A 72,089-nucleotide genomic window follows, 5' to 3' on the forward strand; every position below is an offset into this window, starting at 1 on the left:
AATAATACAAATTTACAGGATTCTCCAATCTCATTTATTTATTTAATTATTTAAAAAAAATTACTTAGAATTTGGGATGGATTGTTTAGTGAATTTCACTTCCTTCCCCAAAGATAATGACGCGCTAGACTCTTTAGGCGCGATTTAATTAATTTTACCTTCTTAAACTCGGATGCGCATTTCATGCGACCCTTATACTGCAGATTTTGAAGTCAGTAACCCCACCGGAAGGCAGAAGGTTACAACAAGAATCCCCAGCAGGAAACAATAAAAATCCCAACACCGGAAGGCAGAAGGTGGCAACAAGAAGTCCCAGCGCAAATTCAAGTGCATGTGTCAAAAGAAGAAAAGTACCGGAAGAAATGCAAGCAGATAAGGAAGCAAGGCAACAAAAACAAATTGTACTCTAGCCTAGCTCCTTGTTTTTTTTAAGCATGGTGTAATAAATACATTTCTAGGTCTTTTCATTTCATGTTCTAGGTCACCCACCAGTATAATGCGGGTATGCATTTATGTTTTCATTTCATGCTCTAGGTCGCCCACCAGTATAATGCGGGTATGCATTTATGTTTTCATTTCATGCTCTAGGTCGCCCACCAGTAAAATACGGGAATACATTTAAGTTCTAGGTCGCCCACCAGTAAAATGCGGGAATACATTTAAGTTCTAGGTCGCCCACCAGTAAAATGCGGGAATACATTTAAATTTTAGGTCGCCCACCAGTAAAATGCGGGAATACATTTAAGTTCTAGGTCGCCCACCAGTAAAATGTGGGAATACATTTAAGTTCTAGGTCGCCCATCCAGTAAAATGCGGGAATATATTTAAGTTCTAGGTCGCCCACCAGTATAATGCGGGAGTACTTTTAAGTTCTAGGTCGCCCACCAGTAAAATGCGGGAGTATATTTAAGTTCCAGGTCGCCCACCAGTATAATGCGGGCATACATTTCATTTTTCCATTTCCAGGCACCCACCTGTATAACGAGAGGAATACTTTTCAGTCTTATACTGCAGATTTTGAAGTCAGTAACCCCACCGGAAGGCAGAAGGTTACAACAAGAATCCCCAGCAGGAAACAATAAAAATCCCAACACCGGAAGGCAGAAGGTGGCAACAAGAAGTCCCAGCGTATGTCATGGCCAGTTGTATCAAAAGAGAATGGCAAGAGCATACAATAAGAAGGTGCGCCCCAGAAAATTTGAAGTAGGGCAACAAGTATTGAAACGGATCCTCCCACATCAGATTGAGGCAAAAGGCAAGTTCGCCCCGAATTGGCAAGGGCCGTATATTGTGACCAGAGTATTATCCAATGGCGCTTTACGTCTGATGGATGTTGAAGGAAGATGCGTCGACATGGCTATCAATTCTGATGCAGTCAAAAGATATTATGTGTAATTTCTTTTGTTGTTTATTTGTTTGTTTGTACTTAGTGCTTATCGGATAATGAAATGACGGAGGCAATTCTTTCTTCTATCCAAACACTTTTAACCTTTGCTTTACCCCTTTGAGCCATACTTATCTTTTTATACCCCTCTCTTGGAATCATTAATGAAAAATGTATGAAAAAAAAAAATTTGAAGGTCGCAAGAAAACAAAGGAGTTAGTGAACTACGTTCGACCTGATTCCTCAAAGAGGATACGTAGGCGCCTCACGGCTAGGTCATAAAGTAATAAAAAAAAAATCAAAAGAAAAATCCCCAAGTAAGAAAACTGGGGCAGACATTATGTTTCTAAATTTTGAAAAAAAAAGAGTTTGATTCCAAGAGTTGTAATACTTTACCCATCAAAGTTATTTTGAATTTTATATCCTTTTCTTCTAAAACCTACATTGATATCCAAAAAAGACCTCCCGATCAGTATCCGAGAGGTGTTAAGATAGGCAAATGAAAACCAAGAATAAAACGTCGGTCCCTGACTGAATGAGGATCATGAATTGAAAGAATTTATAGCCAAAAGAATTTCCGGCAGAGATAAATCTTATCGGCAACACTCCAATCCCAAGCTAAGAAAATAAGATGAGAGAGTCTTATCGGCGAAAACCTTCACAGGCGCCATAAGGCGACGTAAGCTGAGAAATACAAAATGAGAGAGTCTTATCGGTGAAAACCTTCACAAGCACCATAAGGCGACGGGAGTTGTGAGAAATGAGAGAGCCTTGTTAGTGAAAACCCCGCGAAGGGCACTATGAGGCGACAAGATAGATTGACGGAAAAGATCCGCATTTTGCGAATAATTGGGCACCTATTTATCCCCAGCAAGTGAAGACATCAGAAAGTTTGATCGACACAAATAGACTGGGTTGATTAATCCGGAATGCACAACATGATCGTTGGAATCGGTTATATCACCCAGATAAGTTCATTTTTTCCCCATCATTTGTTCAGAAAGATTTTCTCATTTTTCTATCTTTTCATTTCTTTATTTAAAAGAATTTTTCTAGAAATTTATGTTTTAAGGAAGGTCTTTCAGAGCTTACTACCAGTTGCCAAAATGGTACAACATAAAAAGTGAAAAGGGCAGGCAAGAGACAAGGCAATAAGGCAAAAGACGTTGGTTGCTAGGCCGAATAATACTGTCCTAAAATGGCAAGGAAAGTACGGGGAAGAGCCGAAAAAAAACATGTTGAGGAAATTGTAAGCCAAGTTCCAAGACGATCCCCAGAGTACTCCGACCGAATATCGACCAAGCTACGAGGTGGTCGGACAACACAGAAGGGGAAGGGAAGAAAGGAAAATTCATCTTCGGCAAAATAACCTCCAGAAATTTTTGAGATACAAAATGGTGAAGGGATAAATGGAAAAACCATCCCCAGCAGAATGTTATCCCCAGCAAATAACATCATCCCCAACAAGTTTTGAGAACGCCGAACAAGAATAAGGGAAAGGGAACAATCATCCCCATCAGGAGTGACATGACCACTCGCCATATTTCAAAAAAAAAAAAACTAACTAAATTTTCTTTGATTTGAACAGGAAAATAAAGTGTCGATGATGGCCTAAAGATACGCCATAAGAAAGATCGCCAGAATTGGGGCAGAAAATTTTCTGCCACAAGTGGAAATTTTCTCGGAGAATCGAGGAAACAAATTCAAATTATTCTTTACCAATTAGGCGCCCACCAGTATAATGCGGGAATACATTTCTGTCTTTTCATTTCATGTTCTAGGTCACCCACCAGTATAATGCGGGTATGCATTTATGTTTTCATTTCATGCTCTAGGTCGCCCACCAGTAAAATGCGGGAATACATTTAAGTTCTAGGTCGCCCACCAGTAAAATGCGGGAATACATTTAAGTTCTAGGTCGCCCACCAGTAAAATGCGGGAATACATTTAAGTTCTAGGTCGCCCACCAGTAAAATGCGGGAATACATTTAAATTCTAGGTCGCCCACCAGTAAAATGCGGGAATACATTTAAGTTCTAGGTCGCCCACCAGTAAAATGCGGGAATACATTTAAGTTCTAGGTCGCCCACCAGTAAAATGCGGGAATATATTTAAGTTCTAGGTCGCCCACCAGTATAATGCGGGAATACTTTTAAGTTCTAGGTCGCCCACCAGTAAAATGCGGGAATATATTTAAGTTCCAGGTTGCCCACCAGTATAATGCGGGCATACATTTTATTTTTCCATTTCCAGGCACCCACCTGTATAACGAGAGGAATACTTTTCAGTCTTATACTGCAGATTTTGAAGTCAGTAACCCCACCAGAAGGCAGAAGGTTACAGACAACAAACATGACGGATTAAACGATTAAAACAATATATTCCTTTAATACAACTAAATTCTTTAAACAAATAACAAGATCGACGAAGAAACAATTATGAACTTAAACTTGAACTTAACAATATTAACAATTTCTAACAATACATAAACATATGAAACAAATTGAAGAAATAGTTGATTAAATTTCAATTTGAATCTAACAAACATCAAACTAACAAATACTTACTTAAACAATAATACAAACATGAAATAAACATGAAAACAACTAATTAAACTTCTATTTTGAAATCTGAAAATTAATTTTAACAAAGCACATGAACATGAACAAACTAGAAAAAAATGATTTCAACGATCAACAACGAACAAAACAAGAATCAAATATTTAACGATTTTAACTTTTAGAAATATAAAAACGAAATATGGACAAAATAAAACTCAAAAACAACTAATCGGAGATGAATCAACGAAGAACTTTGATTGTAAACAAATCTGTCCGAGCCTCGACCAAAGCTCGAACAAATGACGACGAAGACGAAGAGAAGATGAAGCAGCCCGTAGCTACTGCCGCGACGAGCAGCAGCAGCAGTCCGTCCAACACCTGCTGCGACGAGTAGTAGCAGCACGACGTCAAGACAGCGGTCACGGCGACAGGCAGCAGCGGTCCGGCGGCGACAGGCAGCAGCACATCGCGGACAGCCATGGACGACGACATGGTCGACGTCGAAGCTCGTCCATGGCTGTGTTCGTTTGGTCGTTTGATTGAAACAGAAGCAGCAGCAGCTAGTCGATCTTGGCAACGGCAGTCCATCGAGGAGGATGACGGGAAGACGACGCACCGGCAGAAGCAACGGTGAGCAGAAACGGGCAGCAGTGCGCACAACGGAGGTTTGACGAAGAAGATGAAGCAACGGAGAAACCATGGACGACGTCGACGGAAAAAATAAAAACGTGAAGATGGAGGGGAAGCCATGGTTGGGGTGTGGTCGATGTTGGTGAAGGCAGCCATGGTTGTGCTTTGGAGTTTTGAGGAAGAAGAAGGAGAAATGGGGGGGGGGGGCGGATGCTTAGGCATTTTTAGGGTTTACTATTCTTTTTTTTTTGTTTTTCTTTGTTTTATTTTTTGAAATGCAAGATAATAATGTCGCTATAATATGCCTAGTTATGCCGATGACAGTGATTTACGGAATAATAATACATGAATAACCTAAATACAATACAAAAAATTAAATTAAACTAAATTAAAAATTTAACACTCCATTCTTCATTTCAGCTTACAAAATGCCAAAATTACAGTTGTGTACCTGATATTGTCAATATAAGAAGAAGAAAGTCAGCAACGTAATACGTAACACAGCAACAACAACAATAACCAGCAATAACCAGTCAACGAAAATCCCAGTGACAGCTTTGAAAAATTCAAAATAAAATCCAGGAATGCCGAAAATAATGGACGGAAACCAAGGGAAATTTTCAGATTTTTGAAAGGCTAGTTAATCTTCAACCCTTAATTTCTACACCTGTATACCAGAATATTTATCGGATGTGTACTACTTTCTCTTCTAATTTTCAACTTTTTTTTTTCTTTGTATGTTTTTCTTTTCTTGAGAGTTTCAATGTTTTTTTTTCGGAATAAATGTTCAGCTTTTTTCAATCTCTCTTTTTTTCTGTCTGTATTTCTTCTCCTCCTCCTTCTTGTGTTCAAGACTTCACATATATATATCCCATCCCATAAATCCTTTAATCAATTAAATCAATACTTTTTCTCTACCCAACCCATTATCTTCCCACTCATCCCCATTACATTAAATAAACATATCACACCACCCCATTATATTTTGTCCCCCATGCTTTATTTAAAATAATGCAAGATTCCCCTTTAATTTAAATCTTGTCCCCCCTTTATATTAAATAATCATATCACAACCCACCCCATTTCATTTTGTCCCCCATGCTTCAAATAAACAATTTCAAAATGTACAATTCCTAAACTACCCCTTCAGACCTTACTGAAATTACCAAACTACCCCTGAACGTATTACAAATTTACCAAACTACCCATCAGCTATAACACATCAATTAATCAAGCTTAACCAAAATATAGGCAATATGATCAATTTCTAACAATGTTCAAACAACAATATGAACCCGAATGAACATCATAACAACAATATCACATGAACATGATTTTAACAACATTTCAACAACAAATCACATGAACACAAATTGAACAACCAAGAACAACTAAAATTTGATTGAACAATATTTAGCAACAAACAATCCTATTTTCGGATTCAACAACAACAACAAACAAAGTATGAAGATTTCTAAATTCAATCATATTGAACTTAAAATCAACTCTAACAACATTACAACAAACAATTATTATATTAAACTTTAAACAAGATTATGAGAACAATTCAAGCAATAATCATAAATGGTAAACAAGAAATCAAACTATACAAAATTCGGATTCAAGATCATCCAAACAAAGTATGAACATGAATGAATCTATTTTAAGACAACAAACATGACGGATTAAACGATTAAAACAATATATTCCTTTAATACAACTAAATTCTTTAAACAAATAACAAGATCGACGAAGAAACAATTATGAACTTAAACTTGAACTTAACAATATTAACAATTTCTAACAATACATAAACATATGAAACAAATTGAAGAAATAGTTGATTAAATTTCAATTTGAATCTAACAAACATCAAACTAACAAATACTTACTTAAACAATAATACAAACATGAAATAAACATGAAAATAACTAATTAAACTTCTATTTTGAAATCTGAAAATTAATTTTAACAAAGCACATGAACATGAACAAACTAGAAAAAAATGATTTCAACGATCAACAACGAACAAAACAAGAATCAAATATTTAACGATTTTAACTTTTAGAAATATAAAAACGAAATATGGACAAAATAAAACTCAAAAACAACTAACCGGAGATGAATCAACGAAGAACTTTGATTGTAAACAAATCTGTCCGAGCCTCGACCAAAGCTCGAACAAATGACGACGAAGACGAAGAGAAGATGAAGCAGCCCGTAGCTACTGCCGCGACGAGCAGTAGCAGCAGTCCGTCCAACACCTGCTGCGACGAGCAGCAGCAGCACGACGTCAAGACAGCGGTCACGGCGACAGGCAGCAGCGGTCCGGCGGCGACAGGCAGCAGCACATCGCGGACAGCCATGGACGACGACATGGTCGACGTCGAAGCTCGTCCATGGCTGTGTTCGTTTGGTCGTTTGATTGAAACAGAAGCAGCAGCAGCTAGTCGATCTTGGCAGCGGCAGTCCATCGAGGAGGATGACGGGAAGACGACGCACCGGCAGAAGCAACGGTGAGCAGAAACGGGCAGCAGTGCGCACAACGGAGGTTTGACGAAGAAGATGAAGCAACGGAGAAACCATGGACGACGTCGACGGAAAAAATGAAAACGTGAAGATGGAGGGGAAGCCATGGTTGGGGTGTGGTCGATGTTGGTGAAGGCAGCCATGGTTGTGCTTTGGAGTTTTGAGGAAGAAGAAGGAGAAATGGGGGGGGGATGCTTAGGCATTTTTAGGGTTTACTATTCTTTTTTTTTTTTGTTTTTCTTTGTTTTATTTTTTGAAATGCAAGATAATAGGGTGTTGGGTTATGGAACGAGTTGACCCAGTTCGAAATGGACTGGGTCGTAGGGAAGATTGGGCCATTTTTTGGGCCTGTGGCTTGAAATTGAAGAAAAGGCCCAATTCCGACTTTATTTATATTTTCGCTCTCTTTTCTTCTTTTATTTTTTTAAAACTAAATTATAAAAATACTTAAACTATTATTAAGAACTAAATTAAGTTATAAAAGCGCAAATTAACTCCCAATAACAATTAACGCACAATTAAGTATTAATTAGGCAGTTAATCATTTCTAACATGCTTTTGCTCTGACCGCATGCATCATCCCGGCTTATTTTTGCTCTGACAAATATATATTCTTACTCTCTTTTTTTTTTCTTTTTAATTACGGTCGAATCCTATAGAGATTGCCTACGTATCGTGACCCCGCACGAATCAGACCAAGCGTAGTTCGTGCCATAAGACCAAATATTTTTTTTTATTACTCAAAATAATGCTATTACAAGCCAACACAAAAAAAAAACAAAAAATACAGACTTTATATATATATATATATATATATATATATATATATATATATATATATATATATATATATATATATATATATATATATATTTTGAGAATGTTTGAAGAAAAAAAACATATGGGTAGACAACAGACTCGAAAAACAAACAAGTGCAAGATTGAACTAGGGATACATTAAAGCTTTGAATTTTGGTGCCCGCGAGGCATCATTCGGCCTTTCCGCGGGCTTGGGGGCCAGGCTTCTTTGCAAGCTTTTTAGTTCCTCCATGATCTGATGGACATAACCCATGATTGAGGCAAATAGGACATCACGAGGCATCTCTTCACATGTTAGGCACTTTGTGGTGATATAGCGCCCTATATCATTGATCCTACCCTTGATTCTAGGGTGTTGAATCAAGGGTAGTATTTCTTAATCGAACTTGATCGAACCCATTAACCAGAACCCATTGCCAAAGCACCCTGAAGCCCACATGATCGAACTTGTGCATGAGTAGGAAGGGGAGTAACCGTCCAATTGTTGGTTTTGGCCTCAGGCCCCATAAACTGTATGTCTGTTCCGCTGGAACCCTCTCCGACTTCTACCATATTGACATCAGTGAACAATCTTTCGAAGCTCTGATTCAGATCCCAGTCAATCCCAATCAATGGCCCGAGAACATTCGGGACCGGTGACCCCTTGGCGCTTGCTCTAACAAAAGATCTTGAGAGACGTGGCACAGGTTTGGGAAGAAAAATCGATTAAGGTATTACGTTGATTCCTCTCTATTGATTATGCTGCCAATACGCATACCCTTCCCATCTCTTTGGGGCGCACCTTCTTATTGTATGCTCTTGCCATTCTCTTTTGATACAACTGGCCATGACATACTGCTGCCAATCTTTTTTCATCCATTAAACTCAGCTGCTCTAGTCGGGTTTTGACCCATTCATCATCGTCAATCCCGGCCTCAGCGATAATTCGAAGGGAAGGAATTTCAACTTCCGCTGGTATTACTGCTTCGGTTCCGTATACCAACAAATAAGGAGTCGCACCTATTGAAGTACGAATAGTAGTGCGGTATCCTAACAATGCAAATGGTAGCTTTTCATGCCATTGTCTGGATCCTTCAATCATTTTCCTCAATATCTTCTTTATATTTTTGTTGGCTGCCTCAACTGATCCATTCGCCTTGGGCCGATACGGGGTGGAATTACGGTGTGTAATCTTAAACTGTTCACATACTTCTCTCATCAAGTTGTTGTTAAGATTAGCACCATTGTCCGTGATTATTATTTTTGGGATCCCAAATCTACAAATGATATGGGAATGGACGAAATCCACCACTGCCTTCTTGGTTACAGACTTGAAAGTTTTGGCTTCAACCCACTTAGTGAAATAATCGATGGCTACCAGAATGAACCTGTGACCGTTCGAAGCTGCCGGCTCGATAGGCCCAATGACATCCATGCCCCATGCTACAAATGGCCATGGTGCGGACATTGTGTGCAATTCCGTTGGTGGAGAATGAATCAGATCTCCGTGTATCTGACACTGATGGCATTTTCGTACGAAACTGATACAATCATGCTCCATAGTGAGCCAATAATATCCCGCTCGCAGAATCTTCTTTGCCAACACATATCCGCTCATATGGGGCCCACAGACTCCAGCATGTACCTCTGTCATCACTATCGTGGCTTGACCTGCATCAATACATCTCAGCAATCCCAGATCTGGGGTTCTTTTGTACAACATTCCTCCACTGAGGAAAAATCCATTTGCTAGTCGTCGAATGGCTCTCTTTTGATCTCCGGTTGCCTGCTCCGGGTATATTCCCATCCTGAGGTATTCCTTGATATCATAAAACCATGGCTCGCCATCCATTTCTTCTTCTATTATGTTGCAGTAGACATGCTGATTACGAACCTGAATATATAATGGGTCAACATGGATTTTGTCTGGATGGTGCAACATCGATGCTAAAGTGGCCAAAGCATCGGCAACCTCATTGTGAACTCTCGGGATGTGTCTGAACTCCACTGGTCGAAATCGCTTGCTCAAATCGTGCAAACATTGTCGATATGGTATAAGCTTCAAATCCCGTGTTTCCCATTCACCCTGGATCTGATGTACTAGGAGGTCCGAGTCTCCCAAGACCAAGACGTCCTGAACATCCATGTCTGCAGCCAATCGTAGGCCCAAAATACATGCCTCATATTCAGCCATGTTGTTGGTACAATAGAAACGTAGCTGAGCTGTAACAGGATAGTGATGTCCTGTTTCTGAAATAAGTACTGCTCCTACTCCAACTCCTTTTGCATTAGCAGCCCCGTCAAAGAAAAGCTTCCACCCTGGTTCCTCATTCAGTTCTAACTCCTCTATATGTATCACTTCTTCATCTGGAAAATACGTCCTCAAAGGCTCGTATTCTTCATCAATAGGATTCTCAGCCAAGTGATCGGCTAATGCTTGGGCTTTCATGGCCGTCCTCGTCACATAGACAATGTCGAACTCTGTGAGTAATATCTGCCATTTTGCCAATCTTCCTGTGGGCATAGGCTTCTGGAAAATATACTTTAATGGATCCAGACGTGAAATAAGGTATGTAGTATGTGACGACAGATAATGCTTAAACTTCTGTGCTACCCAAGTTAGAGCACAACATGTCTTCTCAAGTTGAGTGTACTTATTCTCATAAACTGTAAACTTCTTGCTGAGATAATAGATGGCTTGCTCTTTTCTTCCTGTGATGTCGTGTTGACCCAACACGCAACCAAACGAATGATCCAGAACCGTTAGATAAAGGATTAATGGCCTCCCCGACTCAGGTGGAACCAATACAGGTGGATTGGATAAATAACCTTTGATCTGGTCAAATGCCTCCTGACATTCTGTCGTCCATTCTATCGCGGCATCTTTCCTCAGCAATCGAAAGATGGGTTCACAAGTTGTTGTGAGCTGAGCGATGAATCTGCTGATATAGTTCAATCTTCCCAACAGACTCATTACTTCTGTTTTTTTCCTTGGTGGTGGCAATTCTTGGATGGATTTGATCTTTGACGGATCCAACTCAATGCCTCGCCGACTGACGATAAATCCTAACAGCTTTCCAGATGGAACACCAAATGCACATTTGGCTGGGTTGAGCTTAATGTCGTACCTTCGAAGTCTTTGGAAAAACTTCCTAAGGTCTGCTACGTGGTCTTCCTGACGCTTGGATTTGATGATCACATCATCTACGTACACTTCGATCTCTTTGTGTATCATATCATGGAACACAGTAGTCATTGCTCTCATGTACGTTGCCCCAGCGTTCTTCAAACCGAATGGCATTACCCGATAACAATAAGTCCCCCATGGCGTAATGAAAGCTGTTTTCTCTACATCTTCTTCATCCATCAAAATCTGATGATACCCAGCGTAGCAATCCACAAAGGAGCCGATTTCTCGCCCGGCGCAATTGTCGATCAAGATATGGATATTGGGCAATGGAAAGTTATCCTTTGGGCTTGCCCTGTTCAGATTACGGTAGTCGACGCATACCCTGATCTTCCCATCTTTCTTTGGTACTGGCACTACATTAGACAACCACACACGATGCCTATTTTTGTAATTTTTTATATTTTTGTAAAACAAATTTAATTATTATCAATTGTAGAATTAAATCCTACATGCAAAATGCGACATATTTTTATATTTTTTATTAATTTAGCAAATAAACATGCACAGACAACTACAAATAATTATTCAAAATATCACAAAATTGCACACCAAAGAAAAATCATTTTATTTTTGAATTTTTGGGAGTAATTCTCATTTTGGCAAAAATCACGTGCTTACATCTTCTTCGGTTTGTTTTTATTCGTTTTAAAAGAATTTAGTTGTAATATAGAAATAGGGTAGTTTAATCGCTGGAATCATCCATCTTTGTTGATTAGTTTAGATTAAATTCGTGTTCATCGTTTGATTGAAGTTCGTTCTTAATCTGGTCATTTAATGTGAGTTTATGTTTTAAACGCTTGATTTAATTTGAATATTCATCTTGGTTGTAATGTTGTTGGATTTAGTTTAAATATTAATTGGTTATTGAATTTAGAAATTCAAATCTACTTGTTGGTTGTGTTCAATTTGTTATTATTGTTAAATCTGCACATATATGTGTTGTTAAGAATATTGTTCAGTCAAAATAATTCTGATTGTTGATTTGTTGTTTATAGTTTAAGTTTGAATTCGTTGATTGAACTGGATTAAGGATTGGTTACAGCTGATAATTTAATTTTAGGTTCTTAAATAATTTTGAAGTTGAACAGATTTTTGAATCGGGGCGTAACAATAGTTTTAGGGGGTAAAACGGGAATTAACCAATTATAGATTATTTAATTATGGTGGGGACCAGACATAATGATAAAAGCAAAAAGGAAAAGGTGGATAATGAAGTCTTCTTTTCAAAAAGAAGGAACATGGTGACCCACTTTGACTACTTTTCAAAAAAAGGGAACATTGGGGCCCATGTTGACTAATTTTACTAAAGTAAAAGTGTAGGTAATACTAAAAAGTTAAAGGGTGCACATAGTAAAGAATATTGGGTTAAAAAAGTAAAAGGGGAAGGAGGTAAAGGGGGGTCTTGCTTTGTATATAAGGGGGGATAAGGGGATTGAATGAAAAAAAAAGGAGATTTTTTGGGAGAACATTTTTGAGAGAGGAATACATTCTGAAAAATCTGAAGAGAGTGTGATAGAGTTTAAAAAGAGAAAACAAAAACAAAGTGAGGAACGAGTTTAGTTTCGGGTTTTAATACACACGTGGGTTGTTGCTGTTTAGATTGTTTACATACTTTTGGGTTTGTTCTATTGAGTTGTACGGTTTTCTTCAAAGTTTTCTGGGCCTTGAACCTGGGTCGAATTGCTGCTGGGTTGCTGTTGTTGCTGTGTATTTACACTACTGCTGCTTCTACTGATCTTCATCTTCTTTCCTTGCTTTCCAAATACCAGGTACACAAACTGATATACTGGTTCATCTTGTAAGACACTCGAAGCATGAATGCAAAAATGAGAAAGATTTGAAGTTGTAGTTTAATGTAGTATTTTCTTTCTTTTACTGTCTGTATGTATAATATTCTATGCGCTGCCCATGTAAACTCTTTAAACGACTCACTTTCGAAACTTAACTATAATAACTCGAAAGTATGTAAATAAAGTAGGACCTTTTCTTCATTTATTTTAGAAAACGAAAAATAGAAAATGTAGTCATGCTAAGGTTATCCTTTTAAAAATAATGAGACGAGCCTCGCCAAATAAAAAATGCAAATTGCGGGGCCCTCAATAATTGGTCATAATAAATACTTAGAATTTGGGATTGACTGTTTAGTGAATTTCACTGCCTTCCCCAAAGATAATAACGCGTTAGACTCTTTAGATGCGATTTAATTAAATTACATTCTTAAACTCGGGTGCACATTTATGTGACCCAAATTCAAATCTCAACGGAGTCGAAATGTGTCTCTAATCACGGGTACATTGATTGTGACGTGGTCCGAGATGCATGTCCATGACGTTGCAAATTCCTTTTAAAAATAAGAATGAGATGAGCCTCACCGAATAAAAATACAAAATTGTGGGGCCCTCGGTAAATATTTGCTTTAAAATTGCTTAGACTTTGGGATGGACCGTTTAACAAAATTTCACGGCCCTACCCAAAGTAAATGATACGCTAGTCGCTTTAGGCGAGCCTTTTATTAATTTAATTTTCTTAAAACTCGGGTGCACATTTATGTGACCCAAATCCAAATCTCAACAGAGTTGAAATGTGCCAACAACCACGGGTGCATTAATTGTGACGTGGTTTGAAATACGTTTTCACAATGTTGCAATTCTCTGTAAAATAATAACAATAAATAAAAAATAATAAAAGCGACTAAAGGATAAAATTTGCACATAAATTTATAATATGTATTATATCAGATAATCAAGCCGAATATAACAGTTGAGCGACCGTGCTAGAACCACGGAACTCGGGAATGCCTAACACCTTCTCCCGGGTTAACAGAATTCCTTATCCGGATTTCTGGTTCACGGACTGTTAAATAGAGTCATTCTTTTCCTCGATTCGGGATTAAAATGGTGACTTGGGACACCCTAAATCTCCCAAGTGGCGACTCTGAAATAAATAAACAAATCTCGTTTCGATTGTCCTTTAATTGGAAAAACTCCTTCACCCCTCGCGGTGCCGGAAAAAGGAGGTGTGACAGCTTGCAATTTTTTTTGCAAAGCGAGCACAAGTTAAAACGTGACACAAAAAGTGTGTATAAATACAAATGCCCCCAATAGCAGCATACCCAGTCGCTTAAATTAAAAATAGTCGATGAGGGTATATATGCATAATTTATATATTATATGTGTATAATTATGTATAAATAATGTATTTAATTAGAAAAGTAAACAATGAATATAGCCGGCTATTTGGTGTCACTACAACAAATTTGTCCTAAGGCCACATTAATTTTAGACTACGCTTGAAAAGTGTTGCTAAAAGGATATACAGGAACGCTTTTTGAGGCGTGGCCTTTGTATTGACCTATAGGCCACGCAGTTTAGGCAACTCTTACAAAACGTTCCCTATGAATATAAAAACTACGGATAACAAGCGTAGCCAAATTATAATATATTTGGGTACGCTTAGGTACACTTATTTAGCTTTACTACAACACCTTTTAAGCGTTGTATTTGTTAATTTTAAAGCAACGACATAAAAGGGTGCTCTAATGTTTAAGGATACTCTAATGTTTTCCCCTAAAACTTTTCCCAAATATTTCCCTCGCCTAAAATTTCCCCCTAGAACGTTCTCCGCTCACTAATATTAGCTCTTCAAAAATATCATTTTTAAAAGGAAATTTGCACGCACAAGTTTGTTCTTCAGAAATATTCCAATTTTGAAGGAGAGTGGCCTGGAACAAAGATGAAAAAAGAGCCGTCTGAAACAGAGATGAAGATCGAGGAGAAGTCGGAAAGAATAGAAATCAATATTTGCATAAGGAGATCCAAAAGGGCGAGAAATGAGAAGGAGAGTAATCCAAATAGGATTTTTCATCATTTGTTAGGGTTCGTTTCTTGTCTCAACGATTTCAATTTTTTGTCTTTTACATCCATTGTAAATTTGATATTCATGTTTAATTGTTTATTGTGTTCTCATCTATCTCCATAAAATTCAACCATATGTGATTTATTACTGATTTCTTTCATAGTATTAGTTACTTTCAATATGGAAATGGAAGTGATTTTATTAAGGGAAAAGGTTCAAAATTGTCCCTCTACTATGATATATTGTTTACTTCTGTCACCCGTTATACTTTTCGTCCAATCTATCTTTTACCGTTAACAAAATTTGCATAATTTCCCCTAACCCTAATGCCCCTCCACTGTGGCAGTTGACCCTTATAATATTTTGTCCATGTCAACAGCCAAGTCAGTAGGTCCCACCAATTAAACCTCAAAAGATTTGTATTTTTTTTCTTAAGCAACAAGATATGGCAAAATGATGTGTCAAACCAATAGTGGAGTAATTAAAGAAATGGAAAAAAGTTTCGGGCAACTACAAGACGAAACAAAAGGCCTAAATAAACACTTAATATATTATGAAAAAAAAAAGTCAATGCAAAAGCTAATAGAGCTATGAAATTAGTATCTCGTACAATCAGGAGTGACAAAGGCAGCCATAAACAACCGCAAAATCAAATTTCAGCAGAATGTGAGAGGATTCACAGCTACAAGAAATGACAATAGTGAAACACAATAATAAGTTTAGATCCATGAAACATGGTTTCGTTTGACCACAAAAGGTTTAGATCTTGGAGGTTTATCGGCGGTCTATACTTATAAAATAAAAAATAAAAATAATTAGAAAAATACAACTAATCATGCGGAGTTGCTCCGATGGATTTGACGGATTCCGATGGTCAGAGACAGCCACAATTCCTTTATTCTTCCTTTCTTTTTGTTCTTAGGGGAGAGTATTTTCACTTGAAAAATGATGGACGAGAAGAAAAAAGACGCCGGAGAAGGTGTTAGTTCTGCCCAGAGATGTCGTGTTAGCCGGTGTTATGTTAGGGTTTTAATTTGGTGGGGTCGCTGACATGGCAACTAACATGGATGAAATTGAGAGGGCCTGTTTGTAATACCCCAATATTTTAAATAAGGGCATATTGGACATATTGGACATTTAGCAAATAATTAGAGAAAAAAGAAGAGAAATGTAAACAAAAGGGCCGAAGCCCATTACAAAATAATTTGACCAAAGATTAAAAAGGTTTTAGGGGAAGGGAACGAAGAAACGCTTCAGGAGAAAAGAAAAAAAAACAAAAGCAGAGAACGAAACGAAGAAAAAGTTTTTGGGGTTCTTAGTGCCGAATACTCTGTTTCATCTTATCATCGATATAGATTCTTGAGCTTCAACAATATAATCCAGGTAATTTCATGTAATTCTTCTTTTTTTAAGACTATTATTTAATATTCATGATTCTATATGGGACTAATTAGAGATGATGTTGGGATTGAATTAAGAATTTAAAAGATAAAGTTAAAGGAATTGGGAGAAATCCATGAGACTTTTTCAAGAATTAACTGAGTATATTATATGAATAGGTTGTGCTTGGTGAATTTTCTGAATTTGATTTAAATTACCACTAGCACGAGTAAGTATAAATTGACGAATTAAAGTCAAATTATAAAACCTCGAGGGTTGGGTATTTTATATTAGCCATGTATTAGCTTAAATAAGGAAATTAACATGAGATCGACGTTGATATAATTATAGATTGATTGAAAAAAGTTGTACAGATCGCTTGAGATGACGAGTTTGATGTTTCGACACGAGTACAGTGAGTTGTAATCTTACCATGATTTGTGTTTTCATAACCTGCATGGTTTATATATGATTTTGAAAATAAAGGTGTTACCAAATCTTTGAAATTGCATGTGGGACAAGTCCTTTACTTGATATGGTACCGAACAGTTTACTTGTGATGTTTACCAGTTAATCTAAACGTTTTTACCGTTACTAGATATGTTTTACCGTTACTTGAGATGTTATAGTTATTTGAATTATTCTCACTGTTACTAGACATGTTTTACTATTACTTGAGACATGATTACCGTTACCGAAATAAAATTACAAGATTTGATAAGAAATGATATGCTCTTTATTATTTTGAAAATGCTTCTGTATGAGTATTTACTGTTTACAAGAAATAATACAAATGGGAGGAGACTTTGAATGATCCTGTAGCTAACGGCGGATTCGTTAGACCTGGTGCACCTTGTATTTACAGATTACCGATTACAGTTATAGCCCTCGCTAATGAGAAGGTAGAACTAGCATACAGTTACAGTTTTCCCTCGAGTAGGGATCTACAGTTATATTTGACTTCTTTTATGAAGGGTCCACACAGTGATATAGATTACATGATCCTTTCTTGGAAACCTCCCAAATATAAAGATTTGCTATAACACAATATTTACCGAGTTTATTACTGAAGTATTAAATTGATTTTATTACAGGAAACACATGATGAGACTGATTATTATTACAGTTTTAAAAAGAGCATTTTATTGTGATTAATATACAAGCATGTTTTCTCACTTGTCCCCAATTAAAACGGTTGTGGTTAAGTGTTATTACTCACTGAGCTAGTGACTCATTCCCCGCTAATTATGTTTTTCAGAGACAGCAATTGACGCGGACAAGGATTTTGTTAATTAGAGTGCGTATGTTGATAGCTCTTGGTGAGCCTCGCACTTGTTTGCGTGGGTGGAGATTTTATTGTTATGATCTTTTTCTTTAAATTCTTAGAGTCGCTCCATATAGTCATTTTGTTAGTGTCATAAGTATTCGTTCATTATCTTAGATCTATGACTAGTATTGGACTCTCTTATAGTATTTTGGAGATGAATTTAAGATTTCTGTGTTGCAAATGATTGATTAATAGTAGTGAATAACTATTTGATTAGTTGATGAAGAATATGAGATATTTTGGTTGATATAGGTTGATTCTGTTGATTTTTTTTAGACAGGGTAAAATTTTGGATAGTCCTAAAATAGGAGAAACTATGTCTGATTTTTTGTTAAATACCGATGAGGCTTACTTGGGAGCACTTGCTCCTAAGCGCCAGTCATGATCCTAAATTGGGTCGTGACACAGTTGCCACAATGTCAAAATGATAGGGTTAGAGGTAATTTTTAAAACTTAATTAACGGTAGGGGCTGTTAGAAAATAATAATCAAAATTGGCTTTGAGGCGTGAAAATCGACTGTCCTTAAAGAGTTATCGTCTGTATACTAATTTAGGGAAAATACAAAACGATTCTCTTCAGGATACAACAAAGCCTGCAATAACACTTGTGATTTTCTATATCCACTTCGTTGGAATTCTTGTGTATTTATAGGCAACCAACAGACCCTTTCAGAAAAGATGTCTTGTTTCACAAACAGACACGACTATTTATTCGAATTTTGAATTTAAAATTCAAATAAATTTGATTTTTCTGTTAAAAATAATTAACTCTAGGATCTCGTGCCTGTTAAGTCAACTCGTGCCTGTTGAGTCAGTTTCGTGCCTGTTGAGTCAGTCTCGTGCCTGTTGAGACAATCTCGTGCCTATTATATGCTATTTCATAATGATCAGTTCCGAGGCTAACAGACATGGTACGAGTAAGGTCGGTCCCGGGAGTGTTTCACATGACAGGCACGGAACTTCTTTCTTCCGATGTGGGAAGAATCCCACTTCCAACTTGCCAATAACAAACTATCTTACAATCCCCCACTAGTTTGTTATTTTACTTCATAACACTTGTGAATAATTGAAAGTATCTTTTACAGATTTGAACTTTCCTTTAGTGTAAGTATATTAAAGTTTTGACGAAGTTAATGGTATCTTAAGATTTGAACCACAAATCCTTGTGCCAAAACTGAAAGTACCACACACACAGCGTTATCTAGTAGCTTAGAAAATCCAGTATTCGCTTTAGCACGTTTACGGCCATGTGCTCATCCTGAATTCATGAATATTTACAAGATCAACCCTTTAAATCTTGCTAGAAGCGGCACCACTTCAATATTCATATAGGTGGAATTAGTTACTATGTCCCTGTTACTCCAGACATTAATAATTCCATTAAGATTAATCAACCTCTTCATGTAACAGTATGCACTTTGGAGTTTGTCTTTATGCCCCTGTTATAACAAGCATTTAACAACTCCTTAACTCCTCATATAACAGTAAGTAGTACAATAGAATTAGGGCTCCTAAAGAGGAGATCAGTGCTTAAACAATACAAGTAACTTGTTATTACCCATTGAACTTATATTGTTAGAGTGTATACTAACTCAAAGTGGGGTTCCTATTCCTTGTATTTAATTTAAGGGTCTCAGCCCCATCCCTCCACAAGTTTGTTGTACTACATCTCTACCTAATGGCTTCGTAAGTGGATCAGCCAAATTCTTATTTGATCTCACATATATTATAGCTATAGCTCCATTTGTAATTAATTCTCTTATATAAGCATGTCTCAAGCTTATATGTCTCGATTTCCCATTATATATTTTATTGTGAGCAACACACATTGTAGTCTCACTATCACAGAATATGGAAATGGCTGGAATAGGTTGTGGCCACAACTTTATATCAAGTAACATATTCCTCAGCCATTCTGCTTCTTTTCCAGCAGCTGCTAATGCAATAAATTCAAATTCCATAGTAGAATGGGAAATACATGTTTGTTTCTTGGATGCCCAACTAATGGCTCCACCGCCTAGAGTAAATATCCATCATGATGTGGATTTATTATCATTAACACTTGTAATCCAACTTGCATCAGAATATCCCTCTAATACATTAGGAAAACCATTATAGCAAATGCCTAAGTGCTTTGTATATTTTAAATATCCAAGTACTCTACTTATTGCTTTCCAATGATCATTACCTGGATTACTGGTAAACCTTGAAAGTTTACAAACAACAAATGCAATGTCGGGTCTAGTGCAATGCATTGCATACATCATACTACCTATCGCACTTGCATACTCCAACTGTGCTACTGCTCTTCCAGTATTTGCAGTTAGCTTAACTCTAGAATCATAAGGAGTATTATACCCCTTTATTCCTAAATGACTGAATTTAGTAAGGATTTTATCTATATAATGTGCTTGTGACAAAGTCACTTGCTTGTTATCTCTTTTGACCTTGATTCCCAAAATAGTATTAACTTCATTTAAATCCTTCATTTTAAAAACTGAGGTTAGATACTTCTTGGTCTCGGTAATTCCTTGTAGATTCGTACCAAAAATCAGCATGTCATCGACATATAAACAAATTATTACTCCATATTCTTTTGTAAATTTAGAGTAAATGCACTTGTCTGCATTATTATGTACGAATCCGGTTGATAGTATCACATTATCAAATCTTTCATGCCACTGTTTAGGCGCTTGTTTAAGACCATAAAGAGACTTTATCAATTTACAAACTTTCTTCTCGTTTCCCGGAAGAACAAAACCTTCAGGTTGTTGCATATATATTTCTTCACTAAGGTTTCCATTTAAAAAGGTTGTTTTAACATCCATTTGATGTACGTAAAGATCATAGATAGAGGCCAAGGATAAAAAGACTCTAATGGATGTTATTCTTGCAACAGGAGCATATGTATCAAAATAGTCTATGCCTTCCTTTTGAGTGAAACCTTTTGCAACTAATCTTGCTTTGAAGGTTTGAACAGAACCATCTGTATTGTACTTTCTCCTAAAGACCCACTTACAACCTATAGGTTTTGATCCAAGAGGAAGATCAACCAAAACCCAAGTGTTATTGGATATAATTGAGTCCATTTCATCATTAATGACCTCTTTCCAAAAAGCAGCGTCTCTAGAAGACATTGCTTCTTGAAACGTCTTTGGGTCTTCTTCAACATTTAATACAATTGGAATTTGATTACAAACGTTTGTCCTATCTCCTTCAACAAGAAATACTATAGATTGTGAAGAAATAAAATCAGAACCAAGATGTTTTTCCTTTCTTATTCTTTGGCTTTTCCTTGGTTCTATATGCATATCATCACTTCTTTCCTTAGTTTTAATAATTTCAGAAAGCGACAATTTATTAGCATCAATACGTTTTCCATTTATTTCAGTCATTTCATCAACATTGTCATTTATAAATCTATTTTCAATAAATTCAACATGTATAGATTCTAGATCTAGCAGTCTATAAGTTTTGGAGTGTTGTGCATATCCTACAAAAACACTATTAATTCCTCTAAGACCCAATTTTGTTCTTTGATGGTCAGGTACTCTATAATAGGATATACACCCCCACACTTTAAAATAATTTAAATTTGGTTTTCTACCATTCCAAAGCTCATAAGGCGAAATATGCATACTTTACTCTATTTAAAATATAACATGCAGTTAGTAGTGCTTCACCCCATAAATTATGTGGCAGATGTGCATTAAGTAACATAGAATTAACCATATCCACCAAAGTTCTATTTTTTCTTTCCGCTAACCCATTTTGTTGAGAACTATAAGGGGCACTCATTTGATGTATTAGGCCATGCTCTTCACAGAACTTATTAAATTCGTTAGGAAAATATTCTCCACCTCTATCACTTCGAATAATTTTAATTTTCCTACTCCTTTGATTTTTCACAACAGACTTGTATTCTCTAAACTTTTGAAAAGCTTCGTCCTTAGTTCTAAGTAGGTAAACATATGTAAATCTAGAGAAGTCGTCTATAAAGGTAATAAAATATCTTTTGCCTCATCTAGTTAATTCTCCATTTAATTCACACAAGTCTGAATGTATTAAATCTAATAATTCTGTGGATCTTTCAACTTTACGAAATGGTTTCTTAGTCATCTTTGCTTGTATGCAAATTTCACATTTTATATGTTGAGTTTTACATGAGATATAACCATTTTTGGACATATAATTCAAGGAGCCAAAATTTAAATGTCCTAGTCTAGCATGCCATAAACAAGAATCAGACTCAACGATGTAAGCAGAAACATAATTTATTTCATTAATACTCAATTTGAACATGTCGTTACAGTTATAGCCTTTTCCAACAAAAACACCATTCTTAGACACTATTACATGATCAGACTCAATAACTATCTTGAAGCCTTTCTTTGACAATGATGACAACTAAAGTTCTTTCTCGTTTTAAAAGAAGACTTTTTGGAAACTTTCAGATGTTTGTTCCCACTTCCTGAATCATTCTGACTGACAAAATTGACTGCGGAACTCGAAGGCTGACTAATAGCATCACGAGCACGAGTCTCACTTTCAATTTGAATGTGAGTACGAAAATGTTCCACAATCATTTTATCCATAGAATGTAGGATTTTCTTTCTATAGTCATTCCAAGAGGAAGACAATTTCGAAAGAATAGCACCTATTTGAAGTGCATCAGGAATTTTAACTTCAAGATCACTTAGTTTTGATACTAAGATTTGCAGTTCATGAATCTGATCCATTATAGGCCTAGTATCAAATATTTTAAATTCAAAGTACTGCAGAGCCAGGAATTTGTCAATACCTTGTTTTTCATTCTGGTATGCAGTTTGTAGAGCAGTCCAAATCTCTCTTGGCGACTTCAGATTGCAGTAAAGATCATAGAGTCGATCTGTCAAAATATTCAGAATATGGCCGCGACACAACAGTTCATCATGTTCTCGTTTCTTCCTTTCTTCCTTGACTACGTCAGAATCTTCTGCTGTGGGCTCAGGCATCGGAGGCAAGGCAGAATCAAGAACATAGTAGATATTGGGAGCGGACAACAAGAATATCATCTTGTCTCTCCAACGGGTAAAGTTCGTTCCATCAAAGCGATCAAGTTTGATGAATTCCTTCGGATTCTCAACAACATACATCAATTTCTCCATAGCAGAATAACTCTTTAAGATTGTTAGAAAATAATAATCAAAATTGGCTTTGAGGCGTGAAAATCGACTGTCCTTAAAGAGTTATCGCCTGTATACTAATTTAAGGAAAATACAAAACGATTCTCTTCAGGATACAACAAAACCTGCAATAACACTTGTGATTTTCTATATCCACTTTATTGGAATTCATGTGTATTTATAGGCAACCAACAGACCCTTTCAGAAAAGATGTCTTGTTTCACAAACAGACACGACTATTTATTCGAATTTTGAATTTAAAATTCAAATAAATTTGATTTTTCTGTTAAAAATAATTAACTCTAGGATCTCGTGCTTGTTGAGTCAATCTCGTGCCTGTTGAGTCAGTTTCGTGCCTGTTAAGTCAGTCTTGTGCCTGTTGAGACAATCTCGTGCCTATTATGTGCTATTTCATAATGATCAGTTCTGAGGCTAACAAGCACGGTACGAGTAAGGTCGGTCCCGGGAGTATTTCACATGACAGGCACGGAACTACTTTCTTCCGATGTGGGAAGAATCCCACTTCCAACTTGCCAATAACAAACTATCTTACAGGGGCTAGATTGGACGAAAAGTATAACGGATTGTAGAAGTAAACAATAAATAATAGTAGAGGGGCAATTTTGGATCTTTTTCCTTTTATTAAAGATATTGTAGTGTTTTAGATTTTAAAATGAGAAGATGATCCCACAAAGCTTTAGGTGTTTTAGGTCAGAGATAGAAGAGTAAATTGGCTAATCGAAAAGAAAAAAGGTCGAGAATTACATTTATGAGAACTTGCAAGTAGGGGGATGGGGTCATTTCCTCTGGGTGAAAGGTATTTAATCATGTTTGTTTCTAATCAGAGTATATTTAGAAAAAGAAAATTGATAGTTCAATTAGTCAAATCAAAGTACACAAAAGATATGATGTATAATTTGTCATTGCACATGAATTTTTCATTTGAATCTATACCTTATCTCGTACAAGGCAACAAGAATCAGTTCGTTATAGTAAAATTTTCTTTACTTCTATACTTGTGATAAATAAAGTGATTGAATTGAATTATATAAGCATTTTTCCAATAGCCATTGTTCTATTTATTTTCAAGAGTCTGATTGTTAAGTACTTAAGAACCTTTTATCCAGCAAGAGTACTAATTTCTTTAAGATTTCTAAGTGAAGACGTTATTGTTCTGAAGTAAGGCTAACATCTTAAGAAAATTGACCAGACCCCAATCACTACTGCATTGTAGGAGTGAAAGATTTAGTTAACTTAGATTTTTTTATTTTTAGATATGAATCTGAGTGAGCGTACTCTCATAAACTGCAACAGAAGTGACTTTGTTGTGTTTTTCGTATCACATTTTGTTCAAGTTGCAATGTTTGGAGGGTGTCTTGTTTTTATGTGTTGTAAAAGATATTACAGACAACTTGTTGAAACACATCATAGTTACTGACATATAAAGGTTAGATGTTCTTGTTGGAAAGTTAATCCTATATAGACACAGTTTTTGAAGATATTGACGCTAAACCTTACTTAAAAAATTTCATGATCAGTCAGACTCATGTTTTTTCTTTTTCTTTTTGGTGTTTTCTTGGCATGTAGTGCCTTAAAGCATTAGAGGATTGAAACATCTGATCCAATGGATTACTAAAGTCAAAGTCGTAACTTTGAGGTATATCATAATTCGACATCACATGTATTAGTATAAATTATGTCGTTTGGAAAGAATTTGAATTTTGTTTGAATTAGAAAGGGTGAATAGAGACTTGAAGTGAAGGAGTTTATTTTTTAACATGCCATTCAACAGGCCAATATTCATAGAGAAAAACAAAGGAACACAACAAATACACTTGGAATATAGAAGCCTGTTCGAGCAGTAGGTGATCAGTGCCTACATGGGACTAAACATGTATTATTATTGTATATTGTGCACATGGGACTTCTTGATTTCTGCATCACCCTATATTTTATAACGTAGTATTCTGAGATGTCTTCATAGTGTTTCTTTAAGATCAATTTATTTTGTATAACAATAAACTAACTTTTATCAAATGTCTGTTCTTTTCTTTCTATGTAGAACAGTAAGCTGGCTTGGACAATGGTAATAGTCATGAATTATCATGCTTTGAGGTGTGTAGTTATGTGAATAGTCTGGTAATGCCAGTTTATTATTAAGCAGATTTCTCCCCTTAAATATATGCCCCCACAATTAATACTTTCATGTATTTGAACTTCTTAAACATTGTTGTACCCATCTGATATAGAGATACGAATTTTTCGCATTATTAGGAGATGACGAATGTTAAACCAGCCATGTATCAAAAAAGAAACCTATAGCTAAGGGGATAGCAAATGAGGATTCTAGTAGATACTAGCTTTAGCTGTTTAGTGTGTGTAAAGTATTATCATGATACATACGTTCGATGTTTTATTTAAGATCATTATTAGGACACATCTTTAAGAAATTTGCATTATTAGTTAATGTAGTACATAATATTTTTTTTTCCAGAAAGTTCATAGTAAGTGTGCGCATTTGAATTTTGTTTGGTTAGTTGATGTAGTGCATAAGCTCTTCATATTATAGCAATGATCTCAAAATAATTGCGATTATTGGATATATTTAAAAAAATTACAAGGGATGCTGCCAAAGTTACGCATAAAAAGTGTGCCTTAAAAGTTATCAAAGGCGACACTTTGAAAGTGTTGTTGTAACACTTGATAGCGTTACTGTATTGGTATGTGAAACTGTGGCTTTTGTACTTATAGGCCGCACCTTTGAAGCGTGACTTCTAAGCAACACTTGAAAAGCGTAGTCTTAGGAAAAAGGTTACGCTAGTTTAGGCCACCCTTAAAATGTGTTGCTTAAAGACAAAAAGTGTGGCCTTTGATCAAATGTCACACTATTGATAGTTTAGTGTGATGATCCGCCATGTCATCATGCTACATATGTGTCATTTGGCATATATTAATGCCATGTGGAAGCTTACATAAGAAGAAAGCTTACATAAGAAGAAGGCTAGCATTTGTAAGAAGATTCTAGAGAGGTATGGACATTTCCTTAGGAAGAACCTAGATCCTTATGAATTTGCTAGGAAAGTCCTTGGAATCTTCTAGGCTTGTAGAGAATTTTAGAAAAAGCCCTTATCTTGTAAATATCAAGGACTTGTGTAATAATTAATATTTATACACTAGCCTCTAGGAGACTAGTATATAAAGGGGGTCATTCATTTGTAATTCATCAAGCAAACAATTCAATTTCTCTCTATAACAAAGCTTCATTTAACAATTCTCTTGTGTTCTTTCTTCCATTCTCTTAGCGATCTTGAGTGTAATAAGGCCGACTTGACATAGCAAGAACGTGAGCAAATTGTGTAAGATCGTAAGCGAGTTATCAAGTGCCGCACGTGTACTTAGTTAACAACTAAGGATGTGACATTAAGCCACACTTTTTATGAGTGGTTAAAAGCCAAATCCCATAAATTTTGTGAAAATACCACATGCTATCCACTTTTCACTTTTCAGTTATCTAAATGCAAAATAATCATGGTTACTCCCTCCGTTCCAGTTTTTGTGAACCTATTTTCTTTTTGGTCCATTCCAAAAAGAATGACTCATTTATAAATTTGGAAACAATTTAGCTTAAACTTCCAATTCTACCCTTAATGAGAAGCTTTTACAACCACAAAAATACTCTAGGCCCCATTTTAACTTATTTAGGACCACAAATTTCAAAAATCTCCATTTTTTCTTAAACTTCATGCCTAGTCAAACAAGTTCATATAAATTGGAATAGAGGGAGTATATAGTTTCAAATTTCACAAATCTATCGTGGAGTTTCACTAGTAAATTTTAAAACTTTCGACCGTGACTTTTTTTAGGATTTTTACCTAGCTATACTATAATAGAAACCTATTTACTACCTTTATTTAGGTTCTTTGTTAATTACAAGTATATTTACTAGTTTTATACGAAATCATTAAAAAAGAGGAAATGCAACATACATTAAATATAGTGTATCAGTTACACATAATCCTCATACATTTAAAATTCTCTTCCTTTTCCAAAGAATTACAAAAACAGCTTCTCTCTTTCTTTAACAATTATCCAAATTTGTACTTACCCACCGTAAGAATTCTCCCTTACCCGCTGATGCTCCAAAATCTTTCTAATCCAAAAATCTCGCACACTCAATCCTCCTCCAAAGCTTTTGATATCCAATTTCTCTCTTTCAATTATCCATTGTTATCCCTCCCAAAATTGAAGATTCTTTCTTCTTCCAAAGCTTTTGATATCCAATTTCTCTCTTTCAATAATCAAAAATCTCAATACAGAAGAAATACAAAATTTTGCTTTACAATCATGTTGTGGGTAATTTGTGAATAAGATACTAATACAATTATAATACTATTATATTAAATTTTTAGTGTATAATTGTGATTGAAACTTGAGGAAAATGAAGATCATAATTGTATCACAGTTTTTCATAAATGTATCACGATTGTATTATAGTTGTGTGTGTATATATATACATATCATAATTGTTGTAGGAATTGTATTATAAATGTATGATAATTGTATATTCATTGTATATTGTTACGAGCAGTTGTGAATTCATGATGAATTTCATAATTTGGGTCACAAATATGATAATTGTATATTAATTTATTAGGATAGTATCATGTATTATTTTGGGTATTAATATACCGGATACAAGTTAGATACAATTTAAGTACAATTACGATACATTTATGTTTATGCATTGATGTATCTGATACAATTCAATTACAATTATAATACAGTTATCATACAATTTTTGAATATTTTTTAATAATATAAAGCTGTAGGCAATGGTGAAGAGAGAAGATGAAGATTCTGGACATAGATTAAGGGATTTTGATTCAAAGAAAAAAAGAGAGAGAAGAGGAGAAGAAAAAAAAGGGAAAAGATTTAATTGAATCCCTTAATTGAAGGCACTAATAATGGGATGGGGGCCTTTTAAGAAATATTGTATACAAAATGTAAGAAAAACATAAATACTTATTAAAAACTGCAAAATATAGAAAATATAGGTAAATAAGTTTCTAATATAGTATAGTTAGGTAAAAATCCCTTTTTTTTATTCAAGAGTCCTAAAATTTTCTGAATTGGGCCGACCTTTGGGCTATTAAGTTTTTTTCTTCATTTCATGATTGGAAGATGCTATTGCCCCACTGAGGAAATCCAATAAAAATTGGAGGATGCCATTATGTAGTCTTAAGAACTTGAAAAATTAAAAAATTGTCAGATTTATAAGTGGTCATTCAAAAATAGCCACAGTTCTAAAAGTCATCGAAATTTAGCTACTTTTCGTGTAAAGATAAATTTGAACAAAAACACGATTCAAAATCCGGAAAATACTCCAGTATATTATACTGGAGTTACAACAAAGTATACTGGAGTTTGGAGTTCCAGTATACTTTGTTGGAACTTCAGTATAATTATACTGGAGTGCCAGCAAAGTATACTGGAACTCTAGTATATTATACTGGAGCCAGCAAAGTATATCGGTCCAGTATAATATGCTGGAAGTTCATGCACAGGTGCACAAAACTCCAGTATATTATGCTGGACCGGTCTCTATTGCAGCAAAATAGTGACTATTTTTTAATAACTTGGCAAACACTGGCTATTTTTGAATGACCAGTTCGAAAACTGGCTAGACCGTGCTATTTTAACTATACATTATTGTTGCTCTAACGAATAATAGTTGAGAAAATATATAATTCTCTCTCTCTCTATATATATAATTATATAATATTTTTGCTAGTAATGTAATTAGTTTTGTCCGACCGGCTAAATATATAACTTGCTAACAATGTAATTAGTTTTGTCTGACCGGCTAAATATATAACTTGCTTGTTGTTATAACGTTATGTAGACGATTCATTTAAACATCAAAAATTATTTTAGTATTCAAAATAATTTCAGTAGTTAAGATGCTAATATTGAACATTTTTACCATACATTATTTATAGTTCTATTCTACCAAATGCCCTCTTTTTCATATTTGGGGAAGTTAAATATTTGTTGATCCGCCAAAATTTATTATAATGTACTAGCTAAATATAAAAAAATATGTATATTATATGTAAATATATTATAATATATATATATATATATATATATATATATATATATATATATATATATATATATATATATATATATATATATATATATATTTATCGGCCTGAAAAGTAGCTATCTTCTTCTCCTCCTTTTACGAATCTTTTCTTACACCACTATTTACGGAGTTAAAAACTCTCTTAAACAAAGAAGAAGTGTAAAACTAAAACACAACCAATTAGAGGGGGCTGGACCGTTTAATCATCAGAGGCCCACGCATTCTGCACGTGGTCGTCGGTCGTAGTTGCAGATCAAAGGCTCCGCCCCTACAACAAAGCTACGTTTTGCACAGATTTTTTAACGAATAAAAGTATTTTATTTTGTTGTAATCTAATCTGATACTAATAACAAGAATTTATGAGGCATCAATTTGGTTATTAGCAGAATCCGCGGTTAAGGTTTCTGTATTTATCAGAGAATTGGCGATTGGTTTACGCGCTTAAGCAACACAGCCACACATCTGAATGTTCGTACACAAAATATATTTGAAATATCATCAAGATTTATTGGATTCGTACAGCTCCAATTGATTAGACCCAATTCAATTCAACAATTTCTCATTTCTGCAAAATCAGTCCTTAGTTTGAGCCTTTTATCATATTGCAACATAGTGAGTTTCTCCTTTCCAATTTCATCTTCTTTCCTAATTTTTTCCCCATTTCATAATTCAATGTTCCGTTTGGTAACCCCTATTCTAAATTTTGTTTCTTTCAGTTTTTTTTCCTAACATGTGTATAATAATAGAGGAAACAAGATTCATCATAAGATTCTGGTGTTTTTTGGTATCTACAGCACATTTCATGTTTTGGTTTATGTCTTTATCATGTTACGGGGCTATAATATTTGGTGGCTGGTTGGATTTTTTATTGGATAGCTTGTGTTGTCTTGCGCTGCAAGCTGAGTACATCCTTATAGTTGTATCTAAATTAATAGTGTAATTGTTAGTAATTTGTTTCCTGGTCCAGGTTGAGTGATTTCAGGTTGCAGTCAATTGAACTGCATTTGATTAGCAATGGTGAAGGACACAGTGTACTATGACTTATTGGGGGTAGGAGTGAATGCAACTCCTGCTGAAATTAAGAAAGCTTACTACTTAAAGGTGATTTAGCTTTAGCTTATTACTCAAGGCGTTCTATTTCAATTTTGAGTATGCACTCGTACCATTTCTTGTAGATACATTTATATTTACTTGATAATTAGATGTGCATTTCTTTTAGTCATGTTAATATATATACTTTAAGTCTTGTGTTTGCTAGCTGTCTTCTAGGCATGTTAGAGATTTATATGCTAGTAAAATTTGTAGAGAACTTGTAGTTCTAGAGAAACTAAATATTATAATATTGGACTGAGACGGTCTTAAACGGAGTAACATGAACGGTGAGAATTCGGCCACAGATTAGCATTGTGGCACGGTTTTTGTTTTATGTGCATTTGTTTGGTCGGTTTATCACAATATTCTGTCATCTGAATTAGTTTGGACTTCTGCTGTCATAGAGCATGGAAATGCGATTCTAAAAGCAGCTCTTCTTAGTGTTTTACATTTTTATTCCCAACATGCCGTCTATATATTTGCCCAAAGGCGAAAGGATCATTTTCTTGAAATTCTAGGCTAGATTCACCAGAATACACTTGTGCATAACTAACTAGTTGTTAACCGCAATATATCAATGGCTACTTCTGAAAAGACAATTATTCTTAGCATATGTGTCTGCTTCCAAGACATTCTACACACCTCAAGTATGTTTTGTATAAAGGTCAGGGAATTCCCTGGAATGAGCTTAGAGCTATTTTTAGTGTACGCTTGCAAGGAACCTTAACTTAGCCTTGATAATTTTTTTTCAATCTGTAAGTTATCCTTGACATCTTCACTTGCACTAATATCTCGTTCTTTATTAGGCAAGGACTACACATCCAGACAAGAATCCTGGGGACCCACAAGCTGCTCGTAATTTCCAGGTACAGCCTTTAAGATCTGTTAGATCTTTTAATTTTGTTTTCAACTGAGGCACCTAGGTTAACAAACTCTTTTGGACACTTTGAATTGCCATGCTTTAAATTTCGTGGAAGCAACAATGCTGTAGAATTCTCATTCTATTAAGCTCCTACTATACAAGCTGATGTTGTCATCAGTCTATGTTTGATAGTTGAACAAAGCACTGCGCTTGAACATGTTTCAAACATCCTATGACTAAAAGTGTTTTTCAAATTAAGAGATGGAGAGAATGCTTGTATGAGTAGGAGTGGTGTCATAAAAACTTCTTTATAATTTCCTCTGCCACTCTCTCATTTTCTGCTTATTGTTAACTTTTGAAGGTTCTAGGAGAGGCTTATCAGGTGTTGAGTGATCCCGAGAAACGTGAAATTTATGACAAATATGGTAAAGAAGACATGCCGAAGTAAGTATGCAATAGGAAAACCTGAATTCATTTGTTTTAGCCCCTTTATTTAAAGCTACATCCGTTTGTTGTGAAGTATGCAGTAGGAAAACCTGAATTCATTTGTTTTAGCCCCTTTTATTTAAAGCTACATCCGTTTGTCGTGGCCCTCTTTGAATTGTCAAACTATTTTTGTTGTACTTCTTACTTAATCGTTTTCTGCAAAAATGAGTAAGAGTCTACTACTTGTGCCAGCAGTTAGTAAATTGACAATCGACAGTGATATTGTGGAATCAACATTGAGAAGATGATAGGGAAAATACTGATTTGTTTACTTGCGTATTTTAAGAATTCAGGCGGAGAAAACTATTTTATGTATTCACGTTGTCTCTCCTTGGTCAGGGATTTGATGCACCCTGCAGCTGTGTTTGGAATGCTGTTCGGAAGTGATGTATTTGTTGATTATGTTGGGGAACTTAGATTGGCTTCCATACAAGCTGTTGAAGAGGAAGAGGACGAAGTTGTTCCTGAGCTTCGTAGACAGAATATTCAAGAGAAATTGAAGGTATTCTTGTTTCAAGCAGTGTTCATAAATGGTCAATTTCAGAAATTGCAAAAGGAAAGGGTAGAATTGTTGTTCATTGCAGTTCATTGAAGTAATCCTCTTTCAACTTCAGAAATTGCAAAAGGAAAGGGTAGAGAAACTGACAACAATTCTAAAAGAACGTCTTCAGCCATATGTTGAAGGCCGAAAGGATGAGTTTTTAGAATGGGCAAAATCAGAAGCGCAACTTCTTGCTCAAGCTGGTTAGATTGTTTCACCTGCTTGTCCATTATTTGTTTCTTTAAAAGGTTAATCAATCAATTGTACCTATATACTGAACTAGTTGGCATCGGCTATATAAATCCACTATAAGTATTTTGCTCTTTTCGGGCCTATTGAATTCCGATAAATAATAATCTTTCATTTGAGACAGTTAGGGTTTTCTAGAGGTGGAGGTTCTCTAAATATCATACTAATCCCTGCATCAACATACAAACATCTAATCAAACTAAAAAAATTCCCCCCCCCCCCCCCCAAAAAAAAAAAACAAAAAAACAAACAAACAATGGAACTAATGTAAGTGTAACAACAACTAAGCCTTAATCCACACTATCAGTAACTGGTATGGTCTTGTGATTTTTCGCTTGTGTGTTCTGTTTTTAGCCAATTTCACAGAGAAGGTAGATCTTTTGAGGCAACTTCGTTCCATGTTATTTTAGTTTTGTCTCATTTCTCTCTCTCTCTCTGTTTTGGGGGAAATAGAGAAATCATCGAGAGTCAGTGACGCACAGCTCGAAACTCGGTGGATAATTGGCATGCCCCTCTACTCCCACCATGTGACTAACCCAGACATCACGTGTTGCTCTCTTACCGGGGCGTCATCCCTCGTTTAACACCTTCAATTATCATTATGTAGTTCATATTTCTTTCATCATCTGATACCATTAGGAATGGCTTTCCAATTTGTTTGAAAGTGGAATGATATAAAAATGTTTATACTCAAGTCCCCAACTCTCCCCTTCAATATAGAGATCCTAACAAAATTTTAAGATATCATCCGTGATGCTTTCAATATTCTCTTAGCCTTACCGTTGACCATAGAGGTCTGTTAGTTGAGTAATATCTCCTATTAGCATTTTCTATTCTCTTGAACCACACCTGCAGTTCACATCTTGTTACAACTGTTAGAACGGCAGTGACTATAACTTTCTCCTTTGATTCCTATCGAGTTATCCAAAAGCTTCTCTTCTGACTGTGCCCAAAGGCTTTCCCGGAAGGCTGCAAGTGCTGCCATCTTGTCCTGTGGCAGTGTTTTGTTACATTGCTTCCACTGCTTTTCAAATGCTTTGATTGGCTGGATTGGAAAGATTTAGAAGAGATCACCAATCAAAAAAGAAAAGGGAGAGATCATGAGATTTATCTGCTTTGACTTCTTTATTGTCTTTGGGATGTGACTATTAATTTTGCAGCCCTAGATCAGATGCTAGAGGCGATAATTGTTTGGGGATATAGGACCAGCTATTAACATTTGTCTTATTGATTTGATAACACGAGGTTGTCACGTTATATGTTGTGTCCATCAGATATTGAGGACCTTCAGTATCTGAAATGATATTTTCTTTATGTGGTCATCTTTTCAGCTTTTGGTGAGGCTATGCTGCATACTATTGGTTATATCTACACAAGGCAAGCTGCAAAAGAAATTGGGAATTTGAAAAGATTCATGAAGGTGCCATATTTGGCAGAATGGGTAAGGGACAAAGGACACCTAATAAAATCACAAGCAATGGCGGCTTCAGGTGATAAACATTGAACAGGCTTGCTCTTTCCAACTTCTGTTCCTAGTAACATTTAGCAGTAATTCCATCTCAAAAAAAAAAAAAAAAACATTTAGCAGTAACATGCTTTTTGGTTTATGTTTAGGGGCTGTGGCTTTACTTCAAATACAAGAGGAACAAAAGAGGTACCATGAGGAGAACAAAGTAGAGGATGCAATCAAAACAATGGAAGAAAAGAAGGATATCATGATCAAATCCCTTTGGCAAATCAATGTCGTGGATATTGAGTTGACTTTATCACGTGTTTGCCAAGCGGTAAGCACAACCAACTTTTCCGTATCCAACTCTGTTGGATCCTATTGTTGCTCGAATTACAACAACTACACCTCAACCTTAAGAAAATTGGGGGCCGACTATATATATCCTTATTAACCATGTTATTTCAAAAAAAAAAAAAAAATCCTCATTGACTATGTCGCTCTCTATTGAGTGCTCGAATTGCTGAAGGATATATTTATATGTGACTTGCCACAGTGTACAGATGCTGCTGTTCACATAAATTAGTGTTCACATAAAATTAATGCTGTACTCAAGTAGATCAACTCTAAATTGGAAGGGGTGAATCTAACCAAAAGATTAGACGATAAATTAATTTACTTAAGTAATATTTGTTATTGCAGTGTGTTAGCATGGTTTGTAACTCCAGTTGTTGCTTAAGTGTCCTTGTCTCGTTTGGGTTGTCCTGAGCATTTCACTTTCTACATTCTTACATCATCTTTGGGTCTTCTTTTGTTTTTTTTTGGGGGGGGGGGGGGTGTTTAAAGGAACCATCTTTTGGACTTTCTATATACTGAATGATCTCTAACTTATAGCACCAAATAGAATAATATTTACATATAAATGAGGAGCCTCTACATATTAATGAATTTTGTTTTTTGTGTAGGTCCTTAAAGAGCCCAATGTTCCTAGGGATGTTCTCAGGCTACGCGCTAGGGCTATGAAAAAGCTGGGGACAATTTTTCAGGTGAGTGTGGATCAAAGATGTTTTCTTGAACATTGCAGGACGACTGGATTGCTTTAAACTTTCTGTTCATAACTTGTATGCCTTCATCCCAGGAAAAAAAATCATTAGAATTTTCTTTAAAATGATCAAAATTGTAGTTTCCTTGTAATGGTTGTGGCCATTGAAAAAATCTTGATGAATGACCAATAATGACAGACAAAACTAAAAATCAATAACCATTTGGGTGATTGAAAAAATGGAACAGAAACCTTTGGTCATTTGTTGTTTCGGGATGATTGTTTCTTATCTTTCCTTCATCAACAAATATTTCCAATCAATTTTTGAGATTTTTTCATGGTAATGTGGACACTCTTCGTTTGCTCTCTCAGGGTGCAAAACCAATGTACAGAAGAGAGAGCAGTTTGCGCAGTGAAAACACAGACATGGTAGATGGTGGTACATCCTCGAAATGATGCTAATATTTTTCACTCTATTTTTTTTGTGTGTAGATACTTATAACAGTGTATCTGTGCTTGAGACTTGTTCAATTTGGTGCACATTTCTTGTTACTTTTTTGTATCCCCCTTGTTCTTCTTCGAATACCAGTCGATTCTTCTACAGCCAAATCTCAATTTGTGGAAAGTCTCGGATCAATTTTCATTTGGGTATATACAATATCTCTTAATTCTTCGTGAATATTTGGATTATTTCAGATCCCTATTTGCATTTCAATGAGTTGGTATGGTGAGATGGATATAAGTCCAATCATGCTGTAGTTAGTTGCTTGGCCTTAGTCTCAACTCTCAAGCTACATTTTCTTGAGTGCATATTTTGACCTTGTTGCACACTTCCTTTTTCTTTCTTTTTAACGTTAGATGTTCAATTTCTAGTACACTTTCTTGGTGGAAATTTTTTTAAAGAAATTTATGATGAGATGAGATCCCCGTAGTTGCATTATTTGTTGGTTACCTCTTTCTGATGATACCTCGGATCCAAAGATTTGATAAACCGAGTAATAAGTCAAAAAGCCAAACAAGCAAATAACAGACGAGACTAGTAGCCTGTTTGGCCAAGCTTCTTTTTGGTCAAAATTGAGGTGTTTGGCCAAGCTTTTGGAAGGAAAAAAAGTGTTTTTGAGGAGAAGCAGAAGCAGTTTTGGAAAAGCAGAAAAAAGTAGCTTCTCTCCAAAAACACTTTTTTGAGAAGCACTTTTGAGAAAAATACACTTAGAAGCAGTTTTTTAAAGCTTGGCCAAACACTAATTGCTGTTCAGAAGTGTTCTTCAAACTAATTAGCGAAACACAAACTGCTTTTCACCAAAAGTACTTTTGAGAAAAGCACTTTTAAAAAAAAAACACTTCTCAAAATAAGCTGATTTTTGTAGCTTGGCCAAACGGGTTATAGGTCTTCATGAATTGCTTTTGACTTTGTAGTACATAGAAATATTTTGGACCCCATTAACTTTTATAGTTGGATAAAGGGATAATATTTCTTGTTAAATTGTTAATTATTGTTAAAAGTCAAAGTTGCGCACTTATATTTAAAATTAAGAAAATGGAAAAGAAAAAGGTGAGGGTTGGAAGTGAGTGTTAGTGATGAGGTAGAGGGTGAGTTTCAAATGGTTACAAGCTGAAGAAGGGAGCAATTGATTTTCCTAATTTTAAAGTATAATTGACAGGAAAGTCTCATCAATTGACTGTAGCGTTAGGAGACCACTGTAATTTAAACGTAATATAAACGAAGGTAGGTCGAAATTGATGAAAATTTAAAGTACATTTTCGATAGATTGAATAAGTTTCGTGATACAAGAAATTTTGTAGAAAAATATTGTCTCGACAACTTAATTTATCCGTTAAACTGCTCAGGAATCTTCATGGGTCTTCTCCTCTTACAGAAGCTTATTATAATTTTTCGAGTTCTTAAATAATATTTTCTTTGGTCTCTGTTATTATATTATTAATTCTATAACTCGAATATGCTTGTATTTTAGGAAATTTAGCTGAAGTTAGTTCATTTAACGATGCCTATAATATAACAATCTAACTGTCATCTAGTTAGACCATTGAGCGCAGGGATAGTTATTGGAAGTTTAGAAGAGAGGAAAATTGGTTAATTTGAGAATAATGTACTCAACCTTTATGTTAGGGGTGGGGGTTCGGGCAGTTCAGATTGAATATGAAATTTTCGATTTGGATATACAGTTTTCAGATTAAATAATTGACAATTCAAATCCAATCCAAAAAAGCTTTGCTTGGATCGGATTTTTTAAATTTGATTTTGGATTAATCGGATTGAATATTTCGGATTTCAGTTTTGAGCCTATAAGTTTAAATGTTTCTTCTTCTTAAAAAATGAATATCTTTTCATGTTAAGTTACCTAAAAAGTTCTTCATTCTCACTGCTTCATCCAAATAAAGTATTCAAGTAATGCACACATTATCAAAAAAATACAATAAAGATATTAATAAGGCCAATTGGAAGTAGCAATAGTAAAACTATGTCCAAATATGAGATAATATCCAATGGACAAGATATTGGACTTATTACTACTGACATTATCAAGAAATTCGGATTTCGGTTTGTTATTTCGGATTTGCCCAAACTATGTCCACCCCTACTTTACATCTGTCCACACTATAGGCAAAAGGTCTTCGTTATTAAGGAGAAAATTTATATTTTAATCACATTTAAGTCTAATTCATTAACTCTCCTAGTTCTTTTATTATCCTCCTCAATTCATTGTTTAAGATTACGAAGACGTTACGTACTCTTTTCGTCTAATATATTTGTTAATATTTGAGTGCTTAACAAATAAAAAAAACTGACACATAAATTTAGCATGCATAAAGTACCAAAAGTACCTTTACACTTGTTTTGCATCCCATAGGACTTGAAAAAAAAAACATGTCGAAGTGGAAAAATTGTAGAGATCCTACGCCATTCTTTCTTAAATGAACCGGGTTTAAAAGAATGTTAAACAAATAAAACACGGAGCGTTTAAGTTAAATTAATGGAACAAAATTGTAAATTGGCTATTATATATATTGAACAGAGAATAATAGTTCCAAATTAATGGTGCTTGGAAAAATATCTGACTTTTTTTTCTCAGTGAGTGTCATTGTCCCAGCAATTTTAAAATGAAATTAATCTTTAAAAAGATTTAAGATTTAATTTTAAAATTGCCTAGACAATAATGTTCACTGAGCAAACTTAGATACTTCTCGAGCACCATTTATTTAGATTTATTATTCTGTACAATGAAATAGCCAATTGACAAGTTGCTAACCATGCAGGTAGGAGGAGCAAATAGCTTTGTTTGTCCCTTTTTCCCTACTTGGTGTTCGGTATTTGTTTTAGGATCTAATTAATCGAATTCGTGTTAGAAAGTCTCATTTTAAGAGTAAAGCGCTCCCTATCAAAGACGACTTTATATTCAGGACTTAAACTTGCAATTTTTAATTAAGGACGAATGAGTACTTACTACTTCACATAATTTTTGGTGGTTTGTTTTCCCTTTAAAATTTAAATTAACAAATCGAAAGAATTTATCTACCAATAATATGCTAATATCAAATTGATAAGGAGAGCATAGTGCTTAACTATATCAGCTTCCACCACTGTCCTTTCGAATTTCAATATGGCATTTGGTGGGTTGTCTTTGTCGTATTGGATAATTGAAAGCACTAATCCCCAAAAAGCTATTTTATGCTCAACTAATTTATCTGAAAAAGCTTTTTTTTAAAATATCTCTTAAACACACAGAATTAAGTCCCCCTATAAAGACCCCTACTATTCATCTATTCATCGAGCTTTGTGGTTACTACTATTTCAAGGTGGTTTAATTTCTTTCGCTCTCCCTCGTACTTGTACCAATCTAGTTAATAATAGACAAATTTACACATAATTCTAGCTTTTGATAAAGTACAGATAATTATTTTCACTACCTCAACTTAGAGTAATTGAATATTCTCTTTCTTATTTATATCCAAAAAGAAGCATGATCAAAGTCATTTCATATGTTTAAGCCTTGATAAATAAAGTTATATATATATATATATATATATATATATATACTGATGCAAGCAATCAGATATCCGATGATGAACTTGTTGAATTGCATACAAACTGTCCGAACAACAATGCTAAAAGAAAAAAGAATTGTGTATACGATATAGGGGTTGATAAGAAATATCGACATAGTTTGTAATATAGTGCTATAATGGTAAACAACTATTGCTCTAATACGACTAATTCTTTCAGGAAAAAAAATATTACGTAGTTTCTATTGGTAAAATCCTATTTTTTGTTTTCTTTTTTTCCCTCTAATTATTACTAATTCTTAACGAGAGGTGGAGCAGAGGAGGGTGTGCTGTGCAAAATCAAAATATAAAAATTGAGGGAAGATATTGTGGAGCTGGTCTTAAAGGCCAATGTGCAAAGAATGTTGAAATTAATTTACAATGTGAAATTTAACACTAAAAACAAAGTGGGATATGGTGAAACTTAATTAAGGGTCCATACTCCCTCTTGTGGAGTTAATTAAATGATGCATTAAACTATTAATCCACTAACTCTTTAGACTTATAGCGTCCCAACAAAAGAAAAGTGGTGTCTCTCACCTTTTTGATTTTAACAATTTTAAAATAAAAGCATAATAAGGATTAAATTCTTTACAATAAAATATTTGTCTTCAATTCTATCCAAAGCATGGCACTGTACTTCAAAGCAAATTAAAATACTAGTACTATATATTTAAATGTTCTCTGATGCAATGTAGAGAAAGTAAAACATCATTACTTCCACTTCTTTTCATAGAAAGATAAAAGAGTGCCAGAGAAAAAGAGTGAATTGCAGATTAATTAAAAAAAATCTGAAGTTTAGAGATAATGGGTGGTATCATGCTAATCAAGAAAATTGGTTTCTTCTTCCTTCTCATATCTGCATCTCTTTTGTCACCTTCATTTGCAGGTAAGTTTATTTTAGGAAGCAAATAATCGGACTTAACATTAATTAATGCCTTAATTAATTAAGGATCAGTACTTAGGTCTTCTTGCTTAGAATCAACAAGAAAAGTACGAAATATAGCCCTTCTTTTACACTCTTTAATTTCTTGTCTTTTCTTTTTTCCTTGTTGTTTTTCTATCATATGGCCTAGAATCTTGATGGTATACAAAGGAAAAAAAGAATATATTTATTAATTGCTACTACAAATAATAAAGCCTAAGTCGTCAAAGGCAAAACTCCTGCATGCAGTGAACTCTCTTCTAAGTTCTCAACTTTCATTAATATTTACCATTTAGATTTTACATTTCTCGTTATAATTCAACGGGAGCGAGTGACATTAATTTCACTATTTTTTGTCTGAGAGTACAATAATTTTGTATTTTTGTTAAAGTCCTAGCTAGCCATGTGATCATTAGTCACAACTCTCTCATGGCGGTGAACTTTTTTCTTTTTTTCCTATCTTTTCCTCATGCAAGAAAATTAAGGCCCAAATTTCATGCAGGTCGACGATCGAGGTCTTTGAGCAACTTTGAGCAGGAAAAGCTAGGTGCAATTCATGAGGTTTGTATTTAATTTACTCACCAATTTATTGTATTTTCTGGACACAAATAAAGAGCAATAAGAAATACTCCTAATGAGCAATATTAATCAAGAAATTGAAAGTACTACATGTCCGGCGCTTTTCTTTTGACAAAAGATTTGACTTAGGGTTTTCTGTGTAAATGTTATTCCTTCATCTCTAACATAAGCTGGAGAAATTTTATACACTATACACACACATACACACACAAAAAAAAAAAAAATCATGTTCCTCTTTTTTTTTTCTCATTAAATTTTCCAGCCTTAGAATGTTATACATCACGCCCAGGGGCGGATCTAATACTTCAGCAATGGGTCAATTGAATCCATTGCTTCTATCTAGTGGCGGAGCCACAATTTTCATTAAAAGATGTCAAAATATATAAAAATATACCAGGAAATTAAGGGGATTCAATACATAGTATATATACATATAATTTATTTATTTTACCTACCTACACAGTATATTTTTTCTGCAAGGGGTGTCATTTGACACACCTTCCTATAAGGTGGCTCCGCCACTGCTTCTATCCCAGACATGGATCTTCAGGATAAAAGTCACTAAATTTGCTTAAAATTTTGAGCCATGAACCCACAACTCAAACAAGGTGATTGGTATCAGTTGAAATCGGAACCTTGAATCTTTATAATTAAAATCCTGGATCCGCCTCTGATCATGCCAAGATTTTCATGGAACAGGAGCAGCAATTACGCCATGATGATGAGGTGAGTAAAATCCATGAAAGGCTGCTTAAGGTGAACACAAAGGATTATGGGAGATATGATCCAACTCCTGCTTTATCCAAACCTCCTTTCAAGCTCATTCCCAACTGATGATCACGTGATTTCAAAATTGTTAGGGTTTGTGGAAACCCTAATATGAGTTATGAATATGAACTTGAAACCCTAGTACTAATACATATATGTGTTACTATATATGTTTGCAGCTATATATATAGTACTGTAAGATACTAATCCTTGTAACTATGTAAGTTTATATTTTTGTTTGATCAGTTCTGGATGTAGTTTCTCCATATGTAATATATGTGTAATTATAAGGAAAAAATAAAAGTACTTATGTATCTTCTTGTCTTGTGTATGATCAGATAACATTTTCGTATACTATTTTTATCAAAATTCATGAAACTAGACATATATTTACTGCAACTGGATATTTCTATTTTTGGCGGATGATCCAGTATTTTACTTTTTTTTAATTCTTTCACGTATAGATTTATATTTCATATCGAAAATATTAAGTTCCATTTAACTCATTAATTGTTTAAAAGCTCCATCTGCTTCCGAGAAATAAATTTGAGCTGAAATTTTAGAAGTAAAATCTAACTAAAAACTGCATACTAGTTTTTTTTTTGTAAAAATTGCACGAGGCGCCGTATTTGGGGCCCCTTTTAACCTATACTTATTTTTTTAAATCCCAGTATTTCCAAATGAACTTTCTCTTTGCATTCTTTTCAACTTTCTCTTTCCACTTTCCACTCACTGGAATCCATGGATTCTTCTAAAAACAACATTTACCAGCCATTTTTGGAAAACAATGAAAATTCTAATTTGTCACCTCAATTATCTGAAACCCATAATTTTGAATCAAGTAATGAACTTGAAGCTGTACTTTTAAACACTGAAATACCACTATGGAATAAACTCCGTTTAGTTACATGGATTGAAATGAAGCTCCTTTTTCATCTTGAGCTGGTTGCTGCTTCACTTGGAAATACTGGGATTCAAGTTTTTGCTTATGATCTTATGGATTCAACTTCAGCTTATATAGTGTTAAAGTTTTTACAAATGAACTAAATAACTTCAGCATCTTCTGCTGAAGTTTTTAAAAAAGCTTATCCGGACAAAAAAAACTCCAGCTTACAAATGAACTAAATAACTTCAGCATTTTCTGCTGAAGTTTTTGAAAAAGCTTTATGACAAAACTAATGAATCCAGGACAAAAAAACTTCAGCTATTTTAGTGCTGAAATTTTTACAAATGAACCAAATAACTTCAGCATCTTATCCAGGACAAAAAAACTTCAGCACTGTCTTTGCTACATTAGGCCCGTTTACTAGAATGCTGAAGTTTTGCGTGATTGTCTTTGCTACTTCAGCCCCGTATGCTGAAGTTACGCGAAAAAGTGGGTACACTTGCAATTTTTTTCGCAAAGCGGTCACAAGTTAAAACGTGACCCAAAAAGCGGGTATAGATGCAAATCCCTTTTTTTTTTTAATTTTTAATTACAATCCACATCGTACTTTTGTCAATTGCATCAGATTTTAGGATATTTTCAAGTTCTTGATTAATTTCTGTTTCCTTTGGCTATTTCCGCATTGCTTATCAAGTTCTCTTCTATCCTGTAAAATTCATATCGACCACCTTAATAACCTAACAGAGAAAGTACATTTGAAGACAAATCACTTGCAATTGACTAACAGATCTATTGGACTTTTAGTTAACTTTTTTACACTATGGTGACGTTTTTACACTATTAAGACATATAAAAGATAATTACATGTAATCGTCTATGAAAAGTTACATTAATAACATGAAAATAATAAGGCAGATTATCTGCTATAATAATTAAAATGCACTGATGGTAAAAAAGTTCTTTACATTGTTAGTATATAAGTTTCCCTCTGCATAGAGCTCTTTCTGCGGCCAAATATAGTGCGGAAAAAAGGAATAAGGGAAGAGGCAAAAAATAAAATAGTCTTTAATAGCTTGTTTGGATGGTTGTTACCAGTTGTATCGTATCGTATTGTTACTTTAGATACAATGTTTGTTTTGATTGTTACTTAAATTTTATTGCATCGTATCGTTAAATCCGTCGTTACGTAACGATGAAATGTGCCACTTTATGTAACGATCGATTTGGTATGATCGCGTCGTTTCCTTATGTTTTTCTCTCAATCTCACCCTTCATTATTATTAAATAATTTTATTTTATCATTTACCCTACCTTTTTATATACTATCTCATAATTTTTCTTTATAATATTGCAAGTTTATTCATCATATTATTGGTGCATGATACCATGAAACGACGGCAAAACGGCACAATCCATCCAAATATTATATTCATCAAACGATACAGTACAATACAATAAAATACGATACGATACATTATGAAACGATATGTAACAACCATCCAAACAAGCTGTAAGCAGGAAAAAAGAGAGAAACCTATTGCTGCCTTTTGCATTGCATATATATCCTTATCTTTGAAAAAAAAAATGCGGGAATAATTAGGGGAAATTAGATAACAAAAATATTCTCGTTTAATTTTTGAAGGGGCAGACAAAGAAAAACATATAAAAACATATTTTGCATAGATGATTTCAGAGGTGAACTATAAATTAATTTGACTAGAGTTAGATATAATTAGTCTTTGACTAGATAAGCATCATGTAGTAAAGGAGGCGCCCCTTCCATAAAACAAATAAAGCAATCGCTTTAAGCTCCATATTTGTGGAGCTCATCTTTTGTTATACTTAATAGATTATGTATAAGCTTAAAAAGGGTTCTGTAAAGTGAATTTTTTTGATTTCTTTCTTTAACAAATACACTTTGTATCTAAGAAAAGCTAAAAAAAGTAGATTTCAAATAAATAATAAGAAAATTTAAAAAGTTAAAACCCCTCATAAAGTTTGGCTTTAGGCCACAAAATTTATCGGGCCGCCCTTGGTAGAGAGAGAAAAAAAACTACAACCCTAGGGTTATACTGCACGCACTTGGGAGATGAGTAATTTTAAATAAATAAAAAATTAAATGATAATTTGATTCTTTGTCGCTATAGTAAACCAGAGAGGAAATCAAACTTAATTCTGTCTTTTCCTTTCTAACATTTTTATGTAAAGATTTCTCGACCAATTAACTCCATTTTTTTAAAGCTTCAAACCAACCTTTTCTTATTCTTAACCTTCAACTGAACATGGATGGGTAAATGATTCATGAATGAAGATAAAGAGTTGATTTCTAATGGTAACTAAATTTCAATGTTTAATTATGTATAAAAGAAAAATTGAAGCAAATATCTATTGAGGATAGATGGACATATAATGCCTAATTATCTACTCCTATGTGTCTCTTTCTCCATGCCTAATTATCTATTTGTCTCTTTTTCTGTCACTTTACCTTCAATTTGGTATATTTGAATAATCGATTATTGAAGTGAATATTAGTCCTTTTTTGGTATTCTCTCTGTATTCAAAGACTAATCACAAAATTCTCCCAATTTGAGACTTATCATACTATACTTTTTACGGGCACTTTTTTTGGTAACTAACTTTTTATTAATCATCATTATTGTAAACTATACAAGGTACCATAGTTAGCTAACACAGCTAACTATCATATTTACAGTATACTCTTTCTCTTCCTAGCTTCCTATTCTAAAACTTGTATTTTTGAACTATATCTGCTATTCTAGGAGGAGCTCGCACACAACAAACACATGCGATTTCTTTGGCTATTCTCTTACATCCAATACTTATCTTCTCAAAAATCCTTCTGTTCCTCTCTATCCATATATAATGTACTAACTCTGAGTATAACATCTTGAATAGTTGGCCTTCTTTTGACTTGCCTTTGGCTCGTCTGATCACATGCTGCACATGTTGCTCCCAGCTATCTGCTACTATGCTTTGATTTTGTGTCCAACTCATTAGCTTATGCATCACTGATTTTGTATATTCACATTCCACAAATAGATGGTCTCTTGTTTCCTCTGCTTTCTGGCATAAACTGCATTTGGTCTCAATCATCATGCCCCATTTATTCAACCTATCAGCAGTCAGTAGTCTGTTCTGTATTTGCAGCCATACAGTGAACTTTGCTTTTGGTCTTGCAATATTCCCAAACATCAAGCATTTCCATGGCATTCTGGGTTGATCTCCCCGTAGATGAAGGTATATTTGCTTAATGACACCCTTTTCCCTGCAAATATGTATACTATCATGTGCTAGTATATTCTTTGTTTCCATTATTTTCCTCACCATCCAGCTTGCTTGTTTTGGAACTATTAAATGCTCCAACTGGCGCCCTTTTATGTAATATGCATGAATCCACCTTATCCAAATCCTATCTTCTTTCCTTGCCAAATCCCAGTATAATTTGATAATAGCAGCCATGTTCCATATTCTCAGGTTTATTAAGTTCCATCCTCCACTGCTTTTAGGGCAGCAGACTCTCTCCCAACTGATCAGTGCTTTTTTGTGATGACATTGTTGCCCGTCCATAGATAGCTTCTACAGAAACTTTCCACTGCTTTCATCACCTTTGCTGGTAGGATAAACAATTGATCCCAGTAGGATTGTACACCAAATAAAACACTGCTTATCAGTTGGCTCCTTCCTGCATAAGACAATTTTTTTGTTGTCCTTGATGTGATTCTTGCTACAATCTTCTCAATGAGGGGCTTCCACTGCATCATTGTTAACTTTTTGGTTGATAATGGAACTCCCAGATACTTGAAAGGTAGCATTCCTTTTGTGAATCCCAGCTTCTTCAGTATCTGTTATTGATCATTCTGTGTTACCCCTCCAAAATAAATTGAGCTCTTCCCTATATTTGCCTGCAATCCTGAAGCTGTTGAGAACTGATTGAAACAGTTAAGAACCTAGTCACTGAAGTAACATCTCCCCTGGAAAATATCAAAAGGTCATCTACAAAACATAATTGAGTTAGCTCTTCCCTGTAATTTTATAGGCTCTTTTCTATTAGGGATAGCAATGGACCTAAAATTCCTATATATAATGCTTTGGGCAAGCTATATACTTTTTGTATATTATAATACACATATTTTTTATACATATTTTTTTATATTTGGCTAGCGAATGTAATTATTTTTGGCTGGCCAGCCAAATGTATGACTTGCCCGTTTGGAAAAACTACACAGTATAGCCGCTGCCAAAAAAAAATAGTCGTCAAAATATATACTCCATATTTTGTATATTAATGTATAATTACATATTTTATATATATTTGACTGGCGGATGCAATTATATTTGGCCGACCGGACAAATATTTAACTTGCCCTATAAGTTCAATTTAATGGTGTAAAAGCCCGTTAAGAATAATAAAGAACCTGCTGAGGAAATCCTTTTGGGCCCAGGATTGACCTGATGGGTCGTAGAGCAATAGGATATCCAATTGTTTGGGCTTCATAGGGCCCAAAAAATGACTTCAATGAATCATAGAGCAATGGCATTATCCAATGGTTTGGGCTTCATAAGTAAATAGTAAATATTGAAGAAAAAGATAAATTAAAAGGTGTTTATGTGTTCAAAGTCTGTAAAAGAAAAAGTCGATAAATGTGAGCTACTATTAGACTATTGACAATAGGCATTTGAAAATTTGAAGTAGGGGTGAACCAGTCGTTCTTTTAAAATCAAACTACAAACCACTTGACTTAAACGGGAAAAGGCAAGTCAAGTATACCTATGAGAAAATGAATTGTCAAATTTTCCCTTCACGGGTCGTCTGGTACGAGGTATAAGAAGGTATAGCGCTAGTATAAAAATTTAATATTACTTTAATACTTTATTTGGTTAGCAAACCTGGTATAAGTTATCCTGAGATTAAAATTAGTATTGGGATAACGTATACCTTGTAGAGGGGGGTAATTAGTGCCGGAATAACTTGTACCTTCTTCTTAGAAATTATGCAATTGTCATTTTTAATACAACATACCAAACAGTGGATAAACAACAATATCAGGATAACTAATCACATCATAACTAATCTCAACATAACTTATCCCGGCATAAGTCGTATTCAAACCAAACGACCCCTAATATACTTTTTTTAAAAGATTATTTTTGTTACTTTGGAGGCTCGAAAAAGGAAAACAAGAAAGGGAGTAACAAAAATTAAATCAATACCTATTGTTTATGGGAGACTCCCACCTATACCACTAGGTTATAATGTATGATTTACTTGCACATTCTTTTAATTATATTGCTTGACCTTATGGAAGAAGAATTCTTTTGCAAAATCTCTTTTGCTAATAGTATGGTTCTATTAACAGAACTGTCTGAGCTTGTGACATCAAATTTAATGTTTTTGGTATAAAAATGTAGGAGGAAAGATATTTTGCAGAAATTCTGATTTGAGTTGTAATTACGTCATAGAATTGTCTACTTGGCTTTTGTCTTTTAATCAAACCGACAACTTTCTTAATCAGTTTATTTCAAGAGCACTTCTTTTTAAAGATAAAAAATAGTAACAATTAATTTATCTGTTTCCGTTTTCTTGGGTAAAGTGGACAGCCCAATAACGAACATATGAAATTAATTTCCAACATATTACTAAATTTGAAGAAATTGAACCTCAATCAAGAATTGGGCATGACTGAAGTTTTCAGTAAGATAATATATTTCAAGTGTGTCCGATGATAAAGAAAACATAATAATCTCAAAATAGAAAAGGAAGAAAGAACCTTAGTTGATTACGGGATTACTGATAATAAATAAACTAAACATTGAATACAAAATATGTGATTTTGCGTCTATTATTGGCACACGCCACCATTTTATTGAAGTTCAGAAGTATCTGAATCACCTCACTTTGTATTGCACACTTATTTTAGAATATTCTAATTAATGTAAGTTCGTATTGGATAAGTCTACGAAAGGGACTAAAACGTTAATATCGATTATCGAAATGCTATGATTAAAATTAGGATTGGAAACCCTCGTTACGAGCAGAGGCGGAGCCAAGATTTCAACCTTATGAGTTCTGAATTTTAGAACGACGATTTCACATATTAGTAATTGGATTCTGAATTTTATATTTATACATATTTAATGAATTTTAAAAATCAAATATATTTAAGTAAAAGTTACTGGGTTTCAGCCGAACCCGTAGCTTGCCTTGTGTCTCCGCCCCTGGTTACGAGTAAAAGAATCACAATTACAGCCAAACATCTCTATAACAGCCTCGTTTGTTCCGAATATTTTTGTATGTTATAGCGAAGTGCTGTTATATAGAACAATATATTATAACATAACATGAAATTAAAATTGGTTGCGGAAAAGTTTGGTTTTATAATGAAGTGTTGTTATATAAGTAGATCGTTATATAGAGGTCTGACTGTATTTTACTATATTTAGGGATCTTGTTGACCAGTTTGACGATAACATCAACTGCATTTGCCACCAGTTAAGCATAATAATCAGTAGGAATCAGGAATAATCAGAATTACGTGCAAGATTCTGCTTAATATTTGTTTACGTTTTGTTAGGTATTTCTCTTTTTTCAACTAATCTCTTACTTTCTTTCTTTGTATAAGATTTTATACAAGCGATGTAATCTTTAATCACAACATGCTTGGGAATCAGAGTGTATTTCAAAGTATTCTTACAATTTTCTTAACCGTTCCAACGCAATCATCAGTGTTGTTGGTTGAACGATTGGGACTAATCATTTTCAGATAATATTGATTATTAAAAACAAATCGTGCTCATTTGCACAATTTTGATAATGATCCTAACCAAATCTCCAAGGTATTGGGTATTTTCTATTTGTATGTTTATTTATTGTCGTAATACAACTGTGCAAGCAAAAGATTATCGACGTGCAGCCATTAGGACCATTTTCTTTTATTTGTCAACTTCAAAAATCTACATCATCGTATCTTCTATTGTTTAATTATTAGCCCACAAGTTTCAAGGTAATATATTAAAATGCTAGTTTAATTTCAAGGTGTATTTAAGCGAAACTAATTCTAGTATTTTATTATAAATACAATTCCAAACAAGCAATTCAATGTTTTCACTTAAATTTCTATTGGGTGTGCGAATGAAAAGATTGGGAGCCTACATATTGTTGGGAATAAACCCCTACAAAAATAATATTCATGGTAATAAAAGCGGAATAATAACGTAGCACCGAGATACAGTAATTAACAAAAATAAAAGAGTAACAACGACACCAAGATTTTTACGTGGAAAACCTTTTTGAATAAGGAAAAAACCACGACCCTGAGAAGAGCAACTGATATCACGATAGCAAGGAATTTTACACTTTGTAGGTCCGAGTAAAATACTCAAAAGATCACTACAACACTCAAAAGAAATAACCATCTTTTGATATTCCCACCTCACAACAATATCACTCACTCTCTATTTTTTTCACAGACTATTTTCTTATACCCTATCTGTGAAACCTCAGTCTTTCTTTCTAACTCTCACATATATTTTCCCTCTAAGATTGGTGTGTCAAAAATGAGAGCCGAAGCTCTCCTTTTATAGGCAGAACCTCGCCTACTACACTTGACATTTTCTTTCTGCACGTCTACCACATTTGACACAGCCTACAATGTTGACTATGTAAAAGGAAAAGTGGCTGCCAATTTAGAAAAAGAAGACAAAGGAAGAAAGTTGTCTTCCTTAATTTATGGGCTGGACCCCACAAATCTCCCCCTCCAGTCCTATTCACCTGAAGGAGGTAATACCGGAGGTTCTAGTTTGAGTGTATGCCGACAAGTTCTTTGCATAGCTCAAACTTGTCTCTTGGTACCACTTTGGTCAGCATATCCGAAAGATTCTCACTTGTATGGATCTTCTTTACCTGCATAGACCCATCCTCTATTCTTTCTCGAATCCAATAATATCTCACATCGATATGCTTCGTCCTTGCATGATACATAGTGTTTTTGCTCAGGTCCATTGCACTTTGACTGACACAATAGACGACATACTTCTTCTGATGCAATCCAAGCTCTTGAAGGAACCGTTTGAGCCATACCATCTTTTTTTGCCAGCTCCAGTAGTGGCAATATACTCCGCTTAGTTGTAGAGAGTGAGACACACTTCTGCAACCTCGACTGCCATGATATATCTCCCCCTGAAAATGTAAACAAATATCAAGTAGTGAATTTTCTGTTATCAATGTCACCTGCCATATCAGCATCTGTATAGCCTTTCAAGATTGGATCTGATACTCCAAAGTACAAACAATCTCCTGTGGTACCTCTTAGGTACCTGAGTATCCACTTGACTGCTTCCCAATGTTCTTTTCCAGGATTTTCAAGAAATCTGCTGACAACACCAACTGCGTGAGCAATATCAGGTCTAGTGTATACCATTTCATACATCAAGCTTCCGACTGCTGAAGAATAAGGAACTCTAGCCATGTTCCCTTTCTCCTCCTCTGTTGTAGGACACATCTTTTTGCTCAACTTTAGATGACTAGCAAGAGGTGTGCTGACTGGCTTAGCATTCTTCATGTTGAAGCATTCTATTACACGTTCAATGTACTTCTCTTGAGATAGCCACAACTTTCGACTTGTTCTCTCTCGAACTATCTTCATCCCTAGAATTTGTTGTGCTGGGCCCAAGTCCTTCATATCAAATGACTTGGACAAATCTCTCTTCAACTTTGCGATCAACCCTTTGTCTTTTCCTACAATTAATATGTCATCCACATACAACAACAATATAATAAAGTTATTCTCAGAAAATCTTTTGAAGTATACACATGGATCAGAATAGGTCTTTAGGTATGTTTAACTTTTCATGAATAAGTCAAACTTCATGTACCATGCCTTGGTACCTGCTTCAATCCATAAAGACTCTTATTCAATTTGCACACCATGTGTTTCTTTCCAGCTACTTCAAATCCTTCTGGCTGCTCCATATAAATCTCCTTTTCCAAATCTCCATGAAGAAATGCAGTTTTCACATCCAACAGCTCCACTTCAAGATCTAGGCTAGCTGCTAAGCTCAAAATTGTTCGAATAGAAGTTATTTTGACAACATGTGAGAAAATTTCGTCAAAATCAATACCTTTCTTCTGTTCGAAGACTTTAACCACCAATCGAACTCTGTATCTGACCAGCTTGCCATTTCCATCTTTCTTGAGTTTAAAGATCCATTTGCATTTGAGTGGTCTTTTACCCTTTGGAAGTTCAACCAGCTTGTACGTGCCATTTTTCTGTAGAGATTCCATCTCTTCTTGTATGACTTTCATCCACTAGTTCTTTTCTGGATGGAACAGCACCTCCTTAAGACTTTCTGGATCCCCCTCATCACTGATGAGTACATACTTTGTGGAAGGGTACCTGCATGACTCTACCCTTGGCCTCTCTGATCTCCTCAGAGGTTGAGGTTGTTCTTCTTCCTGAGTGGGGTGCTCCACTTCCTCGATACCTTCATCAAGTTGCTCCCCCTGCTCAATAACCTTAGCAGGTTGCTCCCCCTGCTCGGCAACCTCGTCGGTCGTACTTTCTGTACTTGTGGGATTGTTAAAAGTAGAAGGAATAGTAACAAGGTTAGGAATTATACCATTTGTGAGCACGTGATTTTTGCCTTACGAGAACTACTCCCAAAAATTCAAAATAAAATGGTTTTGTGTTGTTTGTGATTTATTTGTATTTTGTCTGTGCATGTTTATTTCTACTTTAATTAAGAAAAATACAAAAAATATGTGTTGCATGTGCATTTAGGATTTAATTTTACAATTAGGAATTAATTAAACAATATTTGGATTTGCGAGAATGAAAATCACAAAAATATGTACTTTGCATTTTTTGGCGTTTAATGTCAAATTGTGTGGTTTTATTTTAATTGGTATTTAATTGTGTGTGATGATTGTTATCAGGAATTAATTGGTATTTTTAATTTGGTTTATAATTTAAGTTAGGATTTTAGTTTTGAAAAATAAATTAAAAAAGGGAAATAAAAGAAAAGAGGAAAAATGAAAAAAAGAAGGAAAAGAAATCGACCAGGCCCAAAAAACCAGCCCAATTCGACACCCCTATACCCGGTCCAGTCAATCTGGCAAAACGACCGCTCAAACGGCGTCGTTTCTGTCACGCTCAATCTGGACCGTTGATCTCACTTGATCAAAGGTCCAGATCACCCCTCCCTTAACCCGTTCTTGACCCGTTCTCTATACCCGGTTTAACTTGACCCCATCACTAAACAAACGACATCGTATTTGGTAAGCTCCCTGATCCTAGCCGTTGATCTTAATTGATCTAACGGCCAGGACTAAATCTCCCACATAGTATATATTCCTAAGTCCTTCCCAGCCCCCCCAAACCAAACCCCACCCTCCCTCGTCTCTAACAGCTCAGAGACGAGCTCGTCTCTCACCTCCTAACTTCGCCGCCCTCCGCCTGCTGGAAATCGCCCACGGCGGAGGACGGTGGCCAAACGACCCCAGCTTCACACCATAGAACCCTCTCACCCTTCTCTTTCCAAATCCCCACTCCATCGCCTTCGAATCATCCCCGAGTTCTTCAAATCCTAGATCGAAGAACTGACCCCTAACCCTAGTTCACCCAAACGCCTCCAGCTTCACACCACAGCTCCGCCCTGACCTCTTCTCTCCAAATCCACCCTCCCCTTCCTTCGAACCTAGTCCCAGTCACTCAAATAGTCCCAGTCACTCGAATATCGATTTTGAGCCAAGAACCCTAACCTAGTGGCGGCGCCAAACCTAAGCCATCCCAAACCTACACCCATTGGCCACTAGACCCCCCTCGTCCCAAATCCCATGTTAGTCTTGCTCAAATCAAGCCGGAACTGGACGAATCCTAAATCAACTGAACGAGCCCTAGAAGAACAAAACCTAGGAATCGATTCAAAAGAAAATTGAGGTCGTGGCCGATCTTTGTCATGTGTTCTCAGTCGAGAACACTCGATTAAGGTCCGTTTCGGCTTCAAACCGCAAGTCGAAGTTTCGATTGGAATGGATTGGATTTTAGCCTGTAGTTTCTGAGGTATTCCTTCTCTTTTCTCTTATTTTTCTTGTTGTTGATATTTTTTTATCTGATTAAGTTCCATTTTAGTTCATCACTTATGTCAATTAATTCTCCTCCTCTTTCGGACCTTTTTCTGGTCCAGTTTTTCTCATTTTGGTCGATCGGCATATGTTGAATCAATTAAATGGTCTCGTCGTTTGGTCCGTTCATGTCTATAGTCCAGTTGTTCTCTTCAAGTTATTGGATGTTGTTTTATCTTCTGACCTTTGTATTCTCAGCCTCAGGGCTCATAGCTAGTATACTTGTTGTTCCAGCTTTTTGTTCGAGGTTAATTTAGAGTTATATTTGTTCCCAATATAGATAGCTTATTCTCATGCATTTGTATGAATCAATCTTTGACCTTAATAGTCCAGTTTGACTATTGTCCTGAATCATTGAATCCCCATCTTAGTTGAAATGCTGTTGGATTTGATTTGAGTTCAATTGATGATTGAGTTTAGTGATTCGAATCTACTTGTTTGTTCTGTTAAGTTTGTTCTGATATGAATCTGACCTTGTTGAATTGTCCTAATGTTGTTGATTGAGAGTTAGTTTCATGTATCTAATTAGTCAATTGATAGGCTTAAATTGGTTATAGCTGCAGTCAGAGGGTCTTCAGGGGTATTTTGGGGGTTTAAAAGTTTGGCAAATGGTCTTGCTAAGTGGGCTGTCAGTAAAATACTTAATTAATCATTAATCTAATGTGTTAGTGGGGAACAAAACATAATGGTAGGGGAAGGCTTAAAAGGGATTGATTAAAATATGTTGCTCATGCCTGTTTGAACATTAAATAAGGAAAAGACAAGGGATAATGGGGAAAAACATACTCTAGTGGAATTAAAAAGAAGATCATGGGCAGAATTAGTTTAAGAATTCTGCCTGAGTGCTCTTGAGAGCTAGCAAGGTCAGTGTTTGGGTATAAGTGGGGGGATTTTGGACAGAGTTGGGGATCCTTTTTTGAGTCTGGTCTTGGTTTTTCTTTTGAGGAGACCTTAGAGGAAAAGGAAAATCTGAAAAAAAAGAAAAGTTTTGGAGAGTTTAAGAAGAGAAAACCAAAATATATTGCAGTTAGTTCTCTTAGGTTCTGCATTTAATCCTTCTTTAATCAGTAAAAAAGAGCATTGCAAGCTTGAAGTAAAGTGTCTGATTTTCAATTGTTGGGGGGGTAGTTTCCAGTTTCAGCTTGTTTACTGGAGTGTTTGAGGTTCACTGGTTGGTTTCCTTGTTGAGTTTGAGGTCCAATTAGTTGCCCGGAGTTATTTGTTGTTGTTGTTTGGGCTCACAACTGGTTATGAGCTGTGGTCAAGTTTTTTTTCTGATTTGAAACTGGGTTTGGAGCTGTTTCTGAATTCCAATTGGCTATCTGCTGGTGTTATTTGTTGTTGTTGTTGTTTGTTGTGTTGTACTGCTGCTGACTTCCTCTTTATTCCTCTGTTCACTCCAATCCAGGTACGCAGCTTGATCCTGGTTAATTGTGAACTGAAATGTGAAGAATGGCATAGAAACTGAAGCACGAGATCATGTGATTTAGTCATTTGATTTATGTGTCAGAATGATTGATTTCTTAATATAGTAAGACCTTTGCTTGAAGTTGTACTAGTAGGACTGAAATTAGTTATGTAACAATAAACTGAAAAACTGTTGGTATTAGCACAGGCTGTTAATCATTTTGCCCTGAAATGTATGTAAGTTTTCTGTTTTAGTTTGAGTGTTAGTTGTAATTAGGTTCAATATAAGTTGGTATAATAAGTTAGGTTAGCTTCAGCCAGTTTCCTATCATGTGCATCCTTTGTAAATATGTTTGAAAAACTAAACCAACAATAAGATAAACTTTCAGTAGTTATCTTTCCTTTCATTTGTAATTAAAAGGAATTTGGGGAATTTCACATCTGCTCTAATAACTGGAAGCCGGAAAAAGAAAGTATAACTTACAAAGCGAAATGAGTGCATTTTCTTAATTATGTCTGATTAAATGACGAACACATCAGTGAGCCATTTCGTGGCTTGCCCGGCTACAAGGGTTCGACTCATTAACCTCGCTTGGGCGGTTCCGCCCCATCCAACTTGGGTCCCGTCTCAAGCCCAATATCATGCCTATTAATGTGACTAAGTTCAGACATCTTCTTAAACTGGACCTTAAGCTTTGAGTGTTTTAATTAATTAGGTTTTCTTTCTTTGAGAGACAAAAGTAGAAAATCATAGTCACTTTAGGATCAACCTTTGAATAAATATGAGGCGAGCCTCGCCAATTAAAAATGTAACTTTGCGGGGCCCTCAATAAATGGTTTAAATAAAACATTTAGAATTCGGGACGGGCCGTTTAGTGAATTTTACGGCCTTCCCCAAAATAATAATGTGTTAGTCTTTTTAGGCGCGTATTTTAATAACATTACCTCCCTAGACTCGGGTGCACATTTATGTGACCCAAATCCAAATCTCAACGGAGTCGAGATATGTCAACAACCACGGGTACATTGATGTGACGTGGTTCGAAACGCGTTTTTACGACGTTGCAATTCTCTTTAAAAATAATAATAATAAAGCGGTAAAAAGTTAGAATTTGCACATAGGTTCAACATGTATTAAAATCAGAAAAATAAGCCGAATATGATAGTTGAACGACCGTGCTAGAACCACGAAACTCGGGAACTCTGGTTCGCGGACTGTAATACAGAGTCAATTTTTTCCTCGATTCGGGATTCAACCGGTGACTTGGGACACCATAAACCTTCCAAGTGGCGACTCTGAATTAAATAAATAAATCCCGTTTCGATTGTCCTTTAATTGGAAAAAACTCCCCCCTTACGCCCCTGCGGGCGCAGGTGAAAAAGGAGGTGTGACAGCTCTGGCGACTCTGCTGGGGACCAGTACCCAGAATCTCTGGTTCAGGGTTCAAGAATTCGAGCTTAGATTAATTGTTATTATTTGGCTTTACTTATTATCTGATTTTATTACATGTTTTGGTTTAAATGCGCAAAATGTTGCTTTTACCGCTTTGATATTATCTTAACTGTATATAAACTGTTACGAAAGCTTTCTCTTCTCATCTTCGGGGATGTGCTCGCTAGTCGAGACTCCCTATTCTGTTAGTGTCATACCTTGAAATAAGGAAGAGGCTCGGACAAGTTACTAAGCCGGATGGCCTTTTGGTTCCCGGTACGTAGCCCCCTCCTCGACTCGAGTTGTCCGCTCGGGTACATAGTCTAGAACAAATACCCAGGTTATAAACCTAGAATAACTCAGCTTCGTGCCGGATCCCTAGTAGGAACATTTGTTTGCATCACGTGCATTTGACTTTGGAGGCTCAACACAGGAGTTGGGTCTGTCTAGGACAGGTGTACCAAAAATGACAAAAGACCATCCTGATGCATCTTACTTGCTACTGGTGCATTTGTTTGCTTCGGACTTGCATGTTGACCGGCTTTTGAATATTTTGAGGAAAAAGAGATAGAGGTACGAGGGTTAAAGAGAGTTCATCGCCTGTTTTTGAAAAAAAAAACAATGTCCAAATAGTGTCGAAACTCTGTCGAATTTTGAGAAAATGAAAAAAAAATAGTTTTATTTGCCAATAAAAAGAGTGTTGTTTTCAAAAGAAGTTTGTTTTATCGGCCCGAACTACGCCAGTTTGATTCTCACAGGGTGTGAGATACGTAGGCAACCCCCATCGTGTCCAACTTCACTCTTTGCGGAAAAAAAAATTATTTGGAAATAATTAGGGTGATGCCATTCTTGTTAGAAATAACCGAATGTCCCTAAAAGGGCGTCGAAAGGCTATTTTTGCAAGAACAGCCCCCTGTGGTCATTTTTTTTCTTTCAAGGCTTTCACCGATTAGCTTACACAGCCTTAAAATCTTCAATCCCGAGGTACCGAAAGGTCGTATTGGCAAAACCGGGTTTTATTTTAAATAGAAAAGTGTCCATGTTATCCTTGAGTCAATTGCATCGTGATTTTCGCTTAACCACCCTAATAAATATGCAGAATAAGCACAAGTCAGAATTTACACGTAACAATAGTGAACAAGATCCCTTTGGAGTTGCACATGTGGTGAGATGACTTGGGCGAATCAGGGCGCGACACGGTCAAGCTATACCTGGGAGGCCTCACTAGGTTGGCTTCCTGTTGTGTATATGCCCGCCACTGGTCCTTACCTCCTCTTAATGGGACCCCGAGGTATTCAACCTTATGCGCCTTACCGGATGATGAGACAATTGGGAAGATGTCAGGTGGTACACCCAGACAAAGATCTCAGTGTTTATGCAGTCGAGGTTGGCAACGACGGCCAACCAAAAGACCTCACCTCCAAGATTTTGCTGAGTCATCGCAAGAACAGTGGGGTTGGCTTGCAAAAGAAGAAAACTACAGGGCAAAAATAGGCAAGCTGAAACAACAGATTGGGGACCTACCAGAACGGCCAACCAAAAGACCTCACCTACAAGATTTTGCCGAGTCATCGCAAGAACAGTGGGGTTGGCTTGCAAAAGAGGAAAACTACAGGGCAGAAATAGGCAAGCTGAAATAACAGATTAGGGACCTGGAGTTTGAAAATAGTGTGCAAGCTGCTGCCGAAAAAGGGGAAAAGAACAAACTGGCCCAAGAAAATGGGACGCTGAAGGCCCAAACCCGACAAATAAGAAAAGATGCTGACAACCAAAAAAGGAGTCGGTCGGACGAAAGGTTGATAAATGGGCTAAAAAATCAAATCATCGAATGTCAAAAAGGTTTAGAAAGATCGGAAGCTAGCAAGAATCTGAGCCAGATGGGCAAGGGGTACAGAAATGCGAGCAAAGCATATGCGGCAAATAAAGAGGGACTACGAAGGGAACATCGCTATATTGAGAGAAACAATATCCACTCTCAAAGAGCGGATCTTTAGACAAGCCCGAGATGCTAGAACAGATAGGAAGCGTTGCTATGATCTGATAGCCCGAATGGAGAAACAGATGAATGAGTTTCAGGATCAACTCTTTTACAACGCCCAAGTGCTGGGGACGCGGAATCAACAAATAGAGTGATTGCTTATGGAAAGGGACAGAATCAAGGGAAGAATCGACGATATCGGGCACTACATCACCATAAAGTGCCTAGCTTGTGAGGATATGTCACGTACCACCTTCTTTGTTTCAATAGTGATTTATGTCCACCAGATCATGGAAGATTTGAAATATCTGCAGAGGGGCCTTTCACCAAAACCCGCAGCGAGGCCGAACGACGCCCCGCGGGCGCCAAAATTCAAAACTCTGAGACATTCAAAGTTTGAAGTCTGTATGTTCCTTGTCTTCAGAGTCGGTTGTTCGTTGGAGTTTGTATTTCCCTTTTTGCATAAAGTCTGTAGTCTGTATCAAGTCTGTCAGTTTCCTTTCAAAAATGTTTTGCCTTGTAATAGAACGTTTTTCTAATGAAGATTGAAAAATCCAAAAATTGTGTCTTTATTTTTCGCACTTGTGGACAGAACTAAGCACGGTCTGATTCATGCGGGGACGTGATACGTAGACAATCTCTATAAGATTCGACCACCACTAAAAAAAGGGGGAAAGGGGAAAAATAAAAAATAAATAAAGTAGGATAGAATAAAGGAAGCTTAAAAGAAGGGGCACAATTATAAGAAGCCGGAATGACGCACGTAACTGAAGCAAATGCATGATAGAAAGGGTTAATTGCCTAGTTGCATTGCATCCTCAATATGTGTTTTCCTGTCTGTTGAAAACCCTAACGCTAATAGGTTGCTCCCATTTTGTTCTTGATTATATATCCAGAAAGGTGGTTGGTTGTGGTTCTAAAGTAACACTTCCTTGCAACACAAAGGCAAAAGACAATGGCAGAGAACAGCAGAACTAAGTGGTTTGGTACCGATGCCCGAAAACAGCTGGTTGAACAGGACTACGGGTTGGTAGAAGAGGTAAAACTGTTAAGACAACATGTGGCAGACATGTATCGGGCATGGATGACTGGGAAAGCACCACCCCCGCCACCCCCTAGCTTCCTGAACTCTATCCTTACCCAAAAACCTAACACAATAACGGATGATCCTCCATACTCTCCATATCTACCCACTTATGATAGATTTCCCAGCCACCCGAGTAGCTCCATCACTCGTCGTCCAACTATGTTATTCCAACGCTACTCCCCTCCCCAACACTACTTCTCTCCACGGGACTCCCAAAGACATGCTTCACTTTCCAAGTACCCAGCTCCCCAAAGTGCCTATCCACCCCCACGAGCACACCAGAAACTCCCTCGATCAGGTTTTAGGCCAAATCAGGCATTTAGGAACGAGAGGTTGCTGAAATGAGAAAAGGCTCTCATCCCTATCGGAGAATCTTATGCAAGTCTGTTTGAAAGGCTAAAGCATGCTGGCCTGATTGAGCCGCTCCCCGGATATACTCCAGATCCACGTGCAAGAAAATTTGATCATACTATACGATGCGCATACCACTCCAATGTCCCAGGGCATAGCCTTGAGAGTTGTCATTCATTGAAAAGGGAAATAAAAAGAATGATTCACGAATGAGTGATTGCGATCGACGACAGTAATAAAGAGCATGTGAACCCTCTTGGGATATTGACTAAAGATGAAGATGTTGAAGCGGATAGCGGTCTCGATGCAAAGCTCAGTGGCTAAGATGCCATGCTTGGTAATTGGGGAGACGCTACATTCCTTGGTCAGCCGGAGTGGGGCTTTTGGTGGTTTATTTTGCTGTCATTTATGTTATTCGGGTTATTCTAGGGTTGTGATACGGATATTGTCTTGGGTCAAACCCTCTTATACTTCCATTTTGTCATAGCGGTTTGCTTAGTTTTGTCCAGGTTTGTTCCAAGATTGTACTCTAGTTGCTTTACTTGTCTTGTTGTGCGAACCGTTTCACCGATTGTCTCATGCAAATTCTGGTCTTTTGTTACCTCCAGTCATCTTCTTTGTTTAGTTCCTTTTTATCCTTTTGTGTTTTCTTTTGTTCAAACGTCGATTCTAGTGACATGACATGCGCACATAGTTTAGGCCTAATCTTAAAAGTTAATTATAAAGCCATTGGGAGATGATCGGGACACTTAAGGGAAATAGGAACAGCTTGAGGTCATTTGAAGCCCGAGCCACGAGAAACTGGGGAAAGTAAAACACAAAGAAAACCATAAAAGCAAGTTAGCCATATTGGCAAGGGGGTCGTTCATGGTAACGAAAGTGAGAGTGTTGCCCAACGGTGCTTTAAAATGACAAATGAAAAGGCGAATGTATGGATATGGTTATCAAGTCTGGCACAATCAGAAGATGTGGTGAACTTTTAAATGTGTTGTTTGTGCTTGGCATGTTTTAAATATTGGAATGACGAAGGCATTTTATTCTTCTATCTAAATACTTTATCCTTCGTTAACCCTTTGAGCCTTATTGGTTTTCTTTCATACCCCTCGTTCAGAATCGGTAGCAAAGATTAGAAAACACGAGCATGGAAGATAAAGAAAAAGAAAAAGAAAAAGGAAAAGAAAACAACAGAAACAACAAAAGAGAAAGGAGAAAGGAGAAATGAGAAATGACAAAAGAGAAAGGAGAAAGAAAAGGAAAAGAAAAGAAAATAATAAATAAGTGAAAAGGAAAACAAAAAAGGAATTGGGAACTATGTCTGACCTGATTCCTCAAAGAGGATACATAGGCGCTTCACGGATCGGTCATAGTGTAACAAAAAAATCAAAAATCCCCAAGCAGAAACTGGGGCAGAAGTTGTGTTTGAGGTAAAGAAATCCGGTTCCGAAGGTTGTAAATTTTGAACCCAAATTGATTCGTTTTGAGCCGCTAGTACCCTTTCTTTCTATCCCTATCCAAAATCCCACGTTACGGTCCAAAGAAAGACCTTTTGACCAGTCTTCGAAAGATGCCAAGTCATGCAAATGGAAGTCGAGAATAACACTCTGATCTCCGGCAGAAAAGTAATAAAATGAGAGAGTCTTATCGGTGAAAACCTTCACGGGCACCTTGAGGCGGCTATAAGTTGAAAGAAAAACCAAAATGAGAGAAGCTTGATAGAGAAAACCCTTCGGGCACTACAAGTCAAATAAAGATTGAGAATCAGATAGGAATGCACCAGACGAAGATTGTGAAAGGTGATTAACGACGGAGGATAGGCCACGTGTGCATGTCATGGCCAATAGAGTTGATATCCACATCTGATAGGTTTTACTTTGTAGTTTTCTTGTTAGGAGTCATCTCTTTCTTTTGTCTTTTACTCCGTTCCTTTTTCATCTCCTCTTCATGAGTCTCTTTGGTCAGAATAAGTGAGAAATGATTTCAAAATTTGCCATCAGCTTTCCAATTATGCAAGACGAGATCTGACTATTACATCAAAGTGGTATAAGTCAGGAAAGAACAAGCGCAATGAGCTGGTAATAGTCAACGTGCTTTGAGGTTCGCGCAAAATACCCAAGATTGGTCCATATCAATTCAAGGACAGTGCAACAAAAGGAGGGCCAGGGGGATTGAACCGAGGGTATATTCGATGGTGAGATTGACAAAAGGGTGGACGAGTGTCAAGAAGGATATCCCCTGTAGAAATCGAAGGTTATAAGGCCAAGGCCAGCGGAAAAATCAAGAAAGAACAACGCGGAAAGCGATGGACATAATTTGGAAATTCATAGGAGACTCAAAGGTTGGGGAAATGCTAGTTCACGAACAGTACCACAAAAGAAGATATTGGGTCTGCATGAGAAAAAGGTATTTCAGTAACACAAACGATGGAGAAAGTGGTTAATCAATAAACATGCAAGATCTTCAAGTGAAATCAGCTGTCATGAAAAATACATGGGGTCAGATAAGGAGACTGGGAAAATAGTTGAGAGGTTTGTGAATAAGGAATCGTCAAGAAGGTTGGAAGGTATCAGCCAAGTTTCAAGATGGTCAGACAACACATAGCATGGAAAAAAGAAGGAAAACCATCCCCGGCAGGAGTATCACAACCAACCACCACGTTTTAAACTGACAAAATTCTTTATTTCATTTTAAATAGGGACAGGAAATGCTACTGATGACGGAAAGGTATGATATAAGGAAAGTTATCAAACTAGGGCAGAAAAATTTTCATTTATTTTTGAAAAATTTCCTGAAGTCAGGTACCCACTTGAGGAAGAAGGAATGAAACACCAGTTTTGAGGGAAGTAGTTTTGAAGAAGGAAGACAATACAAGTTTTGAGGGAAGCAGTTCTGAAGAAAGATAATTCAAGTTAGAAGGAAAATGGGTCAGGAGGCAAGGGGGAACAATGGCAATAGGAATGACGTTTTATTTTCTAAGTTGTTGTTGAAGTCAGGAGTCCGCCTGAAGAGAGGAATGAAGTTTTATTTTCGAAGTTGTTGTTGAAGTCAGGAGTCCGCCTGAAGAGAGGAATGGTGTTTTATTTTCTAAGTTGTTGTTGAAGTCAAGAGCCCGCCTGAAGAGAGGAATGACGTTTTATTTTCCAGTTGTTGTTGAAGTCAGGAGCCCGCCTGAAGAGAGGAATGGTGTTTTATTTTCTAAGTTGTTGTTGAAGTCAGGAGCCCGCCTGAAGAGAGGAATGGCGTTTTATTTTCGAAGTTGCTGTTGAAGTTAGCAGCCCGCCTAAAGAGAGGAATGGCGCTTTATTTTCTAAATTGTTGTCGAAGTCAGGAGCCTGCCTGAAGAGAGGAATGACGTTTTATTTTTGAAGTTGTTGTTGAAGTCAGGAGCCCGCCCGAAGAGAGGAATGGCGTTTTATTTTCGAAGTTGTTGTTGAAGTCAGGAGCCCGCCTGAAGAGAGGAATGGCGTTTTATTTTCGAAGTTGTTGTTGAAGTCAGGAGCCCGCCTGAAGAGAGGAATGACGTTTTATTTTCGAAGTTGTTGTTGAAGTCAGGAGCCCGCCTGAAGAGAGGAATGACGTTTTACTTTTGAAGTTGTTGTTGAAGTCAGGAGCCCGCCTGAAGAGAGGAATGGTGTTTTACTTTCGAAGTTGTTGTTGAAGTCAGGAGCCCGCCTAAAGAGAGGAATGGCGTTTTATTTTTTAAGTTATTGTTGAAGTCAGGAGCCCGCATGAAGAGAGGAATGGCGTTTTATTTTTTAGTTGTTGAAGTCAGGAGCCCGCCTGAAGAGAGGAATGGCGTTTTATTTTTTTAATTGTTGTTAAAGTCAGGAGCCCGCCTGAAGAGAGGAATGACGTTTTATTTTCAAGTATTGAAGTTGGGAGCCCGCCCATATAACAGAGGAATACATTTCAGTCTTTACATTTCAAGTTTTGAAGTCGGAGGCCCGCCCGTATAGCAGAGGAATACATTGGAGTTTGAAGTCAGTAAAGCGGAGGGTTACAACAAAGATCCCAGCATAAATTAAAGTTCAGAAGTCGGAAGAAAGGCAACACTAGTCAGAAGAAGGCAGTTCAAGCTTCGAAGGAAAAATAATTCGAAGCTCGCAAGAAGGAAATAAGCAGTTCAAATTCGGCAATCAAGAGAGAATACAAGTCAAGTCAGAAGTAAAGAAACATCAGAGGAGACACAAGTCAACTAGACAGCAAGGCAACAAGGCAACAACAGTCACATGACCAAGTTTGAGAATAAATCTTTGTAATTCATAGACCATAGCTTAGTATAACTGCTTTGTTTTTAGCATGGTGTAATAAGGAGGTCAGTAAGAAGATAGCAGCAGCAGCAATAGCAGTGACAACAAAACCACAGCTTCATGGTAGTCCCAGCTACCGAAACTTTCCGAACTACATTGACCTGATTCCCTTTTAGCCAGGGATATGTAGGAAACCTTTGAAGCAGAGGTTCGGTCAAATCTTTCAAAAAATGCTTCACACGGAGTAGCCGAAAGGGCAAAAATCGCTCGTATCCGCTTACTTTATCTTTGCACGGAAACTCTTCATGTTTCCGGACAAAGAGGGGCAGCTGTGAGTACGTGATTTTCGCCCTACGAGAACTACTCCCAAAAATTCAAAATAAAATGATTTTGTGTTGTTTGTGATTTATTTGTATTTTGTCTGTGCATGTTTATTTCTACTTTAATTAAGAAAAATACAAAAAATATGTGTTTCATGTGCATTTAGGATTTAATTTTACAATTAGAAATTAATTAAACAATATTTGGATTTGCGAGAATGAAAATCACAAAAATATGTACTTTGCATTTTTTGGCGTTTAATGTCAAATTGTGTGGTTTTATTTTAATTGGTATTTAATTGTGTGTGATGATTGTTATCAGGAATTAATTGGTATTTTTAATTTGGTTTATAATTTAAGTTAGGATTTTAGTTTTGAAAAATAAATTAAAAAAGGGAAATAAAAGAAAAGAGGAAAAATGAAAAAAAAGAAGGAAAAGAAATCGACCAGGCCCAAAAAAAACCAGCCCAATTCGACACCCCTGTACCCGGTCCAGTCGATCTAGCAAAACGACTGCTCAAATGGTGTCGTGTCTGTCACGCTCAATATGAACCGTTGATCTCACTTGATCAAAGGTCCAGATCACCCCTCCCTTAACCCGTTCCTGACCCGTTCTCTATACCCGGTTTAACTCGACCCCATCACTAAACCAAACGACACCGTATTTGGTAAGCTCCCTAATCCTAGTCGTTGATCTTAATTGATCTAATGGCCAAGACTAAATCTCCCACATAGTATATATTCCTAAGTCCTACCTAGCCCAGCCCCCAAACCAAACCCCACCCTCCCTCGTCTCTCACCGCCTAACTCTGCCTCCCTCCGCCTGCCGGAAATCGCCCACGGCGGTGGACGGTGGCCAAACGACCCCAGCTTCACACCATAGAACCCCCTCACCCGCCTATTTCCGAATCCCCACTCCATCGCCTTCGAATCATCCCCGAGTTCTTCGAATCTTAGATCGAAGAACTGACCCCTAACCCTAGTTCACCCAAACGCCTCCAGTTTCACACCATAGCTCCGCCCTGACCTCTTCTCTCCAAATCCACCCTCCCCTTCCTTCGAATCTAGTCCCAGTCACTAGAATATCGATTTTGAGCCAAGAACCCTAGCGTCGCCACAAGATCCCCTGGTGGCGGCGCCAAACCTAAGCCGTCCCAAACCTACGCCCATTGGCCACTAGACCCCCCTCGTCCCAAATCCCATGTTAGTCTTCCTCAAATCAAGCCGGAACTGGACGAATCCTAAATTGACTAAACGAGCCCTAGAAGAACAAAACCTAGGAATCGATCCAAAAGAAAATTGAGGTTGTGGCCGATCTTTGTCGTGTGTTCTCAGTCGAGAACACTCGATTAAGGTCCGTTTCGGCTTCAAACCGCAAGTCGAAGTTTCGATTGGAACGAATTGGATTTTAGCTTGTAGTTTCTGAGGTATTCCTTCTCTTTTCTCTTATTTTTCTTGTTGTTGATATTTTTTTATCTGATTAAGTTCCATCACTTATGTCAATTAATTCTCCTCCTCTTTCGGACCTTTTTCTGGTCCAGTTTTTCTCATTTTGATCGATCGGCATATGTTGAATCAATTAAATGGTCTCGTCGTTTGGTCCGTTCATGTCTATAGTCCAGTTTTTCTCTTCAAGTTATTGGATGTTGTTTTATCTTCTGACCTTTGTATTCTCAGCCTCAGGGCTCATAGCTAGTATACTTGTTGTTCCAGCATTTTGTTCGAGGTTAATTTAGAGTTATATTTGTTCCCAATATAGATAGCTTATTCTCATGCATCTGTGTGAATCAATTTTTGACCTTAATAGTCCAGTCTGACTATTGTCCTGAATCATTGAATCCCCATCTTGGTTGAAATGTTGTTGGATTTGATTTGAGTTCAATTGATGATTGAGTTTAGTGATTCGAATCTACTTGTTTGTTCTGTTAAGTTTGTTCTGATATGAATCTGACCTTGTTGAATTGTCCTAATGTTGTTGATTGGGAGTTAGTTTCATGTATCTAATTAGTCAATTGATAGGCTTAAATTGGTTATAGCTGCAGTCACAGGGTCTTCAGGGGTATTTTGGGGGTTTAAAAGTTTGAAAAATGGTCTTGCTAAGTGGGCTGTCAGTAAAATACTTAATTAACCATTAATCTAATGTATTAGTGGGGAACAAAACATAATGGTAGGGGAAGGCTTAAAAGAGATGCACATGCCTGTTTGAACATTAAATAAGGAAAAGACAAGGGATAATGGGGAAAAACATACTCTAGTGGAATTAAAAAGAAGATCATGGGCAGAATTAGTTTAAGAATTCTGCCTGAGTGCTCTTGAGAGCTAGCAAGGTCAGTGTTTGGGTATAAGTGGGGGGATTTTGGACAGAGTTGGGGATCCTTTTTTGAGTCTGGTCTTGGTTTTTCTTTTAAGGAGACCTTAGAGGAAAAGAAAGATCTGAAAAGAAAAGTTTTGGAAAGTTTAAGAATAGAAAACCAAAATATATTGCAGTTAGTTCTCTTAGGTTCTGCATTTAATCCTTCTTTAATCAGTAAAAAAGAGCATTGCAAGCTTGAAGTAAAGTGTCTGATTTTCAATTGTTGGGGGGGTAGTTTCCAGTTTCAGCTTGTTTACTGGAGTGTTTGAGGTTCATTGTTTGGTTTTCTTGTTGAGTTTGAGGTCCAATTAGTTGCCCGGAGTTATTTGTTGTTGCTGTTTGGGCTCACAACTGGTTATGAGTTGTGGTCAAGTTTTTTTCTGATTTGAAACTGGGTTTGGAGCTATTTCTGAATTCCAATTGGCTGTCTGCTGGTGTTATTTGCTGCTGTTGTTGTTTGCTGTGTTGTACTGTTGCTGACTTCCTCTTTATTCCTCTGTTCACTCCAATCCAGGTACACAACTTGATCCTGGTTAATTGTGAACTGAAATGTGAAGAATGGCATAGAAACTGAAGCACGAGATCATGTGATTTAGTCATTTGATTTATGTGTCAGAATGATTGATTTCTTAATATAGTAAGACCTTTGCTTGAAGTTGTACTAGTAGGACTAAAATTAGTTATGTAACAATAAACTGAAAAACTGTTGGTATTAGCACGGACTGTTAATCGTTTTGCCCTGAAATGTATGTAAGTTTTCTGCTTTAGTTTGTGTGTTAGTTGTAATTAGGTTCAATATAAGTTGGTATAATAAGTTAGGTTAGCTTCAGCCAGTTTCCTATCATGTGCATCCTTTGTAAATATGTTTGAAAAACTAAACCAACAATAAGATAAACTTTTAGCAGTTATCTTTCCTTTCATTTGTAATTAAAAGGAATTTGGGGTATCTTATTTCACATCTGCTCTAATAACTGGAAGCTGGAAAAAGAAAGTATAACTTACAAAGCAAAATAAGTCCATTTGCTTAATTATGTCTGATTAAATGACGAACACATCGGTGAGCCATTCGTGGCTTGCCCGACTACAAGGGTTCGACTCATTAACCTCGCCTGGGCGGTTCCGCCCCATCCAACTTGGGTCCCGTCTCAAGCCCAATATCATGCCTATTAATGTGACTAAGTTCAGACATCTTCTTAAACTGGACCTTAAGCTTTGAGTGTTTTAATTAATTAGGTTTTCTTTCTTTGAGAGACAAAAGTAGAAAATCATAGTCACTTTAAGATCAACCTTTGAATAAAAATGAGGCGAGCCTCGCCAATTAAAAATGCAACTTTGCGGGGCCCTCAATAAATGGTTTAAATAAAATATTTAGAATTCGGGACGGGTCGTTTAGTGAATTTTACGGCCTTCCCCAAAATAATAATGTGTTAGTCTTTTTAGGCGCGTATTTTAATAACATTACCTCCCTAGACTCGGGTGCACATTTATGTGACCCAAATCCAAATCTCAACGGAGTCGAGATATGTCAACAACCATGGGTACATTGATGTGACGTGGTTCGTAACGCGTTTTTACGACGTTGCAATTCTCTTTAAAAATAATAATAATAAAGCGGTAAAAAATTAGAATTTGCACATAGGTTCAACATGTATTAAAATCAGATAAATAAGCCGAATATGACAGTTGAGAGACCGTGCTAGAACCACGGAACTCGGGAATGCCTAATACCTTCTCCCGGGTTAACAGAATTTCTTATCCGGATTTCTTGTTCGCAGACTGTAATACAGAGTCAATTTTTTCCTCGGTTCGGGATTCAACCGGTGACTTGGGACACCATAAACCTCCCAAGTGGCGACTCTTAATTAAATAAATAAATCTTGTTTCGATTGTCCTTTAATTGGAAAAAACTCCTCCCCCCCTACGCCCCTGCGGGCGCAGGTGAAAAAGGAGGTGTGACACCATTCTTCGCCTTTTCTGACATATCAGCAGCAGTTCCAACTTCACTTTCTCAGAAGACTACATCTCTACTTTTGATGACCTTCTTCTTTACAAGATCCCACAATCTGTACCCGAACAATTCATCTCCATATCCGATAAATATGCAGGGAACAAATTTATCATCCAGCTTTATTCTCTACTCTTTTGTTACATGTGCAAAAGCTCTACATTTGAAACCTTCAGATGCGAGTAGGACACCTCTTTGTTGGTCCAAACTCTCTTTGGGATGTCAAACGCCAACAGAACTGATGGACTTTTATTGATCAGGTAACAGGTTGTCTGAACTGCTTCACCCCAGAATGACTTAAGCAGTTTAGCCATTCTGAGCATGCTTCTCACCTTCTCCACAATGGTGCGGTTCATCCTCTCGGCTATGCCATTGTGCTGTGGGGTTCCAGGAACTGTCTTTTCATGTCTGATCTCATGACTTGAAAAATACTCTTCAAATTCCCTTAAAGTGTACTCACCTCCATTGTCACTTTGGAGACGCTTTAGCTTTCGACCCATAACTTCTGGAAAACTTGAAACACCTGATCTTTGGTTTCAAAATATAAACCTATAATTTTCGTGAAACATCATCAATAAAAGTAACAAAATATTTGTTACCGTCCATTGACTCAATTTCCATTGGTCCACAAACATCAGAATATACTAAATCAAGTATATTTAATTTTTTTCAGACGATGTCTGAAATAAGACTCTATGTTGCTTACCAAATAAACAGTAGTCACAAGGTTTTACCATTGTACATTTGGCATAAGAAATGAGTGATTTCTTGGCAAGAATTTGCAATCCCTTCTCGCTCATATGACCCATTCTTTTGTGACACAAATTTGCAAAAATCTCATCTTGTGCCGCGTTCTATTCACCTTGGCATATTACTGCATTTGTCCTGTACAACGTGCCACGAGAAACTCCCTTTGCAATCACCAATGATCCCTTAGTGAGTCTCCACTTTTGATTTGCAAAATAGTTCTCGTATCCATCTCGGTCTAAAGCAATTTCCGAGATTAAGTTCATCCGCAAATTAGGTACATGCCGCACATCCTTTAGAACCAATGTGCATCCGACATTTGTCTTGATACAAATGTCACCAATCCCCGCAATCTTTGAGTAACTTGTGTTACCCATTCTCACTGTGCCAAAATCACTTGCTACATATCTGCAAAAAAGATCTCTTACCGGTGTGGCATGGTAAGATGCTGCTGTGTCAACTACCCATTCCGACTATGGACATGACAGGTGCATGCATTCCTCCTCTTCATTTATAAAGAGGACAACATTATCATTATTTTACACCATGGAGGCTGTGTTGTCGTCATTCTTTTGGCCATTGATTTCATCTTTTCCCTTCCTTGGATTTGGGCAATCTCTTTTGAAGTGACCTGGTTGATCACAGTTGTAGCAATTTCTGGCTCTTGATTTGGATCGGTTCTTTGACTTCTCACGAGCTCCGGATCTACCATAGTTGCTCGAACTCCTTTGATAACTCCTGCCTCTACCTTCTATAATGAGAGTCTGTCCTTGATTTTTCTTCTTTCTCATCTTCTCATTGAGTAGAAGAGCCGATGTGACATCTTTCAACTCAATAATAGTCTTACCGTGCAGGATGGTTGTTACCAAATTATTGTACAAAAATGGCAACGAGTTCAATAGCAAGATGGCTTTATCTTCTTCCTCGATTTTCACTCTGAGGTTGGCATGTTGTGTGATTAGTCCGTTAAACACATTTAAATGTGATAAAAAATTCGTACCTTCACCCATATGTAGGGTGTATAACTGCTTCTTCAGGTACAGTTTATTTGTCAGTGTTTTGGACATGTATAGGCTTTCCAACCTTGTCCAAATTCCACGTGCAGTGTCTTCATCAATGATGTTATTTACCACATCATCTGATAAGTGCAACCTGATTGCACTAGCAGCTCTTTCATCCAAGTCAGCCCAATCCTCAGCTTTCATGGTATTAGGCTTTTTGGCATCAGCATCTAGTACCTTGTGTAATCTTTGTTAAATGAGCAGATCCTTCATCCTTCTTTGCCATGTTGAGAAACTGTTATCATCCTTCTCCAACAGTGAATAGTATTTCAGTGAACGAGCAAAACATGTGCTATGATACCAGTTGTTGGGAATAAACCCCTTACAAAAATAATATTCACGGTAATAAAAGCGAAATAATAACGTAACACCGAGATACGGTAATTAACAATAATAAAAGAGTAACAACGACACCAAGATTTTTACGTGGAAAACCCTTTTGAATAAAGGAAAAAACCACGGCCCTAAGAAGAGCAAGTGATATCACTATAGCAAGGAATTTTACACTTTGTAGGTCCGAGTAAAATACTCAAAAGACCACTACATCACTCAAAAGAAATAGCCCTCTTTTGATATTCCCACCTCACTATAATATCACTCACTCTCTATTTTTTTCACAGACTATTTTCTTATACCCTGTCTGTGAAACCTCACTCTTTCTTTCTAACTCTCAGATATATTTTTCCTCTGAGACTAGTTTTAATGTACGTGCGTTGCACGTGTGTGCCGCATCAAATAATAAATATATTTATATGTAAGAAGAACAAATTATTGAAAAATGGCAATTTACATCAAAATAAATCAAATATTTGCTTAAGGAAACAATTTGTAAAAGATGGTTAAAATTTTAATTAATTTTAAATTTTATATATTAAGACTTCAGACATGGTTCAAATAATATATATTCGATAAACAAAACTGATTTTAAAATCCTAAATAAATAAATATTAGGAAAATTAACACATGAAATAATAATAGTTGTGAAAAATTTTAATAAAATAAAATTTAAACAACCAAGAAAATATTTTCGTATGAAAAAGGAAAATAAAGGATCAAAATTGATCTTGCACAATAAAATTTTCTTGTACGATATAGGCACAAAATATTTACACAAAAATTATACCATATTTTTTGTCCTTGGTTTAAAAAAAACTTACCTTTTACTTTTTTTATTCTCTTCTTCTTTCTAATATATTTTATCCTTGCTTAGTTGATTTCGAACTCCTAATTATCAAGTAATAATTAAAATTTTACTTGATTTTAAAGTCCTAAATTTTCAGAAAGTTACTTAAATGACATATTTGTCCAAGGTGAAACTTATTTAAAGGGTAAAAAGACAAACGATATTTCGTTATAAGGCCTTCATGTCCTAATCTTAAAGTACGCGCATTGCGCATGTTTCCCGTATCAATAAGAACAAACTTTTAAAAAATAATATCAATAATACTCAAAAACTGTGATTGAATTTTAAAATAAAATAACAAAAAAGGAAATTCCTAAACTGATAAATGTTGGTCTGGTTATAAATTTGAATTTACTCCAATGGTTCTTCGCCTAGTTTGCTCCTATTATTTAATTTTATCAAATAAGCTCCTATCTTTCGCCCTTTAGCTCTATTCTTTTATTTTTTAAGTTCTTGTCATTCCCAATAAAATTTATATAAGGATTCACAGTGTTTAAATTCAAGCAGAAATTTTTTCGTGGATAGTATTGGTTTCCTGGCTTATTCTGTGAATTACACAATTAAATACTCAGAATTGGGCAAGTTGAAAAGAAATTCCTAAAAAATCAAAAGAAATTAACAATTATAAATATTGAATAAAAGAAACATGTCATTTGAGAAAGTGTTAATGATTGAAAAACTTATTTTGAGTGGAAGAGATAATCTCAAGCTGATGAAATAAAATTTAAGGAAGAGACAAAATTTCAAAATAATGAAATGATATTCAATAATGAAAAGAAGAATTGTCAACAACAACAACAACAACAACCCAGTGTAATCTCATAAGTGGGGTCTGGGAAGGGTAATATATACGCAGACTTTACATCTATCCC

The 72,089-nt window shown here is 36.1% G+C and overlaps 2 protein-coding genes across 2 annotated transcripts; both read left to right on the forward strand.

The window, feature by feature from the left end:
* The first annotated feature begins 29,129 nt into the window (after positions 1-29,129).
* On the forward strand, positions 29,130-35,365 carry LOC107781808 (chaperone protein dnaJ 10-like). Its single transcript, XM_075218169.1, has 10 exons — positions 29,130-29,579; positions 29,935-30,068; positions 30,866-30,925; positions 31,283-31,365; positions 31,747-31,909; positions 32,022-32,151; positions 33,529-33,687; positions 33,812-33,981; positions 34,610-34,690; positions 35,059-35,365. The coding sequence occupies exons 2-10, from the start codon at positions 29,982-29,984 to the stop codon at positions 35,140-35,142; spliced, it is 1,017 nt and encodes a 338-aa protein (XP_075074270.1). The 5' UTR covers positions 29,130-29,579; positions 29,935-29,981; the 3' UTR covers positions 35,143-35,365.
* Positions 35,366-39,433: 4,068 nt separating this feature from the next.
* On the forward strand, positions 39,434-41,334 carry LOC107781807 (protein CASPARIAN STRIP INTEGRITY FACTOR 1-like). Its single transcript, XM_016602587.2, has 3 exons — positions 39,434-39,637; positions 40,176-40,234; positions 40,952-41,334. The coding sequence occupies exons 1-3, from the start codon at positions 39,556-39,558 to the stop codon at positions 41,084-41,086; spliced, it is 276 nt and encodes a 91-aa protein (XP_016458073.1). The 5' UTR covers positions 39,434-39,555; the 3' UTR covers positions 41,087-41,334.
* Positions 41,335-72,089: the final 30,755 nt, after the last annotated feature.

Source organism: Nicotiana tabacum, chromosome 7 (assembly GCF_000715075.1).
Source record: "Nicotiana tabacum cultivar K326 chromosome 7, ASM71507v2, whole genome shotgun sequence".
NCBI classification, from domain to species: domain Eukaryota; kingdom Viridiplantae; phylum Streptophyta; class Magnoliopsida; order Solanales; family Solanaceae; genus Nicotiana; species Nicotiana tabacum.

Coding starts and splice junctions, on each gene's coding strand:
- LOC107781808 (XM_075218169.1), top strand. CDS start 29,982: ATGGTGAAGGACACAGTGTACTATGACTTATTGGGGGTAGGAGTGAAT. Junction 30,069..30,865: donor AGAAAGCTTACTACTTAAAG/GTGATTTAGCTT, acceptor GTTCTTTATTAG/GCAAGGACTACACATCCAGA. Junction 33,688..33,811: donor ACAAGCAATGGCGGCTTCAG/GTGATAAACATT, acceptor GTTTATGTTTAG/GGGCTGTGGCTTTACTTCAA.
- LOC107781807 (XM_016602587.2), top strand. CDS start 39,556: ATGGGTGGTATCATGCTAATCAAGAAAATTGGTTTCTTCTTCCTTCTC. Junction 39,638..40,175: donor TTTGTCACCTTCATTTGCAG/GTAAGTTTATTT, acceptor AATTTCATGCAG/GTCGACGATCGAGGTCTTTG. Junction 40,235..40,951: donor AGCTAGGTGCAATTCATGAG/GTTTGTATTTAA, acceptor TTCATGGAACAG/GAGCAGCAATTACGCCATGA.